At 39.6% G+C, this 72,089-nt stretch overlaps 1 protein-coding gene across 1 annotated transcript; it reads left to right on the forward strand.

Annotated features, from left to right (window-relative positions):
• Positions 1-21,760: 21,760 nt before the first annotated feature.
• Positions 21,761-46,632, forward strand: LOC138879028 (uncharacterized). Its single transcript, XM_070158601.1, has 3 exons — positions 21,761-22,211; positions 41,360-41,455; positions 46,589-46,632. The coding sequence occupies exons 1-3, from the start codon at positions 21,761-21,763 to the stop codon at positions 46,630-46,632; spliced, it is 591 nt and encodes a 196-aa protein (XP_070014702.1).
• Positions 46,633-72,089: the final 25,457 nt, after the last annotated feature.

Here is a 72,089-nt window from a genome sequence, read left to right on the forward strand (position 1 = left end):
ATGAGTACGATTAGCAAGCTCCGAGTACTCTCCTTGTCCAAATATTCCTTGATATCATGAAACCAAGGCTTTCCGTCTGCTTGCTCTTCAACATGTAGATAGTAACTGGCTGAGTGGACTTTCACCTGAATAGGATCAATGAAATTCTTATCGGGATTCTGTATCATGGATCATAGGGTAGCCAATGCATCGGCGAAGTCATTCTGGATTTTAGAAACATGCTGGAATTCCATTTTCGTGAACCTCTTTCTCAATTTCTATACGTGATGCAGATACGGGAGTATCTTGGAGTTCTTGGTCGTCCATTCTCCTCGTACCTGATGTATAAGCAAGTATGAATCTCCAATCACTAGAAGCTCTTGAATGTTCATGTCAATGGCTATTTTGAGTCCTAAGATGCAGGCTTCATACTCGGCAATATTGTTGGTGCAGGGGAACCTGAGTTTGGCAGACACCGGATAATGCTGACTGGTTTTTGATATTAGGACTGCTCCTATGCCAACTCATTTGAAGTTTTCTGCTCCATCGAAGAACATCTCCAACCGTCATAGGATTCCGCAATGTCTTCTCCTATGAATGATACCTCTTCATCAGGAAAATACGTTTTTAAGGGTTCGTATCCTTCATCTTCGGGATTTTCAGCAAGGTGGTCTGCCAGTGCCTGTCCCTTGACCGCTTTCTAAGTTACGTAAACAATGTCGAACTCACTCAATAAGATTTTTCACTTGGCTAGCTTGCCGGTGGGTATGGGCTTCTGAAAGATGTACTTCAAGGGATCCATCCTCAATATGTAGTATAGGCGCAAAAGTAATGTCTCAGCTTCTAAGCTACCCAAGTCAAATCACAACAGGTGCGTTCCAATAGAGAATATCGGGCCTCGTACGGGGTGAACTTCTTACTGAGATAATAAATGGCGTGCTCCTTCCTCCATGTTTCATCATGCTGCCCCAAAACGCAGCCAAAAGCTCCATCTAACACTACAAGGTAGAGTAATAAGGGTCTAGCTGGCTCAGGCGGGACTAAGACTGGTGATGTTGACAGGTACTCCTTGATTTTGTCGAAGGCCTTTTGGTAGTCATCAGTCCATTTGGTGACAACGTCCTTCTTTAACATATTAAAAATTGGCTCATAGATAACTGTAGACTATGCTATGAATCGGCTGAAGTAGTTAAGCCTTCCCAAGAAACTCATCACATCCTTCTTGTTCTTTGGTAGTGGTAGTTATTGAATGGCTTTGACTTTCGATGGATCCAGTTTTATTCCTCGGCGGCTCACGATAAACCCAAGCAACTTCCCAGCAGGAACCCCAAATGCACACTTTGCGGGGTTTAGTTTCAGGTTATACCTCCGCAGTCTATTGAAGAACTTCCTCAGATCTTCTATGTTGTCAGTGGCCTTCTTGGATTTGATAATAACATCATCCACATACACCTCTATCTCCTTGTGTATCTTATCATTAAAAATGGTAGTCATGGCCCTCATGTAGGTGGCCCCTGCATTCTTCAGGCTGAATGGCATCATCTTGTAACAGTACACTCCCCACGGCGTAATGAAAGTCGTTTTCTCAGCATCTTCCTCATCCATCCAGATCTGATGATAACTAACGAAGCAATCTACGAATGATTATAGTTCATGCTTGGCACGAGTATTTTTGGCAAAGGGAAGTCATCTTTCGGACTGGCCCGATTGAGATCCCGGTAGTCGACACAGACTCTGACCTTCCTATCCTTCTTTGGCACTGGCACAATGTTGGCTAACCATGTCGGGTATTCTACTACCCTGAGAACCTTAGCTTTGATCTATTTGTTGACTTCTTCCTTGATTTTCAAACTCATATCAGGCTTGAGCTTTCTGAGCTTTTGCTTTACCAGTGGACACATTGTATTAGTTGGCAATTTGTGAGCCATAATAGACATACTCAGACCAGTCATGTCATCATATGACCATGAGAATATGTCCTCATACTTCTTTAGAAATTTTGTATACTCTTTCTTCTCTGATAGCGATAGGTGAATGCTGATTCACGTTTCATTGACGTTTTCTTCATCCCCTAGGTTGACAATTTCAGTCTCGTCCAGGTTGGACTTATGTCTGTTCTCAAAGTTCTCAACTTGTTTGACAATCTCGTCAAGTATGTCATCTCCCTCTGAATCAATGTCCGTTTGTCACGTTGTCTCATTGCATGTCACAGTCGTTGGTTCATCAAGACAAGTAATAGTAATTCCGTATGGGTAAAGTAAGGAGAGATAGCAATAAATATTAATTCACAAAAAAAAAATCAAACATGCTTTTGATAGATTGAATAATTGTTTTGAACATCGAAGATCTTATTGTAGGAATTAAAAATGCGGAAAGAAAACCATTTAGTAAATAAAAACAAGGAATAATGATTGTTTTAGCCTTCCTACCTCGATGCTCGTCGGGCTTTGGTTGTCTTGACGGTCCAATTCTTGAGATGTGCCCCTCTTCTCATAGCCTTTATGGAAGGGCCTTCCTCCCCCTCCTCCTCGAGAATAACACATTAGTCCATGTCATTGTCCTCTAGAAACAAGTTATTCACTGCTGCAAGTGCTTCTTCTTCATCTGACCTATAAATAATGTCGGCCTATTGGAAGGTCTGCTCCAGATGGGATATTGGCTGCTCTAGTGGATAGTAAAGACCGCGCTATGGTGGCGACCAGTTATTGAATTCTTCCCATGTGTATTCATATCCCAGACTGAAGGTAGTGCCATATTTCTTGAGTTTTATGGGTTTAGAGATTCTTTGGAGGTTCTTGCCGAGCCCCTTGCCAGATTCGTACCCACTCCAACTCAGTCTTTCGATTTTCCTGTCCCACCATTTGTCTTTGTCGATAGCATTGGCTCGCTCAATGTGGTGGTAAGTTTCTCCACCCATCTTCCTTCTTCCCTTGATCACCAGAATGGTCGGGCGACTGTATATGGGGTTGCTACCGTCGCCATGAATGATCACTTCCTGGTGATTCCATTCAAACTTTACTGCCTGATGCAGCGTTGATGCTATGATTCTAATAGCATGAACCCACGGCCATCCCAACAATAAGTTGTAAGATGCTGGTACATCTATCACCTAGAAATCAACCTCGAACCAGGTAGGTCCCATCTGCAAGGATAGACTAATGTCACCAATGGTGGACCTCTGAGAACCATCAAAGGCTTTCACATTGATTGCTCCATCCTTTATCTCATGCATCCCTTTACCCAACTTCTTGAGTGTTACCAGCAGACAAATGTTGAGACTGGAACCTCCATCGATCAGGATTCTGGTGATAAATAATCTTCGCATTGCACGGTGATGTGCAGTGCCTTGTTGTGCCCCAGCCCTTCAGGCGGCAGCTCGTCCTCATGAAAGGTGATCTTATGGCTTTCCAGAACTTGTCCTACCATATTAGCCACTTCCCCGCTAGTGATTTTACTTGGTACGTACGCTTCACTCAGCACCTTTAATAAAGCATTCTTATGTGTTTCAAAATTTTGTAGCAAGGAGAGAATGGATATTTGTGCTGGCGTCTTGTTTAACTGGTCGATTATCGAATATTCCTTGGCCTGTATTTTCCTCCAAAGGTCGTCCGAACCTGTCTCGATGAAGGGCAGCCGATTGGAGGCCTGCTTACTTGACTCAGCAAGATGTTTAGGGGTATAGACTCTACTAGTTCTTGTCATACCCTGTGCTGCGACAGTTTCTTCAATCTTGACCTTGCCCTTCCTTATTGCCTCGGCTGTATAGTCCCAAGGTACATTATTTGGATAGAATGATGGCATGGTTGACATCGCCGCTGGGATCGGCGCGGCTATCCTCACTTCGAATGAAATATGTACATTGGATGGCAAGACTGCAACATCAAATGGTGCGGGTGCTTTTGCCGGAGACACGAATTCAACCTCAATTGGTGCCGGTGTCTTTGTGGATAGCGCTGCTTCAAACTTGAGAGGTACAGACATATTCACCTTAGCTTCCCCAATTGTTGGTTTCTTCGGGTCATCATCTTCTGTGATCAAACCGATTGATCCCTCGAGATCCCAATCATCTTCTAACTCAATCATGTGGATACCTCCACCCTTATGGTCTGGCAGAGGGTTGTTGCGGACATTCAGAGCGGGTTCCTTTTCCACAATGATCTTGTTATCAATCAGAGATTGTATCTTGTCTTTCAATGAGCGGCATTCATCAATGGTGTGCCCTTTCATGGCGGAGTGGTATGCACATGACTTGTTTAGGTTAACCCACTGAGAGGGATTCTCAGGGGTTGCAGCAGGGATGGGGGTGACATAACTAGCAGTTTTGAGCTTCTCATACAGCTGGTCGATGGGTTCAGCGATGGGTGTATATTGTTTTGGAGGTCTGCGATCAAAATTAGGTCGAGGTCTAGGGAAGTTTTGGCGTGTAGGGGGTGATTGATAGTGAGATGGTTGAGTATTATAAGTTTGGTAGACATGAGCAGGATGGGAGTATCTGGGTGAAGTAGGTTGATATGTAGAAGGTGGGGATGACTGATAAGTTGGTGGCGGAGCTTGGTACGAGGATGAGGATGCTTGGTAATTTGGGGTTGGATGGTATGTGAGTGGAGGTGTTGGGTAAGTTTGGTATTTGAGGGGAGACTTGGTCCTTTGTGCAACCATCACGGCCCCTACGTCCCTTTTCTTAGACACACTACCGGATTGTAAAGCCTTATTTGTAGCTTGTAAGGCCTTGAAATTTGTAACCATACCACTTTTAATACCTTCTTCAATTCTCTCACCTAATTTGATAATGTCAGAGAACTTGTGGTTCTCAATCATCAGCAGCCGCTCATAGTACTACGGGTCTTGAGCCCGGACAAAGAACTTGATCATTTGCTCCTCTTTTAAGGCAAGTCTGACCATAGCAGCTTTGGACCTCCAGCGAGTAGCATACTCGCAAAACGTCTCTGTGGGCTTCTTCTTCAAATTTTGGATATAAAACACGTTTGGTGCATTCTCTGTATTAAACCTGAATCTGTCCATAAAGTCCGACGCCATGCCCACCCAGCTTGAACACTTATTGGGATCTTGGCTGATGTACCAAGATAATGCATCTCCCTTCAATCTCCTCATGAACAGATTCATGCGGATCTTTTCATCCTTCCCTACTCCAACCAGCTTGTCGCAATATGTCCTTAGATGGACCCTTGGATCACCCGTACCATCAAACATTTTGAACTTAGGAGGTTTGTACCCCTCAGGCAGTTCGACATCATGCTGTATGCAAAGATCCTCATAGTTCAGCCCCTCGATTCCTTTGCTTCCCCCAACGCCCTGAATCCGCCTCGTCAGTTTCTTAAGTTCCTCGGCCAAGTTCCTGATAAGCAGATCCGTTTCATTAGACTCAGGTGTGTATGAGATAGGTTGGGTGGAGTGTGGCATGGTCTCCACGTAGATAGGATTGTTATGGTGGCCCGGTGTATGGGTGTGGAAATGATCGTTTGTGGAGTTCTAAGGTTCTGGGATGAGTAGTGGAGTGTTGTTTGGGGTATGGCAGGTGTTGCATTGGTTCTTTGGTGGAGCATCGTGATGATGAGGAGCGGGATGATTCTGCCATTTTGGGATATTTTTAGGAGGTGTAGGGTTTTGAGAGTTGGGGAAGTTGATATCTGCGGTGCTGAGGGAAAATGACAGGTTTGCCAGATTCCGGACCTGATCAAGCTCTTCCTGGAATTTCAACAGTTTCTGTTCAAGTTGTGACACATTCTCGTTAGGAACCCGAATACCATATCCATCAGTGGCCTCTACCCGTTCAACTATGTTCTCCTTCCTGATGTTGTTCAAATCTTCCATCTTGCCTTTAATGGGACTAAGAGGAAAAGTGGGTGGAGGGCCCTTGGATATTGTGAAATAAGATGATGATGCCAGTGTGCACGAACTAACCTTTGGGAAGGGAAATAATAAAAGAAAAAATAAAACAAAAAGTAATCAAGTTAGTGAGGATTATAAAAAGTATTGCAATATTTAAACACATAGTGCGGGAATGTAAAGCGTGTCCTAATTTGGAAACCTCTTTTGTGCCCCAGGTAGGCCTAGCGACAAATAGACTTGGAGAACTTAGAATGCTAAATGCTTCATTTTATTGATAAAAATATACAAATCCCAAATGACACTAAATCAGCAAGAAATAAAAGTCACTAATGGCCATTGTCCTTATTACATTCATAAAGCGAAAAAGTAAACTCCTATCTACTTGGTCATAGAAGGACATTCCCCAGACTCGGCATCCTTGGCTCCATAGAACAGCTTCCCCAATTCGCGAAGTCCCAGCAACAGGTATGCTCTGGATAGATGTCCGCCTTCGGTCTCTTCAGCCTTTTGACAGTCTTCAATCCTCTTGAGAAATTTTCCCTCTAGTTCTACTATGCCTCACTCCAAGTATCCTAGCTTTTTGTTGGCACTGATAGCCATGTATTTCCATTCCTCAATTAGCTTCTGGTTGGACTCTTGTATATCGCGGTGTTCGTTCTTGCTTTCAGGGATCCTTTTGCGCAACTGGTTGTACTTGACTTGCGCCTCGACCTTTTCATGTATAATTCTATGACCTCGAATGAACCCTGGCTGGCCTAGACCATCCCAATTATATTCCAACCAACCTGACTAGAAAGGGGTACAACTGGCATGATATCTATCTAGCTCAATGGTGTCTTTCCCCATTACGATCTTACAGTGCCACATGTGCTGGACTTGGCACTTGTGGGGACTATCATCATTTTGGAAGTCAGCTCAAAGATGGCTCATATTGCCGACCCTGGGTATGACTTGCTTCCTACCTGCTTGCCTTTTAACTCGAAGAGGGACGTAAGGGTATGTTCCTCTTAGACCAATCAGTATCAGGAAAGGCGCATATCTGGATCGGGCGATGAACTCCTCTGTCGGAAACCACTAGAACATCCATTGAATCTGTTCTTCAGTCAAATTATCAAATAGCTCAACCCATCCTTTGGCATTCTCAGGCTGAGCGAACATGTCGGGGATTTAATTCATTCTCTTCGGATGGTGGAAAACGATGTGATCATCCCAAGCCCTTCGCTGAATTTCTTGTCAGTATTCGCCCTTTTGGAGATGTTCCATGAGCTAATGCTGAAGTAGTATATTGCAGCCTTCGAAGTGTTTCACTCCTCGTTGACATTTCCTTAAGGCTTGGTATATGTCTACGATTATCATGGGTACAATGCTGAATGTCTGCCCACCAATCCCCTCCATTAGGGTCTTGGTTACCATAGCGAGCCTAGTATGGATTCTCCCTTTCTTCATTGGAAACACGATCAGATCCAGGAAGAAAAACATGAAGAAGAACACCGTACGATGAATATGTCCCAAGGACATGATGGCAAACTCGTCAGTGTAGGTACGATTTGATTTGATGTGACCGTACCTTTCATACAGGTAGTCAAAAGGGATGTACGATTCCTTCAGGCATACCAATTCTGCATTCTTCTTCAAACCCATCATTTTTAGGAAACCATTGCCTATGCGGTTCTCAGGCATTAGCAAGCCCGGAGTTTCCCACACTAGACCGGCCAGTCATCCTATATCCTCTAACAAAGGTGTCATTTTGATGTCCCCAAAGCGGAACACAGCCCTTTCACAATCCCAAAATAAGGCAGCAGCTTCTGTTATCATGTTATTAGGCTGGATCTCTAGGAGGGATGGTAGATTTCCCAGATATTTTCTGACGAGGGTTTTGTCACTAGAATGTAAATCTTTCTACCAGCTTAGCAATCTTGGGTGGATGTTGGTGACCACGCTGAATCTGGGGACTTCGTGCCTCATATTTCTGCAAAACAAACAAGGTTAAGCCCTTACACCCACCAAACTCGACTATTTAACATCAACAATTAGCATGAAACATTTAGTTCTCCAAATAAATGCACGGAACGTGATGATATCTGTTTGGGTTTAGGGAAACCCAGTGGACTTTTGGACAAGGCGATCTTAAAGGATCATTATGTGGACAACCTAATTGACCCATCTAGGTTTGACCATGATGCATGCACAATTTAAATAGAGTAAGGTTTCTATGGGTTTTAGACTGGTACCCTTGAGCGGACAACTCAAGGGGGAAGGCACGAAACTGTCGACTGCACCGCTGATTGACTAGTTTTACCGCAAATATACCTTTTCGAATTTAGAGGGTAATGATATAGGAAGGGCGCAACCACTGATCAAGCGTTGCTATAGTATTTGTTTGGCACGAGTGGAGTATGATGTTGAGCATGATTATGCAATAATTAAAAGCATGTTGACATGTATATGCACGTTAAGAAAGCAATAAACACATTAGTTTCATAATTTAAAGTAGTTATAAAGGAAGGAAACAAGAAAGATACGTCAGTTTTGCCTTGAAGAAGAAATTAAATGTTTAAAGAAATTAAACAAGTAATTGCACATAGGGAGGGGTACAAATTCGCGAAAACGGTATGAAATGGTAAAAGCCTAAATATCCCCAGCAGAGTCGCCATGCTGTCGCGCCCCCTTTTTCCTCCGTAGAATCGGGTTTATGACATTTTGGTTGGGACAACTCTTTCCTTTTGGAAAAGGGGGTTTGCAATTTTAAGAGTAGCCACCTAACAATTTAAAGTGCCCTAGGGTTCATCTATAACTACGTTCGGCAGTCAGAGATAGGGTAAGGGCTTGAAATTATCCTAAGGAGAAGGTGTTAGGCACCCCTCAGGATCTACTAGTGTGGCTCCCGGCCAAACAGTTTTTTTTTGAATTTGTACAATAAACAAATAACAAGTATGGCTCAAATAGTAGGGGATTTAAGTTTAAGAACACAGATGTTTGAAAAGCAATTAATGAAAAGCAAGATTTTTGGAAAAAGAATTATAATCTAAGCATAAAGAAAAGAGGGTCCTAGGTTTGTTTATAATATGGATCACATCAATGCAATACCCGGTATGACACTCCTCGAAGAGGGCTACACGTGGCATTAATGCACCGGTCAACATATCCATATCTACCCTTTCCCGCCCCGTGAAGGTAAATAAAGCGAGGGTTGGTCTCGACCCCTATTCCATGCTGTTACCCGTCCCTTCCTATCAATCACGGAGGAATTTAGGACTCATATCCTATAAAAGGGGGTTCTAGGCAGACCCTCAGGTTTAAAGGCAAAATATTAGGCGACAAACAAGGTTACATAGGACTGCATTTAGGGGGAAAACACAGAAAAACAAATAGAAGGCCCATATATAGCTCCACAATTAATGCACATAGACAGCATGACTCAGACATAGATAAGGTCTGAATTAAGGTCCTAAACATGGCATCTAAGTAATAACAACAGAACCAGATTTTTTACATGACTCAGAAAAGAAGTCTGAATCAGGCTTGCCTACTGATTTTAACACGCTGGCAGTTAAGCAAAGACAACTATGTTTTTTTAATTTTAAAGTTATTACCTAAGGCTTGCCTAGGCATAAAATAATATGCAGCAATTACCATAATTGTTGAAATAGTTTGGAAGTTATCTTTTACCTAAACATGATGTTCTAAATGTTGATACGAAATTGAGAATGCAGAGATTATTACCAGTTTTATTCAGAAAACATTACAATGTGAGGCTATTTTTTTTATTACCTTTTCATGAATCAGTAATTAACTAGGCGTCTTAAACAAAATGCAAACATGATCCTAGAACATGATATCTAATATGCATATGCAAATGGCAGAATTGTTAAAAACAGGATCCCTAATGAATGATATAGCACAAGAGTTGCAGAATTATTGAAATATGACTTCTGAAAGTACAAGAGTAACAACTTTTATGCCAATATTGTTATTGTCCTAGGAGCAGGATTTCTAAGTGATAGACATAAAACATGGATTAGTGACGGATGAGATGCTGAAGAGAGAAACATGGGACCTAAGAGCATGCTTTCTAATGCATGTATGAATCCTAAACATGGTTTCTATTGCACAATTAGGAATATAACCCTAATAACATATTTTCTACCCTTAACAAATATAGTATGCATATTTACCCCATCTCTTTTCACTAGCCAACCCCAATACTTGTTTACAACAGGTTATTACAGACCAACATTGAAATGAATTACATAAGTAGAAATGAAAATAAGAATTTAAGCTATAAGAAACCTGATTAGGACTTGCTCCCTGAGTTATGTAATAAACCACCTCAAGTGCCAAGATTGTTCCATAGCCTTTCTCATATCTGGGTGTGTCAGATTTTCCTAAGGACCTCAAAGGATCCCGGGCAGTGCTCACACCCAGATTTTATAGCCAAGACAGAGTAAGTGCAGTGTGGAAAGGCCAACTTTTATGTGTCCAAGTTCAGAGGGAGCTCAAGGGTCCCAAGGCAAAGCTCACACAAAAGGGGCAGAACCTAGTAGTTTAAGAGTATATGTGAGAGTGCTTGACATAGATATAAAAGAGCTGGGTTGGAAATAGTTTTGACAATGCATGTTTGAAATAAGTTTGCAGTTGCTTAGGGAAAAAATAGTTTTGAAAGGAGAAGGGAATAGGAGCAACAACAACTTGGAACAAGCCAGCACACAGGACAAGTTCAAAGAATAAGATCATTTCAACATTCACAAGCAGGGAAGTAAGGGGTTGGGGACATAGAGGGCCCAAATTAGAAACACATAAATATGGATGAGAAGAGAAGCATATAGACCAGTATTAGATCCTAGAAGGCATCTTAAACAAAATGTAGACAGGATCCTAGAACATGATATCTAATATGTACATGCAAATGGCAGGATTGTTAAAAATAGGATCCTTAAGGCATGATTTCTAAATGCGCACAAGAGTTGTAGAATTATTGAAATATGACTTCTGAAAGTTCAAGAGTAACAGCTTTTATGCCAATGTTGTTATTGTCCTAGGAGCAGGATTTTTAAGTGATAGACATAAAACCAGGATTAGTGACGGATGAGATGCTGAAGCAAGAAACATGGGACCTAAGAACATGATTTCTAATGCATGTATGAATCCTAAGCATGGTTTCTATTGAAAAATTAGGAATATAACCCTAATAACATGTTTTCTATCCTTAACAACTAAAGCATGCATATTTATCCCATCTCTTTTCACTAGCCAACCCTAATACTTGTTTACAATAGGTTATTACAGACCAACATTGAAGTGAATTACATAAGTAGAAATGAAAATAAGAAGTTAAGCTATAGGAAGCCTGATTAGGACTTCCTCCCTGAGTTATGTAATAAACCACCTCAAGTGCCAAGATTGTTGCATAGCCTTTCTCATATATGGGTGTGTCAGAGTTCCCTAAGGACATCAAGGGATCCTAGGCAGTGCTCACACCCAGATTTCATAGCCAAGACAGAGTAAGTATAGTGTGGAAAGACCAGCTTTTATGTGTCCAAGTTCAGAGGGAGCTCAAGGGTCCCAAGGCAAGGCTCACACAAAAGGGGCAGAACCTAGTGGTCTAAGAGTATATGTGAGAGTGCTTGACATAGATTTAAAAGAGTTGGGGTGTAAATAGGTTTGACAAAGCATGTTTGAAATAAGTTTGGAAAACAACAGAAGAGTTTCTTAGGGAAAAAACAGTTTTGAAAGGAGAAGGGAAAAGGAGAAACAACAACTTGGAACAAGCCAACACACATAGAACAAGTTCAAAGAATAAGATCATTTCAACATTCACAAGCAGGGAAGTAAGGGGTTGGGGACACAGAGGGCCCAAATCAGAAACAAAAAAACATGGATGAGAAGAGAATCATATAGACAGTAGGTACAAAGAACAAATAGCAACTGATTGGCCTCCAGAACACAGAACTACTACTTCAAAGTGTTAACAAGTGAATCATGCTTGAAGTTAGAATAGTAATAGGCATAGAGATAGTGTATGGGAGTAGTCATGTTGCTTAGTACATTAAGAGTCTATGATGGCATACTAGTTAAAGGAAACAAACAAGAACTCAAGTAGACATGCTGATTACACTTAAACAAGAGAGGGCAAAACTTAAGGATGCTGAAATAAGCAGTAAACAAGAAGGGTAATTTAAATACATAAGCCATAAAATTAGTGCAGAAGGAGACATGGATTAACAGACATGGAGCACATAGAGTTGAGTTTCAAAATTGAACTAGGAACATACCAGTTAAGGAAGCAAAGTGTAGAAAAGTAAAGCAAGTAGAGTTCCACAGTCTAGCCTTGGCTTTCAGCCGGCTAGACAAGCAGTTAGCATGAGTAGCAGAGAGAGAAGAGAGAATCTTATGTGTGTGTGTGTATTCTAAACTAATTGTTCGTGTGTTAAAAGACAATCAGAATGAGGTTTATATAGCATCGAGTAGAGTAAAGAATATAAGGTAAAGGAAATCAAGAGTTCACATATAAGGCAAATAGACCAATCAATCAGTCAATTAGGGCTTAACAAGATTAATTAATAGGCAGGATTCCGGGAGAGACCCTTCAAATTAGGGAGAGATCAATTAACAACCAAGTTACAGGTTCAATAAGGTACACAAATCAATCAGAGACCCTCTAGGAGTTGGTTTAGAACAATTAAATCCCATAAATCAGGCTGATAAACCAATTAAGGCAAGTAGTACCAGTCATGAGTCACAAATAAGGAAAGAAATCACAGAGAATTACCAATATCGACAAAAAATATAATTTGAACCCTAATTAGGCAAATAAAATCAGTCAATCCCTTTTAATTGACAGAATTAATGAATAACGGGCAAAATATTGAAATAATCAGTGAAATAAGTAAAAACTCTAGGGCTTAAAACATAGACACGAAGAATCAGTCGAACAAGTAAAAACACTTTAGGACTTTTGCAGAAAACTTAAAGGGATGAAACCCTAGTTTGAAAATACTTAAAGAAGCAAACTTAAAGGCATGTCAACATATAAAGATTCGAACAAACAGAAGTCGTAGAAGTCAAAACCTGAAGTGTTGTAGCGTTTAAAAATCGGTCAGTAGTAAAGAAGTAAAAGAACCCAGAAAAGTAGCTATGGAAGTTTTTTTAAAAAAAATGTTTCAGATACCCTAATATAACAAAAATGTCCAGACATCGATTAACTAGTAAAGAAGTAAAGGAACTTTTAGGAAAATCAACGATGAACTCAGGATCGTTCAAGATCTACGGAGATCTTAACCGATTCAAGTCAAAACATTGGGTTTCTTGAAGAAAAGAGAAAGGGTAAGAGAATCTAGCCTTTGAATCAAGGATTTGAACCGTAAAACATCGATAGAAAGCACTCACAGACCATAGAAAGACTATTGGAAAGTTTTGAACAAGATCTGGACTACATATCTTCGAGATCCTTTCATGAAAACACAAAAACGAGCAACCAGGAGACGTATGAGACAAGTATACGTCTCAAACAGCCATGGGAATCCATGGATCGAGTGAGGAGCGAAGGGATTAGGGCTGGTTTTGGGTGGCGGCAGCTAGTGTTTTGGTCTAGGTCTTAGAGAGAATTGGAGAGGAAAGGGGGGTTCAGGGCGGTCGTTTGGTAAAAATGGCTTAGGGTTTCGGGGGTTAGGTTAGATAAAAAAGGAAGGTTTGTTTTGGATCGTTGATCTCTTGAGATCAACGACCAAGATTGGTTCTGGGCTAGGCGGGTTATAAAATTGGGTTAGGTTAATTTGGTCGGGGTTTTAATTGGGTTGGGAATTAGGGTCCTGATTTGGCTATAATTGAAAGTCAATTTGGCTATAATTTAAATAGCCAATTTTTCCTATTTAATTTATAAAAAAATAGTAAATAGTTTCTGAAAAATAATTTAAAGTGCTAAAAATGATTTATAATACATACTTTGTAATTTAAAAAAATATAGGATCCAATTTTATGCATATAAAACATAATTAAATCTTAAAAAGGCTAATATTGCAATTATGTGCAATTTAGCTTTAAAAATACTAAGTTTAATTGTAAAAATATATAAAAATTACCTTAGCCATATTTTAGAAATCTGATAGATGAATTATCAAAACAATAATTTTTGAAATAATTATTGGGAATTTTATGGATAAAAAGGGAGAAAGTAAATCTATTTAAAACCTTAAAATTATGAAAAAATAATAAAACCCTTGGACATGCTTATATATGCATATATATGCTATTTTGAAGGTATTTTGCATATTTAAAATATATAGGAATAAATTGGGTGTCAACACTACCCTATTTTGGGATAGTGAAAGAGTTGTGTTCCGTTTCGGTGACATAGAAATGATACCGCTTCTAGAGGAAATAGGAGGACTTGTAGGGTTGACTTGGATAGTCTTGGGATTTTGGTGCCGGAAAATCGTACAGGCAGGGGATTTTTGAAGATGATGGGGCTGAAAAAGAATGTCGACCTAGTGTGCCTGAAGGACTCCTACATACCTTTCGAATATATCTACGAGAGGTATGGCCACATCAAGTCTTTCCGCACTTATCATGATGAGATCGCCATTACTTCACTGGTTCACATCCGTCACAGAGTGTTCGTTGTGTGCTTCCTAGGGCTGATAGTGTTCCCAATGAAAAAGGGAAGAATCCACACTAGGTTGGCCATGGTCGTCAAAACTCTGATGGAGGGGATTAATGGGAAGACATATACCATAGTCCCCATGATCATAGCTGATATCTATAGGTCCCTAGACCGCTGTCAAAAAAGGGTCCAACATTTTGAGGGTTGCAACTTACTGCTGCAGTTATGGTTGTTAAAGCATCTCCAAAAGGATCGCTATCACCAAGAATTTCCTCGAAGGGCCTGGAACGACCACATTGCTTTCCATCATCCTAAGCAGATGACCTACATTCCGGATAGATTTGCTAGGCCGGAAAGTGCCAGGGAATGGGTAGAGTTCTTCGACAATCTGACTGAGGAACAGGTGCGGTGGATGGTGGAATGGTTTCCAACAGAAAAGTTCATTATCAGGTCTAGGGATGCTCCGCATTTGGTGTTGATCGGGTTGAGAGGGATATATCCATATGTCCCTATGCGAGTTATGAGGCAAGCAGGTTGTACCAAAGGTCGTCAAGATGAGTCATTTTAGGGCAGATTTCCAAGACGATGACATACCTTACAAGTGTCAAGCTCAGCACATATGGCACTGCAAAATCATTGTGGAGAAAAGCACTATTGAGCCAGACAGATATCACGCGGTGTGCGAGCCTGTCTACCCTGCATGGTTGGAGGAAAATCTGAAAGGAACGATGACACCGAGGACTGGTCGAGGGAATAGAATCATAGACGAGGAAGCTGAAGCCTAAGTCAAGTACAACAGCCTGTGTAAGAGAGTCCACGACTCAGAGAATGAGCATCGGGAGACACATGAGAGGAACGTGACGTTGATTGAGGAATGGAAAGAGATAGTAGTCACTTCCAACAGAAAACTGGAATACTTGGAGCGAGGAAAGGAAATCAAAGATGGACGACTTAAGTGGAATCCGAAAGGAAAACATTGAGAACGCAGAGACCTCCGATGGCCGTAGTACTCCGGCCCCGAATGACCTGGCTTTGAGACTTGAACAAAAGATACTAGAACTGCAATGAGAACTTGAGTAGGTTCGCAATTTGGCAAACTTGTCACTTACCCTCAATGTCCCTGATATCCACCAACATAATGCAAAGAACCCAACACCTCCTCAAAACACACAAAACCAACAGTCTCAAAATCCTACCATACCAAATCAATACGCAACTCCACCACAAAATATCAATCCATTGCCGATACCAACTCCACTACAACAGCACCAACCAATCCCGTACCCACCAACCACCACTTACCACACACCCCAAAGTACACCACCACTCATTCCCAATCCACCAACGACCATCACTATACCCAAGTTCCACCAACGACCATCACTATACCCAAGTTCCTGGCACCCATCAGAGCAACCCCAAATACGTGGAAACTATACCATATTCTACCTAGACAATCTCCTATGCATCGGCTCCGAAAAGGACCTGCTCATTAAGAACATGGCCGAAGAACTCAAGAAGTTAACAAGAAGAGTTCAAGGTGTTGAAGGCGATAGAGGAATAGAATATTTGAACTATGAAGATCTGTGCATACAGCCCGATGTGGAATTTCTAGAAGGATACAAACCTCCCAAGTTCGAAATGTTCGATGGTATAGGTGATCCCAGGGTTCACCTAAGGACCTACTGTGACAAGCTCGTCGGGGTTGGGAAAGATGAAAAGATTCAAATGAAGCTCTTTATGAGGAGTCTTACAGGGGATGCTTTGTCTTGGTATATCAGCCAGAATCCCAAGAAATGGTCCAATTGGGTAAGCATGGCGTCAGATTTCATGGACCGATTCATGTTCAACACAGAAAATGCACCTGATGTCTTTTACATTCAGAACCTCAAGAAGAAATCCACTGAGACTTTCTGCGAGTATGCTACTCATTGGAGGTCGGAAGCCGCCAAGGTCAGGCCCTCTTTTGACGAAGAATAGATAAATAAATTATTTGTCAGAGCACATGACCCACAATATTATGAGAGACTGATGGTCATCGAAAATCACAAATTATCTGATATCATCAAGCTCACGGAAATGATCGAGGAAGGAATCAAGAACGGGATGGCAACAAACTTCGAGGCACTGCAAGCCACGAATAAGGCACTCCAATTAGGTGGCATATCGAAGAAAAGAGATGTTGGGGCAGTAATGGTGGCCCAGGGCCCAAAAACTCCACTCACATATCAAACACCTCTACCTACATATCAGATAGCTCCACCCACCTATCAAACACCTCCACCTGCATATCAAACACCTTTACCTACATACCAAGCATCTCCACCTACATACCAAGCATCACCACCTACATATCAACCCTCATCTCCCAGATATTCTCAACCAGTGTCCATCGCACCTACAATTCCCAACCATCCCACTTCCAATCACCACCAAATTGCCAAAATTATCCAATACCAAGACCCAATTTTGACTGCAAGCCACCCAAACAATACACCGCCATTGCTGAGTCTGTCGACCAATTGTATCAAAGATTAAAGGCCGCAGGTTACGTCACTTATATTCCCGCTATGGCGCTAGAAAATCCATCTCAATGGGTCAATCTGAACAAAACCTATGCATACCACTCCGGTATGAAAGGGCACACCACTGCTAAGTACCAAACACAGAAGGACAAGAGCCATACACTAATTGACAACAAGGTCATACGAGCGAAGGACACTGCATTTAACGTCTGCAGCAATCCCCTCCCTGATCATAGAGGTGACGATGTACATGTTATAGAAACAAATGAAGAATGGGACCCTGAGGGGTCAATTGGGCTTATCCGAGAAGGCGATGACTTCAAGGTTGCAATCACACTCACTCCTATTATGCTTCATACTTAGGCACCTATTGACGTTGAGGTAACTGCATCAGTTCCATTTGAGGTGGAAGTAACTCTGCTCGCAACCACCTCCGCTCCATTTGAAGTAGAAGTGGTCACATCTTTTACTATGATGGTGTCAACCACACCCCCATTTAACTCAAAATAAATACCCTAGGATTATGTCAACGAGGCTCGACGAAAAGGGAAGGCTAAAATAGAAGAATCTGATGCCGCACAAGGGATAACTAGAACTAGAAGAGTCTATACACTTGAACACCTGGGAAGTTTAAGTAAGGATGCCACTACTAGGTAGCCTATCATTGAGACCGGAATGGATGACGTGTGGAGGAAAGTATAGGCGAAAAAGTATTCTATTGTTGATTATCTGAACAAAGTCCCTGCTCAGATATCTATCATGTCACTACTACAGAATTCAGAGGCACACAAGAATGCCTTGATGAAAGTACCAAGCGAGGATTATGTACACAATAATATCACTGGTGGAGAAATGGCCAACATGGTCGGTTAGGTACTAGAGAGCCATAAGATTATCTTCTTCAAAGATGAGTTGCCGCCCGAAGGTCTGAATCACAATCGAGCATTGCACATTATGGTATAATTTGAAGACTAGTTCATTGTCAGGGTCCTGGTTGATGGAGGTTCTAGTCTGAATATCTGTCCACTGGATACCCTGAAAAGGTTGGACAAAGGTTTCCATGAAATACAAACCAGAAACATTAACGTGAAAGCTTTCGATGGGTCCCAGAGGGCCACGATCGGGGAGATCAACCTTTGCTTGCAAATGGGGCCAACTTGGTTCGACGTTGAATTCCAAGTGTTGGGCATACAAGCCTCATATAATCTTTTGTTGGGATGCCCATTGATCCATGTTGTTGGAACCGTGCCCTCCACACTACATCAAGCCATAACATTCGAATGAAATCGTCAAGAGGTAATCATTCATGGAGATGGGAGTAACCCCATCTATATTAGTCAAACCATCCCGGTCATTGGACATAGAAGGAGGCTAGGGGGAAACCTATCATTACATTGAACGGGTCAATGCTGTCGAGAAGTATAAGTGGTGGAGTAATAAAATAGAAAGCATACTAGCATGGTTCGGATATGAACCTGGCAAAGGGTTGGGAAAGAACCTCCAGGGTATCACCAAGCCGATACGGCTGAAAAACCATGGTACCACCTTTGGGCTCGGATACCACTATACATGGAAAGAGTATAGGGAGTGGTCACCTCCATAGCGGGGACCGTATTACCCTCTTGAGCAACCAGTACCCCATTTGGAACAAGCTTTCCATCAAGCAGACACAATATGGGGAACTACTGAAGAAGAAGCACTAGCTGGGCTAAAGGACCTGTTCTTGGAAGATGAGGATATGGACTACAATGCCATATTGAGGAGGAGGAGGAGGAAGAAGGCCTCTCCATTCAGACTGTGGCAAAAGGAGCTGTTCTCATAAACTGGACCGTCACACCATCCCGAGCCCACTGAGTCTCTGGTTAGCTTGGTAGAATTTATAGCTGTTCTAGGCATTTAAAATTTCCAGCAATTTTGTTTTAAGATTTCTTTGTTTCAAAATAAATTCTCGATTTGCCGAGCCGAGCTTTGTTTGAACAATTTTCTCAGTTTTAATCAAATGCATTTATCCTTTTTCATTATTCATTACTATTTTTATACTTTTTCCCTTTCTACAGTGTTATTATTAATTTTCCTAATGAACCAGTGATTGTGGCGTGTAATAAGGCAACACAACATGAGAATAGTGACTCAGAGGAATATGATGAGATACCCGAGGAAATTGTCAGGAAAGTTGAGAATTTTGAGAACAAGCCTAAATCCAACTTGGACGAAACAAAAGCAGTAAATTTGGGAGACGCCGAGACCGTCAAAGAGACCCGCATCAGCATTCACTTGTCACCAACAGAAAAGGAAGAGTACATCCATTTTCTAAAGGAACATGAGGATATCTTCACATGGTCGTATGATGATATGACCAGTTTGAGCACATCTATAGTAGCTCACAAGTTGCCTACCAATCCTATGTGTCCGCCAGTCAAGCAGAAACTCAGAAAATTCAAACCAGACATGAGTATGAAAATGAATGAGGAAGTTACCAAGCAGATCAAAACCGAGGTTCTCAGGGTGGTTGAGTACCCAATGTGGTTAGCTAACATTGTGCCGGTTCCGAAGAAAGACGGGAATGTCCGAGTATGTGTTAATTATCGGGATTTAAACAGAGCAAGTCCAATAGACAACTTCCCACTGCCAAATATACATATCCTGATCGATAACTGCGCCAAGCATGAACTCCAATACTTTGTAGATTGCTTTGCAGGTTATCACCAGATCTAGATGGATGAAGAAGATGCGGAGAAGATAGCTTTTATTACACCTTGGGGTGTATACTGTTACAAGATGATGCTATTCGGTCTGAAGAATGCTGGGGCCACTTACATGAGAGCCATGACAACCATTTTTCCATGATATGATACACAAAGAAATAGAGGTGTATGTGGACGATGTCATTATCAAATCCAAAAGGGCCACGGATCATATGGTAGACTTGAGGAAGTTCTTCGACAGGCTCAGAAGGTACAATTTGAAGTTGAACCCCGCGAAGTGTGCATTCGGGGTCCTTGCAGGAAAGTTACTGGGATTCATTGTCAGTCGCCGAGGGATCGAGCTAGATTCGACTAAAGTTAAAGCTATTCAGGAGTTACCACCACCCAAAAGCAAAAAGGACATGATGAGTTTCCTGGGATGGCTCAACTACATCTAGCCGATTCATAGCACAGTCCACAATAATATGTGAACCCATCTTCAAGATGCTGAGGAAATATGTCTAGATAAGTTGGACCGAGGATTGTCAGAAACCTTTTGACAAGATCAAGGAATACCTGTCCACACCGCCGATTTTGGTCCCACCAGAACAAGGACGACCTTTGATGCCTTATCTATCCATGTTAGATGGAGCCTTTGGATGTGTTTTGGGACAACATGATGAGAAGGGAAGAAAGGAGCAAGCCATAATTACCTGAGTAAGAAATTTACACCTTATGAAGCACGATATTCTCTACTTGAACGCACTTGTTGTGCTTTGACCTGGACAACCCAAAAGTTGAAGCATTATTTCTGTGCCTACACTACATACCTCATATCCAGGATGGATCATCTGAAGTACATATTTCAGAAGCCCATTCCTACGGGGAAGTTGGCTAAATGGCAGATACTACTGAGTGAGTTTGACATCGTCTATGTAACTCAAAAGACAGTCAAGGGACAAGCATTGGCAGATCACCTCGCTAAAATCCGATGGGAGGAGAATACGAACCCTTAAAAACATATTTTCCTGATGAAGAAGTATCATTCATAGGATAAAACATTACGGAAGCATATGATGGTTGGAGGATGTTCTTTGACGGAGCCACAAATTTCAAAAGAGTAGGCATTGGAGTAGTTCTGGTATCAGAAACGGGTAAGCATTAACCGGTATTTGCTTGTGCACCAGGTGCAAGGAAAATAGGCTACCAAGAATTCCAAAATATTTCCATAACTGCACCATGTGTAGGAATTTAAAAGGAGGTTCACGAAGCTAGAATTCCGACATGTGCCTAGAATTTAGAATGAGTTCGCCGATGTATTAGCCACTTTGTCATCAATGATACAACATCCAGATAAGAACTATATTGATCCCATTCTGGTGAGGATCCATAATTAACCGGCATATTGTGCTCATGTAGAGGAAGAAGAAGATGGAAATCCTTGGTTACATGACATAAAACAGTACCTATCAAAAGGAGAATACACAGAGCATGCAAATCACATTAAAAAACGCACACTCCGGAGATTGTCAAATCACTTCTTCCACAGCGGAAGAAACTTATACAGAAGAACTCCAGATTTGGGTTTACTGAGGTGTGTCGATGCAAATGAAGCTTCTAAGCTACTTGAGTATGTGCATGCTGGGACATGCGGCCCGCACATGAATGGTTTTGTTCTAGCCAAGAAGATACTCAGGGCAGGTTACTTTTGGATGACCATGGAGATGGATAGTATTTAGTATGTCCGCAAATGCTTTCAATGTCAAGTACATGCCTACATGATAAAAGTGCCATCAGACGAGCTCAATGCAACAAGCTCTCCTTGGCCATTCACCGCCTGGGGAATGGATGTTATTTGTCCGATTGAGCCCACAGCTTCAAACAGACGCCGGTTTATTCTGGTAGCCATTGATTATTTCACAAAATGGGTAGAATCCGCATCTTACAAAGTTGTAACCAAGAAAGTTGTTGCAGATTTTGTCAAGGATCGTATTGCTTGCCGATTCGGAGTTCCTGAGTCCATTATCACTGATAATGCCGCCAACCTCAACAGTGATCTGATGAAAGCTATATGGGAAACCTTCAAAATCAAGCACACGAATTCCACCTCCTATAGACCTCAGATGAATAGAGCTGTGGAAGCCGCCAACAAGAACATTAAGAAGATACTAAGGAAAATTGTAGAGAATCACAAGCAGTGGCATGAGAAGTTACCCTTTGCTCTATTAGGGTACCTCACCACGGTTCGCACGTCAACCAGGGCAACCCCCTATATGCTGGTTTATGGTACCGAGGCTGTCATCCCAGCCGAGGTAGAGATTCCTTCTTTAAGTGTTATAGAGGAAGCTGAACTCAGCGATGTAGAATGGATAAGAAGTCACTATGAACAGTTAGCCTTTATCGATGGAAAGAGAATGATCGCATTAAGTCACGGCCAACTCTATCAGAATAAAATGAGCAGAGCCTTCAACAAAAGGGTCAAACAAAGACAGTTAGCACCAGGGCAGCTGGTATTGAAGAAAATTTTCCCACACCAAGATGAAGCCAAAGGGAAATTCCCTCCCAACTGGCAAGGTCTGTATATGGTTCATATAGTACTAACAGGAGGAGCACTCATACTTATAGAGATGGATGGAGAGATCTGGCCAAAATCAATCAATTTAGACGCAGTCAAGAGATACTATGCCTAGATTATTTTACATTTTCTTTTCTGATGTAATTGAACTACGCTTGACCCGATTCCTGTTTAAGAGGGGATATGTAGGCAGCCTTATGGGTTTGGTCATATCATAATAAAATTTTCATTCCCCCCCCCTCAAAATCAAAAACTGGGGTAGAATTTTGAGGAGGGTCCTCAAAATTCCCGAGAAAGTCCAGCCAGCACCATCACATGCCAGAAGTTAGTCATCACTCAAGAACTATGGTAGAATTTTTATAAGGGTTCTCAAAATTCCGAGGAAAATTCAGCAAGGTTCGCCATCCAAAAACGGTTAAAAATCATCTACCAAACTGGAGCAAAATTTTGAGGAGGACCCTCAAAATTCCAACATAAGAAACCTTCAATGCCTTTGGAATGTGTCACAGTCGCCAGTTCATCAAAAGTTACTTGAGATATCAATATACTTCCAAAACAATTCTATTTTATCAATGAATGCATATTTTCGAAAATTCTATTTTTATAACAGTCAGGTACTACCTAGGGGAACTCGAAGGGGGCTTCTAGAGTGGAGCAATGCAAGGCCGACAGACAAAGCAAGAACCAACCTTACCTCATGAAACTTACGATTTTTCTTTGAGCGCAGACACATTTGACGATAACCTTCGTACACAAAGCATATTCACCATCCATCCAGTGCGTAGACGCTGAACATATCCTAGCTAAGATATACTCTACTCTTATCTGTTATTTTCTCTTTGCATGAGTCTAATCCCAGACTCTACTTGCATAAGGCTAAACAATGCCTTCATCCTTGCATGAGTTTAAGCTCTACCTCTATATTTGCATGAGGTTAAGATCTACCTCCATATTTGCATAAGGCTAAGCGTTGCCTTCCATTTGCATGGGACTAAGCCCTGCCCCTAATTTTGCATGAGGTTAAGCTCTACCTCCATATTTGCATAAGGCTAAACGCTACCTTCTCTTTTCATGAGAATAAGATCTGTCTCCAATCTTGCATGAGTCTAATCCCTGACTCCATATTTGCATAAGGCTAAGCATTGCCTTCCATTTGCATGGGACTAAGCCCTATCCCGACGAATCTTGCATAAGGTTAAGCTCTACCTCCATATTTGCATAAGGCTAAGCGCTGCCTTCTCTTTGCATGAGACTAAGCTCTATCTCCAATCTTGCATGAGTAAAATCCCTGACTCCATATTTGCATGAGGGATCCTTGCCTCCACACCTACATGAGTCTAAGCCTTGACTCCATATTTGCATGAGTCTAATCCCGGACTCCATATTTGCATAAGGCTAAGTATTGCCTTCTCTTCGCATGAGTCTAATCCCTGACTCCATATTTGCATGAGGCTGATCATTGCCTCCACACCTGCATGAGTCTAAGACCTGACTCCATATTTGCATGAGTCTAATCCTGACTCCATATTTGCATAAGGCTAAACACTGCCTTCTCTCTGCATGAGTCTAAGCCTTGACTCCATATTTGCATGAGGTTGATCCTTGCCTCCATACCTGCATGAGTCTAAGCCCTGACTCCATATTTGCATGAGGCTAATCCTTGCCTCCCCGTTTGCATAAGGTTAATACCTGCCTCCCCACTTGTACGGGACTAAACACTGTCCCTCTTTGCACCAATATTTCTCTATTTTCTACTACTATCTACCTACTTTTCAATCGGGCTAAACTCTGCCCTCTACTTCGCAAGACTAAACCTTGTCTTGTTACATCATATTATTGCATATCATGGGATGAAACATCGCCAATCTGTCCAAAGGCATCATAGTCTAAAGGCACCATCCTCATAACCGGAAGACACCAAGCTATGGCTTGAGGATCTCTCAAATTTGCATATCATTATTCAAAGGCGTCATGGTTCGGAGGCACCATTTTCATGGACCAAGAACATAATTTCATGGCCTGCGAATCCCTCATTAAATAATTCATGGCCCTGGACTTCATCTTTAACCGTCCGAAGACAACGTTCATTGTCAAAAGGGAATTTGCATCATGTTTAAATTTTTGCAAAAACGTGTGTACCATCTTTTATCTACAGGTAACTAGTAAGAAACCGCTATCCTAGCATGAGCAATCTCGCTCCGTTTCACTCCAACCATCCCGAGCCTTAACCGCTCATCGTAGCCGCTTCCACATCTCGTGTCCGTTCTTACAACAATTTCATCTGCATACTCTGTAGGTGAATCCAGAACTACACATGGCCTGATTCCAGTAAAACTAGGGATATGTAGGCAACTCAAAAACCGGAGCTCGTCCTTTGTCTTTCAAAGCATCCCATCCGGTCAAAATTGGCCATCATTTCTTTATCCGAAAACTCTTTCAACCTTCCCGGGTAAAGAGGGGCAACTGTTGATACCCAATTATTTCCCATATATTTTAAATATGCATAAATACCTTCAAAATAGCATATATATATATATATATATATATATATATATATATATATATATATATATATATATATATATATATATATATTCATATATAAGCATGCAAAAGGTTTTTCATTATTTTTCCATAATTTTAAGGGTTTAAATTAATTTATTTTCTCCCCTTTTATTTATAAAATCTCCAATAATTATTTCCAAAATTATTATTATAATGATTTATTCATTTAATTTCTATACTTATGCCAAAATATAGATAATTTAATTTTTATGCATTTTATAATTATATTTAATATTTTTAAAGCTAATTTGCATATAATTGCAATGTTAGCCCATTTTAAGGTATAATTATATTTTATATGCATAAAATTAGTCCCTATATTTTTAAAATGTTAATTATGTATTTTTTATTGTTTTGTCACCTTAAATTATTTTCTAGATATTACCTATGATTTTTCTATAAATTAAAATAGGGAAAAACTGGCTATTTAAATAATACCAGATTTGGCTTTCAATTGTAGCCCAAATCGGATCCAATCCCCAATAAAATTTCCTATTAATTGACCTGATCCAGACCCTATAAACTCTTACCCAAACCCGGAGCCCACCTACCCGGTTGAATCCTGACCGTTGATGTCCTAGATCAACGGTCCAAACAAGCCCCATCCTTTTTTAATCATAAAGACCCCCTAACCCTAATCACTTTTCCAAACTTGCTGCCTTCAGATGCTCTCATCTCCCTTCTCTCTCAACCTAACCCTAATCACTTTTCAACCGCCGCCTCCTTCTCCGGTCATCTCCGGCGACTACCTCTCAACCCCAAGCCTCGAATGGTCACTCCACCCCATTGCCCATCATCTCTAAGGCCTTCAAGGATCCTAGGCCATGCCGATTTGGATCTAGGGTTTCTGTTTCTATTACTCATGGCTTCTCCGGTATGATTTTGGGCAAAATCACACTTTATATGTCACGATCGGTGAAGTTTACAACAGATTTTTTCAATTTCTATTTGGGTTTCCTTTGAAACCCTGACTCTCGTCTGAATCTCTTAGATTTGTGCTATTTTTATGCTTGAAGTCTGTTTCTTCCTATGTTTTGCACTATTCTCGAACTTCTTCTGAAAGACCCTCTACTTCAAACCATTTTACTTTCTTAAAAAAATTAGGGCTTACTCGGAGTTCTTTCTACACCTGTTTTAACCAATTTTCTTTATGACTAAACCTCTTTCCTTGCTAAATTTGACCGATCTTATGTTCTTACTACTTTTTAATTCGCCTATGTCAAAAGCCCTAATTTTTAGGAATTTCTTTGCTTTCGTTCTTTGTGTTAGCCTGTTTACTTGACTCTTGTTAATCTTCCATGGTTACCATGCTTCGAATGTGTTTTACTAAATCCTTAGCCTATTTATGTCACTTCTGTATAACTGTGATCATTTTTCTTGTTCATCTTTTGCTTCTCTCTATCAATATGGCTAACCTTGTCGTTTACTACGTCTTTTTGATCTTCTCTATTTATATGTTGAAAATACAGAATCATGAATCCCTCTTGATTGATTATGATTTCCTTAATTTATGGTGATTAAAAGATTTTCTTTTAAATCCCTAAAAGCTTTACCCCGTCTATTTAAGCTAACTGATTTCATTACCATATGATACTTTATTTCTACTAAGTTGTGTCCTTAATTAAGGTTTTATGAATTTAGTCCTAATCGGCTACTCTATGCTTACTGAACCTTGACTCCTTCCATATTTAGTCATGCACTGATATTTCTTCTTGCCTTATATGATACTGAATCTTCCCGTTTGATTTGATTCCCTTAACTTATGGGAGTATTTCCTTGATTCTCTAATTGATTGATTCTGAGTTCTTTAATCTTTCTTTAACACGACGAACACTGGGGTTTTCAAAACTACCTCTCTTACTAAAATCTCTGCTCTCCTCTCTCTCTCTCTTGTGCTATTTGCTGCTATTAGCCGGTTGCAAGCCAAGGCTAATCATCTGTGCTCTTTTGTTATTTCATTCTACTTACTTCTCTCTTCACTGGTATGTCCTAGTTAATTTAAATCCGCAACAACAACATGTTTCTCTTATTGTTTTAGTTTCTCTTATTTCTAGTCTGCTTCTACTTGTGGTGCTGTTGTGAAACTTGTAGTTAAGTTACCTTATCAGCATATTATTAGGTCTCCCCTTCCTTTAGATTAATGTATTCCCTTATGTGTGTTTCAAAGCATGCCTTGTCAATTGTCTTTTACCTACTATGTACTTACTATCTTATGAATCCCAAATCCCTATCCCCCTCTATGTGTTTATGTTCTTCCTGACTGGTTTGTGATTATGACAGTGTCAACTATCTCTGAGCATGTCTAAACCAGTCCTAAGACCCTTGGTAGGGTTATGTGTTTGCAGTCAAATATCTGTGTATCCCCAAACCCTTTGACCCTTGTATGACTATTGAATTCATTTGGATTCTGTGTGTGATCCTATCCTGAAGTGCTTGACTTTGTTTACCACTCCCACCTCTTTTCAAACAACCTCTGTTGCTTTTAATTGATTCCAAAACAATCTCTAATAAACCTTTTCCACTTGTGTCCTGCTATCTCACTTTATTCTTAGTCAATAAGTTCTGCCCCTCTAGTATGTGTACTGCCTTGGGATCTTCTTGAGAGCCCTCTGAACTCTGGTATACTGAGGTTGGCCTTTCCACACTGCCCTGGTTCAATTCTTGGTTGCTAAGTCTAGGTGTAAGCATTGTCCGGGGTTCTTGAGACCCTTAGGGAACTTTGATGCACCTAGACTCTGATTTGTCTATAGAAATGAGGCTTGTGAGAACATTGGAGGCTTTGGGAACTTGGGCCTAATTGCAGGCTCCCTATAGAATAGTTCTTGATTTTCTATTTTACTTTTGTAATTCATTCATTGGCCTGTAATAATTTTAAACAAATATTTGGGGTATTTAGTAAAAAGAGTGGGTAGATGTATACTTTATGGGGTAATATGGGTAAAAAACATGCTCTTAGGATCTTACTTTTAAAATCTGCCTGCTTTACTTAATAGAAATACTGCCTATAGGATCTCATTTCTAACTTCGTTTGCATCAGGTAAAAATCTTGTTCTTAAGGTTCTGCATTTGTCATGTTAGAAATCATATTTATAGGTTCCAAACAATCATGTCTTAAATCAGTTCAAATATAGATGCCATGCCTATAGGATTCAACTCCGATTTAGTTTTAACAAGTATTCCTGTATGTTGCTGCAAATCGATTAAAATCATTAATCGACCTAGATATCATGCCTATAGAGATCTCTACTTACAATTATGTCTGATAATTTAATTAGCCTAATAAATCAATTTCATTATGCCTATTTCATTTTTTTAAACTGGTCTTATTAAGTGTCAAACATTTCCTGAAATAAGTTCTTTCAAAATTACCTCAATCTCATTAGATATCATGCCTATAGGTATTAAAGGAGTCTATTTCGAAAACCTGTTTGTTTCTGCATTAACATAAACACAGTCTACTGTATATAGGCAAGCCTTAGGGCATTTTCAAAAACTGCATTTCCCTGAAGCTGTTTCTATCGTTTAACGTTTCTGATTTTGATAAGCTTTTAAAAGGGGATCCCTAGGAAACTACTAGGTTATAACTTCTGGGTATAAAAACTTGGTCTATTTCTGCATAGTCACTTAGAGATCCTGCTTTAGGAGTTTACTTAATAAGACCTTAACTGTGCTTGAGTCGTCCTGCTTGTATGTTTAGTTGAGGAGGAAACTGTGAGCCTCTTATTTGCTTCCATTATGTGTGAAAGTCCTAAATATTTTGACTGTCGCCTTAGAGTTTTCGCCTTTCTAAACCTTAGGGGTACGTCTAGAACTGCATATAGGTAGATGTATTAACTCCCTCCGGGGCCATTAAGAAGGGACGAGTAGCAGCACGCAATAGGTATCAGTGACCAAACACTCGCTTTGAATGACCAATAAGGGGATGGGAAGGGTTGACATGGGATATGATGACTACGCGTTAATGTCACGTGTAGCCCCTCATTGAGGAGTGTTTACCGGACATTGCATAGGGTGATCCTATAGGATAAGCAACCTAGGACCCCTCTTACCAAATCCTCTCTCTTTATTTGAACTTGTTCAAACCCTTATCTTGTCACTTGAGTTATCTAACGTGATTTACTTGCAACTTATTTGATTCAACTTTTTATATGGACTAATTTGTAAATATAAGTTCGGTTGGGACCCACAGTTGTGGACCAAGAGGGGTGCCTAACACCTTCCCCTCGAGGTTACTTCGAGACCTTACCCTAATCTCTGGTAATGTAAACCAACCCAAGAGTTAATCGCTCTAGGTGCAATAACGCACCATAATCCATTAGGTGGAAACTCTTCAAATACTCAATTCCCAAAAGGAAATGAGTCATTACACCCCATGAATGTCAAAACCCGAATTCCGCAAAAGGAAAAAAGGGGAGCGATAGGGTGAAAAGCCTTTTTCACACTATACCAATCTCAGCCTCTCTGGTGACGCTAAAGACAATACCAACTTACTTTAAACATCAAAACTCCTTTCCCGCTCATTTGAGCTCGTGACATCCTTGTCAACACCGAACTGCAACCTTGCCCTACTTCAAATTCCATACCACTTGCACCCTACATACCAATATACGATAGAACATGATTTTCATCATAACTTCGGAACCACTAATAGATTAACACCACATAATATAAAAACTTTTCACTTAACTCATTTCAGGAGAACTATCGCAATACGCAGGTAAATTCTCATAACCGTAGAATATGAAATCTTCAAGTAGTGGTCTAAGCCACCATAACCCTTCCGGGATCCGTCTACACATAACAGGCCATAACACTAGAATACTTCTGAATAAAATCAATTACAGTGGCCGACATGCCTCACAGGTGCCGTCACAATTCATATGCATAACTTGATCACGCTGAAGGAACAGATCTCTACCACTAATATGCCAATTCAACTATGTCTAACCAATCTATCTTCGTCCAATTTACCCTTGATTGCCTTTGAAATAATAATAACACCATTCAACACATAGCACACTCCATCCGCACTCGTCCCGAGTGACCCTGAATCACGAGACCATGATGTCTCAAATCCCATGAACCATTTCATACCTCCCTTGTGCGCACATTCGCATCCTCAACTGGTATGCCCATTCTGATAATTCCTTTAAAAATCCGAAGTCCTTCCTCATTTTCCTCCCAAATGCTACACTGCAAGAAAAAAAACATCATAGAACATTCTGGGCCTCTTCTTATAAGCTGCTACAAAAGTTTGATTCTTAGCCGTACCTATAGGCTCGAAATCATTAGCCATCACACTTTACCCTTTGAATCCAATAGGACCGTTATTGAGAGCCACCCGCTCTGACTTGGCCCCGAATATAATTAACTCCATGAATCTTCTAGCATATGAATACCCTCTCGACGAAGCACCTGGTAGAATCACTTCCCTTGAAACCCGCATCTATACAAGGCATAAATCCCGAATCCTTCCCCTAGTGTGAACATGAGCCAATAAGGCCAACCATAGCACACCTTTAACAATTCTTTTGCTCAAATTACCATATATGTTCTTTTCCCGTAGCTGAAATAACCCACCAATATGCTAATAACCAGAAACCTTGCAAGTAGTTAACCATGCAACCCAATCATAGGCGGTGGGACTCTCCCACTAGCTTGAAGCTACTATTACACAACTCTGGAATTCACTAAGATTCCTTATCTCTTTTTGACATAACCTTGCGCAATCAACCGCCAAAATTCTCGGAATCTTTCTGTAAAACCCCTTTTCATACTCTGAGTCATTAACCACATTCGCACGATCAATCTCTTTGCTGTATAACCAATATAAATTCTTCGTTGAAGCTTCGCCAACCATGCGACCGCCGATCTGCTCACTAGAGATAACCCACCCGTGGAATTTATGTGCTGACATCTTCCAACGTTGCTGCACGGGGTACAATCACTACGGCATCACTAGCCCATCCTGAGTCCGAGCTCGCTCTCTAGCTACACAAGTCCATTCACCCCTCGTGGGCATCAATTAAATATGCGACAACATCCTTCCAATTCAAAGTTATATTGTATCCTTCCTCATTTCAAGCAGCTCCTTTCCGTTATATCAAATCTCCTGTCACATAATAGTCCGTACTTCAAATTAAATCCGTAGACCCCAATCACCAATCACTAAAATTCCCAAATCATTCCAAACTCTCCTTAAGGTGCGTAGTCCTCCTACCACAAAGCACATATGCAACTCTACCACTCTCCCATTTTGGCGGAACTCACTCCTTTAATCGATTACTCGACATTTGCTTCTTATACCTAGCCTTCTAGAAATTTTAACCACCGCCTGACACTCCCCACATGTCCTTTCTCATCCTTTGCTGCTCAGTCGTTGCATTAAATAGAATCTATCTTCGTAGCACTTGAACCCACAAATCACTACTAACTTTAAACCTTTCCGAAGATCATCTTTCTCGAGCCGTCACTATTAGAAACGCTGATTCAATCCTGAACAACCGCACCCCACGATATCTAACAATCGTTTCTACAATATTATTTCACAATATCTTATCCCAAAGGCGAATTGCAGAAGACCATAACACCGGCGAACTTAACACATACAATTGATAGCGTCGACATTACATCACAGATGAAAATTCCACCACGCTCGAAAATACCAAGTCTCGTTACTCCATCACCCCAAATCCGGACATTCATAGGCCAATTGCTTTTCCTCCGCCGGAAATGAAATATCATATCTCTAAATTGTGCACTGAGTGGACTTCCTTTCAAATCATTCATTGCCCCAACACATAGGCAAGTATCCTATCATCAAGTCAATATTGTGCGATAACCAATCGTGAGCATCATAGCAACCTGTGCATAGCCTCAAAGCTCTTAGAAGCACAACTACCGAGCTGAAACAATAGAAAAATCCTTCCGCAAGGCGACGACAATAGACCAACCAACTATACCGGGAGAAACATCCTGCACTACATCTATAGTACCATTACAATTCTTTAATTCTCGATTTATAACAAGCGGTTCTCATCGCGTAAGATTGAATAGGAAGGAAATAAAGGCATAAGTCTTAAGGAATTAAACCGTACGATGAGGAATCAAGAAGGGAAGTGCTCCTAACAGCCCTATAGCCTCTTGAAGATAAGTGCAGACTTCTCCATACCGATCCAAAAGACTCTACTAGACTCGCTCATGACTCGTGAGACCTAAGGGAACCTAGTGCTCTGATACCATGTTGTCATGACCCAAATTCTACTAAGGGTCGTGATGGCGCCGGACACCGCTGTCAAGCAAGCCAACCAAAATACTTAATTATATTCTCGTTTTAATAATTTTTAAAACTATGATTTTTCTTCAATTTTACTAGTAAAAGATAATCATTTCAAATAAAATATGAATGTTAAGAAGTTAATACAAGATACCCCATAATCATCCCAGAACCCAGTGTCACAAGTGCATGAGCATTTACTAGGGAATGAAATAAAATACAGTAATTGTCCGAAATACAAAGTGGACAAAAATGAAAAACACAGTAAAATACTCTGAAGGGGACTCTGCTGGCTGCGAGTCGTCTCGATAAATGTATCTCACTTAAGTCTCTGTATCAACCATGCCGCTGTGCCACTAAGCCACTAGCCACATATGAACCTGTGCAAAAAAATGCACAGCAAGTGTAGTATGAGTACGAAAACAATGTGTACCCAATGAGTATCCTGTCTAATCTCGAAGAAGTAGAGACGAGAGGTCGACTTCGACACTTACTAATGGTCCAATGATAATATAGTAAAAGTGTGAGGAATTCATGGATATCATAAAGCAAAATTTAACTCATTATGCCGGAAAGCAAGTAAACAACTTCTCAAATAATAAAGAATTCCAAAGATTTACTTTTCATTATCTTTATAAATTTATCTCTGGCCAGGAAGGGCAATTATCAACATTTAAAATTCTCAGGCAAGCAATACAATCATGCGCATATCATGCCGAAGTCGTATGACCCGATCCAACATAAATGTAAAATGTGCACTGCCGAGAGTCAAACGGCACGAACCATAGATGCATCTATTACTCCGCTCGCGAATCACACATGAAACGCGGTCAAATTTAAATAAACAATTACCCTACTCGCGAATCATTCATGCGACGCAGGTACACATAGAAATACATGCTCAAATAGCCAATTAAAAATTTATTGGGGAACGTTTATCCAAATAAAAGCTAATTCTCTTTTAGCGATTTAAGAAAATGAAGTTTAATCCTTTTAGAAATTCATTTACCGATTCGATAGGATTTAAGCAATTCAACTGCCAACAAGATTACAAATATTCCAAGTATAGCATGCTTTTGGGTCCTAGACTACCCGGACTCATATATAATAGTAGCTACACACGGACTCTCATCACCTCGTGCATACGTAGCTCCCACAAATAGAAGCACATAACCAATTATTTTACCTATGGTGGCAATTCCATCTTACAAGGTTAGAAAGGAGACTCAACTCGCTCCAATGATCCATAACCGGCATTCCATGCCATTCCGAAGACTCGAATCGATGCTAAATGCTCCAAAACTAGCCAATAATTATGCAAATCCATTAATATATGTTCAATTACTCATTACAATCCAGTTTATAACGATTCCTAACCCCGATCGAAAAGTAAACAAAATTGCCCTCGGGCCCACATGCCTGGATTCAAAACAATTTCGAAGATAAAGTTTACCCATAAACTCACAAACCCAAATATATAATTTTCTCTCAATTTCATGCCCAAGATCGTGGTCAAAATTCAAGAATATCAAAATTCGTGGTCTTCCTCAAAATCCCCAAAGTTCTACAAATTTCCTTGTCTAAATCCATATATAAACCTTGTATTTACTCAAAACTAGTAGAAATCACATACCTCATGTTTGGTGATGAAAATGGCACTCCAAAGTTGTTCCAAAATCGGCTCCCATTAAAAATTTGAGATAAAAATGAGCCAAAACCCGTTTTAAAACACTTCACTGCCCAGGCGACCCTTCTATGTGATCGCAAACAATGCTCCGTGATCATATAAGCCAATCCCAGGGCCTTCAAATTCTTGCACAATGCGATCGCAAACACACCCCTGCAATCGCATAACGCGATTTGCACATATACCCATGCGATCACATAAGCCAATACCAACTGCCTCCAAAAATTGCACTATGCGATCACAGACCCACTCACGCGATCGCATAGAGTAAAAACCTGCTGCACTCACACCCGAGAACCAGCAATCCTCACAAGGCAAGAATCGACCCGTTGAGCATCCGAAACACGCCCGAGGCTCCTGGGACCTAAACCAAACCTACCAACCAGTCCTAATACATCATTCAAACTTAGTCGAGCCTTGAAATCACCTCAAAGAACATCGAAATCATAAATCGCAACCCGATTCAAGCTTAATGAACTTAGAACCTAAAACTTCAATACTCGATGCCGAAACCTATCAAATCACGTCCGATTGACCTCAAATTTTTCACACAAGTCACATTCAACATGACGGACCTACCACAACTTCTAGAATCGGAATTCGACCCTGATATCAAAAAGTCAACTCTCGGTCAAACTTCCCAAAAACTTTCAAATTTCTATCTTTAGCCAAATGACTCCAAAAGGACCCACGGACCTCCGAATTCACTTCCGATCGCGCTCCCAATACCAGAATCACCATACGGAGCTATTCCCAGACTCAGAATCCCAAACGGACATTGATAACAGTAAAATGCACTTCAACCCAAACTTATGAGATTCTTCCTAAATGGTAACTTCCACAATAGGCGCCGAAATGTTTTTGGGTCTTCTAAAACCTAGTCCGGACATACGCCCTAGTTCGATATCATTATACGAACCTGTTGGAACCTTTGAATCTCGATTCTGAGTTCGTTTACTCAAAAACCCAACCTTAGTCAATTCTTTCAACTTAAAGCTTCCGAAACGAGAATTCTTTTTCCAAGTCAACTCCGAACTTCCCGGAATTCAATTCCGACCATGCGCACAAGTCATAATACCTGAAATGAAGTTGCTCATGGCCAAACTACTGAACGATGCGCTAGAGCTCAAAACAACCTGTCGGGTCGTTACATTCTCTCCCACTTAAACTTACGTTCATCCTCGAACGTGCTAAGAACTACGCTGGAGTTGCCCAAAATCACTATTTAACACCTCGAGCACCTACCCGTGCTACCACAACTCAGCTGGGCATCCTAGCTCAATCATTCTGAAGATATCCTTTTTCGCTTAAGCAAATAAGCCTTAGAGCCCAATTCCAACATCCGGAATTCTTTGCCAGGCCTGTTCCAGTATACGCTCACCGTATCAATAACTACACGTAGCACCAAAACATGACTGCATACCTTAGCTGAATTCACACCTTGCACCACTTTACTCACAGGATCACAATAATATTCTCTGATCAAATTATTCGAAATTCCACGAATCGAATGCTCCCATTGCACCTCATGACATACATAGGTCTTGTTCTAACGCTCATAATATCGCCGCGATGGAAGAGATGTGTAGAAATTCATAACCAGCTGCTAAATCAACAAATCGTTGGGTCTATACTCCTGACAAGAACCGTCACCTCATTCTGAACCAAATAATAGTCTTAGCTCCTTAATATACTTCATATAATCAAATTTCACTGATCCTAAATCCAATGATCTCGTCTCACCCAGTACAAACTGCTCAAGCAATAAGCCACCCAGACGTGACCAAAAGTCTTAAATGATTCCACAATGCACCAATAGGCTACCAACTGGGCTACCAACTCGAACGTGATACAAAAGGAAAACGAACTCTGAAAAGGAAATCCAATTACCCCGCTCGCAAATCATACATGCGATGCAGTCAACATAATTAAACAAATACCCCGCTCGCGAATAATACATGCGACGCGGGCACACATCTAATATGAGTTTTCCTCAGAAAGATAGGAAACAAAATACATAAAAACAGATATAGGAATCTGTACTCAATATCACATTGTTGTGGCGCGCAACCCGATCCAAACAACATACCCATGCCGGCGTGCCACCCGATCTACCCATAAAATTCACATAAGAAGATACACACCGAGCCAGATTGCTCATTACAACAAAATACCGAATGTCGGTCACAAGCACACTAAGTGCATAATACCATCCCTGGGGAGACATATAAGTGCTATAAGCTACAAACTCAAGCACAACTGAGGTGCGATATACGATCTGAATCCCAAGAGCCATTCTGCTAATATAACGTCATCTCTGCGCGGAACCTCAACACATAAGAAATTCACCAAGTTGTCTCACAACTCACACGACGCAATATATCATTACATGAAATAGCTGACGACGAAATAACACCCCTGTCACACCTCCTTTTTACTACACCCGGGAAAGAGTATACATAAGGGAGTTTTTTCAATTAAAGGACAACCTAAACGGGATTATTTTTATTAAATTCAGAGTCGCCACTTGGGATAATTTATGGTGTCCAAAGTCACCGGTTAGAATCCCGAATCGAGGATAATATTAACTCTGTATTACAGTCCGCAAGCCAGAAATCCAGGTAAGGAATTATGTTAACCCGAGAGAAGGTGTTAGGCATTCTCGGGTTCCGTGGTTCTAGCACGGTCGCTCTATTGTTATGTTCGGCTTAATTATCTGATTTAGAACAATTTGAACCTACATGCAATTTTATATTTAATCGCTTTTTAATTAAGAAAATTATCTTGAACGGGTTACGCGTACGTATACCCATTTGTTTGGCGCATCAAAAATCATGTCACGTGTACGTGTCCACGATTAATAACGCTTTATTAATGTGAAGTAAACTATGCTAAAATTGTGCGTACTTAGATTTGGCTTTTGGAATCGTAATTATGTCATGAGAACATGTACACAACCACGATAGTATTCTATCAAAATTAAGATGGTTTCGCCCGATGTTGCGCGAACGCATACGTTGGTCTTCATTATGGAACCCATAATCATGCCACATGAAATGCACTCGCGATCCGCGACATACGTTGTTAAGATTTGGATTCGGGTCACATAAATGTGCACCTGAGTTTAGGATTAAAATACGCGCCTAAAGCAACTACGCGTTTTATCTCCGCGAGTGCCATGAAGTATTGATGAATGGAATGCCTTGAATTCTAAAATTGAGTTAAAATTTAATTAAAGCGAGGGTCACACAATTGTCATTTTTTCTTAGCATGACTAAATTAAATTCTTACATTAATTAGTTGATTTGCTCCCACCTATGAAACTGCGCTTACTAAATTAATTTGCAACCTTAATTACTTGTTAATTAAACAGCTATTTGCAAGACTAACTAGCTTTACACTAAAATAGAGACATTTACGAGAATAACCACCATTTGCATTCTTGAGCCTTAGGCTTGAAATGTGGAATTCAAACAATTAAATGACTTTTATCATGGCATTACAACACCCAGATTTTATTATATGGACTAGCCTAAACCACTTAAAGCAAACTCGCATAATTAATAAACCAAATAATATTCAACATTCGAATGCAAGTAATTTTCCTTAAACAAATATACTACTTGTGTAAATGGAGATAGAAAATGAAGTTGATATTAAGCCCAATGCATAACATGACCAAAACTCAACCCGTTCATTCTCCCGATTACCCAGATTCCTGTCTCATTCAGCAGTAATCCCAACACCCAACTAATGACTATTCTTTTATACTTCTTCAATTAACGGACCGATGATTTAAATAACACAAGGCTGCCCAGTTTAGGCTCAAACCTGAGACCATCAGCCTACCTTATTTTAATTACTAACTAGTCTAGATACTATCTAAATCCTGGGCCCAAAGGGAGCCCAGTATCACGTTACCAATGCCAGCCCAATCCAATGACACAATGTGATGGCCACGCAGGGATTTAAGGTCGAATCCCTGCAGCAACATGATCGGTTCATAGGTTGTCCAAATTACACCAATAGCCCTTTTGAACATATACAAGTAAAAAAATTTGCAACCTTGTATAAACATAGATGCCACTAAACTAGAAAACACCCCTAATACTGATAGTTGCCAAACCAGTACATTAAAATCTGGTTCCCTTATGAATTCCAGAAAATCATATTAAAGCTTTCACTATAATCCTTAGACATTTCAAACTCATTCAGGAACGGATGTAAACACAGAACATGTTTATCAAATACTTTAAACCACGCTGATTCTCAAATAAGCATCATACGTACATGTCCAATTATCTATACATACTACTATTAAATATGTACAACAGAATCATACATACATATCCAATTGCCTGTACATATAACTATTGATCATACACGGCATTAAATGTGCAAATGATATCTTAGATAACCTTTAAAACTACATATTTATTACAGTAATTAAAGTAGTACGAGAAGCAGGGAAACTAAGTTCAAATGCAGCCTGTATCCAATAAATATTCCATCTGATTTATATGTTCAAACAATCAATCATCATGCAGGGTCTAAGAAAGTACCTGAGAATAAGGAAAAAACAAAGAGGGAGTGAGGAGGCAGTAATCAACAGCAGCTAACCCAGTTTAATCTTCAACAATGTAACAATAACTTCAAAAGTCAAAACAGCTTCAAACCAGAACTTCTCAGAATTACATCATTTTCAACCCAGAATCAGAATCTTCTTTTTTTTTTAAAAAAATTCTGACTAACAAACCAATTTAAAGAACAGAACTAAGACCCATTTATATCAAAAGATTGCAGAAATTTCTTCTGTAATTTTAGTCGTTTCTCCAGCTCTCTTTCTGTGTATATCTTTTTTTTGTTTCTGATTTTCAGCTCTCTTAAATGGTCATTCAATTAATGCATTTTTCACTACCAATTCAACTTTTCATTCTTTAATCATCCACTTAATTGTCCACTCAGTTATCCGACTCAATTATTTAATCCATTAGTGCAATCCTAACCCTACTTTCTATTAGAAACTTCTTAAGTAGGTAAACACTTGAATTATTTATATTAATCAGTTCTCATTGACATAATTAAACAAGAGGTTAATACCAAACTTATTGAACTAATCTTAACTATTCTGACCAAGTAACTAAGTAAAATACGATTTCAAAGTCTACTGATATCCCAACTATACGAAACAAATCAACGAAACCAATCCTAAAGAAACCAACAATGAACAGAATGATTTACCAAAATACTAATCGAATTTGAAATTGACCAGAAAAGAAAAAGAGATGAGGAAGATGAACAACATAATAACACTAATTAAAATACAGAAAATAGGACAGAAGAACTCACCGGACAGGCTCGAACTTGTGTTTGGCTTTGATACTGTGACTCACCCCAAACTGATGCTAATCATTTGTTCTTTATCAAGAACAAATGAACAACATCGGTTTGTAGTGAGTCGACCTTCTAATCACAACAACTAGAGGCTTGGATCGATACATGTCACCAGGCTCAAAGGAAACTGATTTTGAACTTTTAGGTTCGAATCTTAGATTTAAAATTCGACGAGTTCCGGCCAGATTCGAAGGAAACCCTTGATGGATTTGGTATGAGGGAATCATGGGAGTTGTGTGGTGTTAAACTGGATTGGGTAGGCTAGGGTTCAGAGATTTTGGGATTTGACAGCTTCAATCGAAGATTCGAGAAGTATTAGGGTGATTCGAGGGAAATGAGTCATGGATTTGGAAAGAGGGTCTCGGGGTGGTTCTGGGGTGTAAATTTGGGAGTGATTAGAGCCGACGCCGCCACCGGAAGGCGGTGGGGAATGGTGGCGGCTGGTCTCTAGGGTTTGGGTGAGGAAGATGGGATGGGGGTTATGAGGGGGGAGGGGTCTGTTTGGTCAAATATACACTGGGGGTGAGGTTAAATCCAGGATGTTCGATAAAACGAGATCAACGGCTTGGATAATTTGATTGGTTTGAACGGTGTCGTTTGTTAGGGTTAAAGGCTGGATCGGGTTCAAGGGGAAACAGTTCAGGGTCGGGTTAAACGGGTAATGGGTTAAGTCCTGGTCGTTAGATGTGGGGAATGAACGATTGAGATTGGTTGACACTGAAACGACGTCGTTTGAGTCATCTCTGAGATCTGATTTGAATGGACCGGGTATGGCATGGTTTTGGGCTGGTTTTGGTTGGGTATTAGGTGTGTTTAATTTGGGCTTGGGGATTAAATTGGATTGGTCCAAGAATTCTTTTCCCTTTTCTTCCCTTTTTTCAAAATTTGAAATTAAAATCCTAATTAAATTATAAAAGACCTAAATTAGCTTAAAAATATTAATTAACTTTAAATAATACCTATCACAAATAATTAAACACTAAATTAAAAGAAAATCACACAATTTGACCAAAAATACAAATAATATGTTATTTTGTGAATTTTTATTTTTGTAAAACACATAATTATTAATTAATTCCAAAAAATATAAAAATCCAATCTTAAATGCAAATGCTATATTTTTTTGTATTTTTAATGCATTAATAAAATTAAACATGCACACAAACATATGCAAACAATCAGAAAAATCACGCAATAATTCCTAAAAATAACAAATAATCAAAGAAAAGACCTACTTTCGGGAATTCTTTTGGAGTAATTCGTGTGAGGCAAAAATCACGGGCTCACAGCTTCCCCTCTTTGTCCGGAAACACGAAGAGTTTTCGTGCAAAGATAAAGTGAGCAGATACGAGCAATTTTTGCCTGTTTGAACACTCCGTGGGAAGCATTTTTGAAAGATTTGACCGAACCTCTGCTTCAAAGGTTTCCTACATATCCTTGGCTATAAAGAAATCAGTTCAATGTAGTTTGGGAAGTTTGGTAGCTGGGACTACCATGAAGCTGCGGTTTTGCTGTTACTGTTGTTGCTGCTGCTGATACTGCCTACTGACCTCCTTATTACACCATGACAAAAATGGAGAAGCTAGACTAAGCTATAATCTATGCTTTACAAAGATTTATTTTCAAACTTGATCTTGTGACTGATGTTGCCTTGTTGACTTGTATTTTCCTCAGAAGTTTCTTTGTGGCTGACTTGAATGGTATTCTTTGAAATGCTTTCCCTCCTTCTCCAGATGGGAACCTGACTACTTGAAATTTGAATTGTATTCCCTTGTTCTCCAGGTGGGCTCCTGATTGTTGAGACTTGAATTGTATTCCCTTGTTCTCCAGGTGGTCTCCTGATTGCTGAGACTCGAAATGTATTCCATTGTTCTCCAGGTGGGCTCCTGATTGCTAAAACTTGAATTGTATTCCCTTGTTCTCCAGGTGGGCTCCTGATTGCTGAAACTTGAATTGTATTCCCTTATTCTCTAGGTGGGCTCCTGATTGCTGGAACTTGAATTGTATTCCCTTGTTCTCCAGGTGGGCTCCTGATTTCAACAAAATAGACAAAAGCAAACAAAATTTCTGCCCCAGTTTGGTAGCTGGGTATATATATGAGTGTAAACTAAATCATGTTACCAAACATCAGTAAGAACTTGAAAGCGGAAACTTGAATTGTACTCCCTTGTTCTCCAGGTGGGTGCCTGATTGCTAAAACTTGAATTGTTGTTCTTGTTCTTCAGGTGGATGCCTGATTACTGAATCTTTAACGGTTGTTCCTGGTTCTCCAGGTGGACGCCTGATTGCTGATACTTCGACTGTTCTTCCTTGTTCTCCAGGTGGATGCCTGACTTCAACAAAAATAGACAAAATAAAAGAAAACTTTCTGCCCCAATTTGGTAGCTGGGTGCATCTGTGAGTGTTAAACCGGAGCATATTACCAAATATTAATATGAATTTGGAAGTTAGGTCCCATTATCCAGGAGGGTCCCTCACAATTCTTAACTAAACGACAATTTTTAAATCTAAGCTATATCTTTTAAAGGCATGACTTCTGCTAAATCTTGTTATGTAAACCAGTTTTAAACTATGTCCCATTATCCAAGAGGGTCCTGATAACTTACGCGAACTTTGAAGCCAATTTATATTCCCTTTGGTGCACATTTGTCCTATATTTACTACTTATGATTGTTTTAGGGTTTAACCTAGGTCCCATTTTCCAGGAGGGTCCTAAAGTTTCTAATTGAGTCTTGTCTTAAAAACAATGAAAAATTCAAACCAACTTATATTTTCACGAAGTAGAGCTTATGCTAGATCTTGTACTCATGAATGTTTTGAATTAAAGCTAAGTCCCATTTTCCATGAGGGTCCTGAAAATTTATACGATCAAACCTGCTTGGTACTTGCTTTCCTCACAGGGTGCTTCCTGAAACAAATGCCATCTTTGCCCCTGTTTTCAAATCAAAGAAAATCTTGTCAGTTTAAAATGTGGTAGTTAGTTGTGGCATTCTTGCTGGGGAGAGTTTTCTCTTTGCCCTGCTTTGCTTCAACAGACTGCCTTGAACCGGTCGAAAGGACTATTTTGACCTCATGATTGATCCTTAACTGCAGGATCCGCAACTTTTGTTTTCACTTCTGAACCTTCTGTCTGAACTTGTATATATCCCATGACATTACTGAACCATTCCACCGATTCCACTTTTGCTTACACCCTATGTCTCATTTTCATCATATTATCTCCAGCATGTCCTATCCGTATTTTGCTCTGTGCAATTTTGAATCTTGGTAGTATACTTTGACATTCCTTCTTATTTGTTGGAACAAGGCTAACCTTGGAAGAGCTTTAGGGGAGTAAAAATTAATAGCAATGAAATGCGACGATTTTTAGAATTAAGAATAAAGAAGAAAATCCAGATTTGGATGACTGTTGGAGATAGGAAAAAGGAACTTATCTGAGCGGAGTCACTGGCACCAATATCATGGTATGCATTTTGGATTAATCAGCCCAGTCTATTTAACCAATCTCCTTTCCAATTGTTTTACTTCGTGCTCCAAGATTTCCACAACCCAATTTTACTTTTCGCCAATCTTACGGACCTTGTTCGACTTGCAGTGCCCTGAATGGTTTTCACCGACAAACCTCTCTCATTTGTTTTCTCTCAGCTTTCGTCGCCTCATGGTGCCCATGAGGGTTTTCACCAATAAGACTCTTTCATTTTTTATTTTTCTTGCTTAAACCGGAGTGTTACCCCTGATATGAATTCTCTTTACATTGCTCGACTTGGCATCTCTCGAAGACTGATCGGAAGGTCTTTCTTTGGATCGTAATATGGGATTTTGGATGGAGTTAAAAAGAAAGGGTATCAAAGGCTCAAAACATTTTGACATGGGTTTTAAAATTACAACTCTTGGAATCACATTTCTTATTACAAGTACAACTTCTGCCCCAATTTCTTGCTTGGGGATCTTTTGATATTTTATTTTACTATGACTGAGCCGTGAGGCTGTCTACGTATCCTTAACAGGATTCAGGTCAAACGTAGTTCACACCTGAATTTCCTTGTTGTTATACTTTCTCTTTTCACTTCTTTTCTTTTCTCTTTTCTTTCTTTTCCTTTTTTTTATTGATTCCAAAAGAGGGGTATGAAAGAAACAAATGCCGCTCAAAAGGGGGAACAAAGGGTAGAGTGTTTAGATAGCAGAACAAATTGCCTTCATCATTTCAATCTTCAAAACAATGCCAAATACAAACAATCAACAATTATACCAAAGAAAATCATGCATAATATCTCTTTACTGCATCAGAATTGATGGCCATGTCTATGCATTTTCCTTCGATATCTGTTAAACATAGAGCGCCATTGGATAATACTCTGGTCACAATGAATGGCCCTTGCCAATTCGGGGCAAACTTGCCTTTCGCTTCAACCCGATATGGAAGAATACGTTTCAGCACTTGCTGACCCACTTCAAACTTTCGGGGACACACCCTTTTGTTGTATGCTCTTGCCATTCTTTTTTGATATAACTGGCTATGACATACTGCTGCCAATCTTTTTTCATCAATCAAATTCAACTGCTCCAAACGTGTTTTGACCCACTCATTATCATCAATTTCAGCCTCAGTGACAATCCGAAGGGACGGGATTTCAATTTCTGCAGGTATTACTACTTCAGTGCCTCGAACCTTCTACTATTTTCTGAAGTATCTTCTTTATGTTTTTGTTGGCTGCCTCGACTGCTCCATTCTCCTTGGGACAATATAGGGTAGAATTGCGATGTGTAATCTTAAACTGTTGACAAACCGCTTCCATCAAGTTACTGTTAAGATTAGCACCATTATCTGTGATGATCACCTTTGGGATTCCGAATCGACAGATGATATTTGAGTGAACAAAATCGACCACTGCTTTCTTGGTCACCGATTTGAATGTTTTAGCCTCAACCCACTTGGTGAAATAATCAATGGCTACCAGAATGAACCTGTGCCCGTTGAATGCTGCTGACTCAATTGGTCCAATGACATCTATGCCCCAAGCAATGAAGGGCCATGGTGTCGACATTGTGTGCAATTCCGATGATGGAGAATGAATTAAATCTCCGTGTATCTGGAACTAATGACATTTGCGCACAAAATTGATACCATCTCGCTCCATGGTAAGCCAATAATAGCTTGCTCGGAGAATTTTCTTCGCCAACACATATCCACTCATATGTTGTCCGCAGACTCCTGAATGTACTTCGGACATAAAAACCGTAGCTTGTCTAGCATCTATGCATCTTAATAATCCAAGGTCTGGTGTTCTCTTATACAAAACTCCTCCACTTAAGAAGAATCCATTTGCCAACTGTCGAATTGTTCTCTTTTGATCCCCCGTGGGTTGCACTTGATATATCCCCATTCTGATGTATTCCTTGATATCGTGGAACCATGGTTCTCCATCAAGTTATTCTTCAATCATGTTATAGTAAGCATACTGATCTCGGACTTGAATATGCAGAGGATTGACATAAGCTTTGCCTGGATGGTGCAACATTGATGCCAGGGTAGCCAAAGCATCGGCGACCTCATTATGGACCCTTGGAATATGCCTAAACTCCATTGATCGAAACCGTTGACAAAGATCATGTAAACATTGTCGATACGGTATGAGCTTCAAGTCTCGCGTTTCCATTTCTCCTTGAATTTGATGTACTAGAAGATCCGAGTCTCCCAAGACCAATATTTTCTGGATATCCATGTCTGCAGCTAGCCTTAGACCCAAAATACAGGCTTCATATTCAGCCATATTGTTGGTGCAACAAAACCGAAGCTGAGCCGTAACAGGATAGTGATGCCTTGTTTCAGAAATAATCACAGCTCTTATCCCGTCTCCTTTCATGTTGGCAGCCCCATCAAAGAAAAGTGTCCAACCTGGTTTTTCAATTTTCTCCAGTTCATCGATATGCATCACTTCTTCATCGGGAAAATAAGTTCTCAATGGCTCATAATCTTCATCGACCGGGTTTTCGGCCAAATGATCGGCCAATGCTTGGGCTTTTATCGTAGTCCGAGTCACATAGATGATGTCAAACTCTGTGAGCAATATCTGCCACTTTCCAAGTCTCCCTGTCGGCATAGGCTTTTGAAAGATATACTTCAACAGTTCCAAGCTCGAAATGAGGTAAGTAGTGTAGGATGACAAATAATGTTTCAATTTCTAAGCCACCCAGGTTAGGGCACAACATGTCCTTTCCAGATGAGTGTACTTAACCTCATAAGCTGTGAACTTCTTGCTAAGATAGTAGATGGCATGTTCCTTTCTGCCGGTGATGTCATGCTGCCCCAGTACACAACCAAATGAATTTTCCAAGACTGTCAAGTAAAGAATCAAGGGTCTTCCTGGTTCTGGCAGAACCCGCACAGGTGGGTTTGACAAGTATCCTTTTATCTTATCAAGTTCTTCTTGACACTCATCAGTCCACTTGACCGCAACATCCTTCTTCAGCAATTTGAAAATAGGCTCACAAGTTGTCGTGAGATGAGCAATAAACCTACTGATGTAGTTCAACCTCCCTAACAGACTCATCAATTCAGTCTTATTCCTCGGAGGTGATAATTCTTGGATGGCTTTGATCTTTGATGTGTCCAACTCGATGCCTCGCCGGCTGACTATGAATCCCAACAGCTTTCCGGATGGAACACCAAATGCGCACTTGGCAGGGTTAAGCTTGAGGTTGTACCTGCGAAGTCTCAGGAAGAATTTCCTCAAATCCCCAATGTGGTTGGCCTGATGCTTTGATTTTATGATCACATTATCCACGTATACCTCAATCTCCTTATGTATCATGTCATGAAACACTGTAGTCATTGATCTCATGTAAGTTTCCCTGGCGTTCTTCAAACCAAATGGCATTACTCGGTAGAAATAAGTTCCCCACGGCGTGATGAATGCCATCTTTTCTGCATCTTCTTCATCCATCAGAATCTGATGATACCCGGCATAGCAATCCACAAAAGATCCTATCTCATGCTTGGAACAATTATCGATCAAAATGTGGATATTGGGTAGTGGTAAGTTATCCTTCGGACTTGCTTTGTTGAGATTACGGTAATCGACGCATACTCTGATCTTGCCATCCTTCTTTGGCATAGGTACGACATTAGCCAACCAAATAGGATATCGAGTGACCCGAATGACCTTTGCATCCAGCTGCTTGGTGATTTCTTCTTTAATCTTCACACTCATATCAGTTTTGAATTTCCTCAACTTTTGCTTGACTGGAGGAAACATTGGATCGGTGGGCAATGTGTGGACCACTAAATCAGTGCTCAAGCCCGGCATGTCGTCATATGACCATGCAAAGACATCTTTGAATTCGATGAGTGCTTTGATTAACTCTTCCCGGATCTTTGGCTCGAGGTGGACACTTATTTTAGTCTCTCAGATATTATCTGTGTCTCCTAAATTGACGGCTTCTGTATCATTCAGGTTGGGTTTCGGTTTCTCTTCAAAGTGAATTAAATCTTTACTAATCTCTTCGAAGGCCTCATTTTCATCGTATTCTGATTCGTAATCACAATCTACTTTTTGAATTATTATTTCGAAATCAGATTGATTTTTAAGACTGGGCTAAGGATTTCTTATGCATGCCATATCACTAGAGCCAACGTAAAAAGAACTGTACAGAAAAGAAAAACAAAAGAAAAACTATCAGGAATGATAACGAAAGGGAAACTGCATTTCATTGAATGAAACAAGGTTTGGACACTTCAAACAGACTGAAAGATAAAATTCTGGATTACAACCCTGGAATGATCCAGACAAACTGAAGGAAAATCAAAATAAACTACCAAGACTCCTTTCGAATGGGGAGAGGAGTGGCTTTCCAATTATTAAGCTTTGTTTCTGGCCCAACGAATTGAATTTCTGCATTGCTAGGACCTTCACCACTTTCCACCATGTTCACACCATCAAACAACTTTTCAAATCTTTCAATTAACTCCTTGTCAGGATTAATCATAGAACTGGGAATTGTTGTTACTGGGCGACTTCTGGTACCGGACTTGACAAAAGATTTGGAGAGATGGGGGACTGGCTTTGGAAGGACCCATGCCTTCTGTTTTAGCTTTCTGGCCTTTCTTATGTCTGCGGCAGTGGGCTTGAATCCCAAACCAAATGTTCCCAAGTTTTCGGGAAGAGATACCGACTTTATGATGCCTTGCAAATATGATCCCAAACCTTTACCGAGTTCAAAACCATTCTTCAACATCTCATAGGCTACCATGACCGATGCGGCGGTTATCTTTGGATTTGGAATGTATTTCCCCTCCGGAACTCTCTCTGCCAACATCGTGTCTGAAACCTGGTAGACCCATGGTCCCTGGTCATCTTCCACTTCAATAATTGGTACAATGGCATTGTTGTGAGCACATACACTGTCTTTCCCATGCACAACTATTTTTTGTCTATCCCATTCAAATTTGACTACCTGGTGAAGTGTTGATGGGACTGCTTTAGTGGCATAGATCCATGGTCGACCCAACAGTAAGTTATAGGAAACAACTATATCCAGCACCTGAAACTCCATGGTGAACTCAACTGGCCCTATCGTTAGCTCCAGCACTATGTCCCCAACTGAATCTTTACCTCTGCCGTCAAATCCCCACACGCAAATACTGTTCTTATGGATCCTCTCATTTTCTATTTTCAACTTGCTTAGAGTGGAGAGAGGATAGATGTTTGCACTTGACCCGTTGTCAACCAATACCCAGGTCACCACAGAGTTTTCACATTTTAATGTGAGATAAAGAGCTCTGTTGTGCTCAGTACCTTCTACAGGCAATTCATCATCGGAAAATGTGACTCTGTTTACTTCGAAGATTTTGTTGGCTATTTTTTCCAAGTGGTTCACGGAGATCTTATCAGGAATGTGCGCCTCATTCAAAATCTTCATTAAAGCTTGACGGTGCTCGTCTGAATGGATCAATAATGACAATAGGGAAATTTGAGCGGGCGTCTTTCTTAATTGTTCCACGATAGAGTAGTCATGCAGCTTTATTTTCCTCAAGAATTCTTCTGCTTCTTCTTCAGTTACGGCTTTCTTTATTAGTGCTGGATTATTTTTAGCTCTTCTTAACTCTTCGGGAGCAAAACACCTTCCCGAGCGAGTTAAGACATGTACTTCACAGATTTCTTCTTTGACTTCCTTCCCTTTGTACATCACCGTTACCCGCTCGTAATTCCATGGAATAGCCTTGCTGTTGATTATTGGTAATTGGGTTACTGGCTTGATAATAACCCGATCTGCGCGGGATCCTTCCACGATTATGATGGGTTTGCTGGCCGCTCCTGGTACAATCACCTTTACCCCTTCCTGTTTCGTTGCATCTCTACTTAAAGACCCCTTCTCTACTGCTATAGATGGCTCAACACTCTTTTTGCTCTGCTTGAGCACCAACTTCTCATCTACTGATTGTTCATCTATCTTGACTCTACTAGATCGAATCATCATGATGGTTTGTGATGGCTTCTTGGGTTCCCCCTCCGCATGCATATTTCGATCATATTTGCCTCCTGATAGGCTAGCATCAGATTCCTGTTGATATTGGGTGCTTCGGGAGCTTGAACTTCAATTCTATTGGTATCAATAAACTACTGTATCGCAGTTTTCAACTGCCAGCACTTTTCTGTATCATGACCCGGAGTACCAGAATAATACTCACAGCTGACAGTATAGTCAAGATTCTTTGGAGGAGGATTTGGCAGTTTGGACTGTATCAGCCTTAGCATATCTAGCTGTTTTAGCCTGTGGAACAGACTGGTGTATGATTTTCCCAATGGAGTAAAGGTTTTCTTTTTCTGCAACCTTTCACCCTTGAGTGCTTGACTAGGCCTGAAACTTGGTCCTGGAGTGTTTTGGTAGGCTCGTGGATGTGGATAAGTATTTGGTAGGACAGAAGCACGCCATTGAGCGTGGGCAGGAGGTTGGTTGTATGCTTGTGCATGGTGGACGGAAAAATGAGGTTCTGGTGGGGGATAGTAGTATTGGGGTGGATTATGGTGATAATTTTGTTGGTGGGGTCGAGGTTGATTGTAGTGGTAAGGTGAACCTCTGGATCCGGGCCAAGTTCTTGAATCAACCATTGCTGCTTCCTCTCTTTTCTTATTCCCAATCCCTCCTATGCCGCCCTGAATAGCCTGAGTAGTTTTTTTGATAGCCGAATAGCTCATGATTTTATTCTACTTGAGGCCTACTTCTACCATGCCCCCCATCTTTACTACTTCGTTGAATGGCTTTCTCACAGCTGAGACCAAATGGCCATAGTAAGTAGGTTCCAAAGCCTGTAGGAAGTAATCTACCATCTCACTTTCCTTCATTGGGGGATATACTCTTGCTGCTTGCTCCATCCATCTGAAACCATATTCTCTGAAGCTTTCACTGTGCTTCTTCTCAAGTTTAGTCAAGGACAGTCGATCTGGAATAATCTCAAGATTGTACTGGAAGTGACAAGCAAATGCTTGCGCCAGATCATCCCATGGTCTTGGCGGGTATACCATTCCAATGCTGATCCACTCAAACTCTGACTGAAGTAAGCCATTAACAACTCGTCTTTTCCTCCAGCTCCCATCATCTTGCTGCAAAAACCCCTCAAGTGGGCTACTGGATCGATGTGCCCGTTGTATAGATCGAACTTGGGCATCTTGAAATCTGCAGGTAATTGCACATTTGGGAACAGACATAGGTCCTTGTAGGCCACGCTGACTTGCCCTCCTAACCCCCGTATGTCTCTGAATGATTGTTCTAAGCTTTTGACTTTCCTGAACATCTCCTCTTGTTCGGTATTTTTGACTGGTTTATCCGCTTCTATCGGGAGGTCAAAGTGAGGAGTATAGGAATGGGTTTCTGGAGCATTGAAAGTGGGTTCCGAGGGGTAGTATTGGTTGTCCTGGGCCTGGAACATGGGCTCGCTAGGAGATTTGTGGAGTGTAGCTGGTGGAGGTGCTACGAAGAAAGGAGTTACTGGTGGAGGAGGGTATGGAATTGGTTTAGGGGGTGGAGATTGTGGTGTATGAGAAGTGGTGCCCCGGTAGTGCTGGTAAATGGTAAAGCTCGGGGATAAATCGGTGGCAGGATGATCCTGAATTTGAGCCGGTGGTGGAGTGAAAGCAGGGTTAGCATGGTAAGCTGGGGGTGATTGTCCTCTAGACCAGGCCTGATACATTTCGGCCATCTGTTGCTTAAGTTTGAGCATCTCCTCTTTCATTTTACTGACGTCCAACTCCTCTACCTCAACACTTGCGTCGACATCCGGGATAGACATGATTTCTGGTATTGGTCCTTTCGATTTGGTTTGGTAATGATAATGTGCCAGTATACTCTAGATAAACTAACTGCTTGAATTCTCTGGAAATACAACAAACTTGTTAGTTTTTTAGAGTTTAACACATATGTAATCGCACGTTGGGATGTAATGCACCTAGGTAATTAACCAGTTCTATCATGTATTTGCTTGGTTGCTTGTGTCATCCCAGCTTTTCCTGACCTTTCCCTTTTATTGTCACTCATGCCTATCTTTTATTTCCCTCCCCTTTTCATTTTATTCTTTTCTTTTGGTCATGGTCGAATCTTATAGAGATTGCCTACGTATCATGTCCCCGCATGAATCAGACCGTGCGTAGTTCTGGCAGAAACAATTATTAATACTCTTATTTATTTTTAACAAACGAAACAATACAAAGACAGAAATGACATTACATTTGGACAACACTTTAAGAAAAAGGTTTAAAAGACTCAACATGGACTTAAACTAAAACATGACTATTATATGAAAAGTTCCAACAATTATGACTACGCTTCACTCCACAATCTTTTGCTTTTAATCACTGGAACATTTGCTCACGGTGGGGCTTGACCCGGCTGACCTCCTAGTGTACGGTACACTCTTTCTAACTCCATTGCAAGATGACGGGCAAAATTAGGTGCATGCTCTAGAAACCTTTCATAATCCATCCCTTGGCAGTTTACATAACCTTGAGAGGTGTAAACAACCAAATCATGGATTTGTGCTCTGAAATCTTAGAGATTTTGGTCTTGGTTTTGCAATCGTTGTTGGCGAGTGGTGGCTATATCTCTTATGTGGTCTTCGCGATCTAAAGCTGACTCCAATTGAGCTCGAAGTCTGGCCTGATCGAATCTTGCCTGTGCTCTCTCCCTATCAATATCTGCGTGCTGATGTTCTCTATTGTACCTTCTCATTTCTTCCAACTGTGCATGGAGTTGAGCTTTTGAATGTATCCAATGGTCCTTCTCTCTCTTGAATTGAGCCATTTCTTCTTCGAATCTCATTACTTGGCGTTCCTTACTAGATTTGGCCTCCTCATTTAACTGTATGATTTTTTCCTTAGCTTTGTCTAACGCCTTTTCAGTCTTTGTCAAGATGGAGTCATAATCTTGCATTTTTTCCATCAGATTGACAATGATTTTCTGATCTTTCCAACTTCTCACTGGCTCTATAGAGGCTTTCTTTATCTGTTGAAACTGAGCGCGGAGAGTTTTATTCTCGCTAATCAGACTCTTCTTTTCACCTTTTGCTTCTTGTGCCTGTACGTCTTTCTCCAAATTGAGGTTCCTCAGGCTTTCTTCTAAGGCATGAATAGTTTCTTTGTACCCCTTTTCCTTTTCACCCCAAGCCATCCGTTCTTGGATTTTGTCATCAAAGGCTTGAACATGCGGTCTTTTTATGGGCCTTCTAGGATCAGGTTCTGGTGCATCATCCACACAGGATCTTTTCTCAAACCACCTAGCATAACCCGGATTTATCTCGCCTTTCGCAGGATCTGGAACTTGGGTATCATCTTTCAAGTATCGACAACCATTCCAAATCTGCTGGATTAAAGCCTCATGGAGAGCGGCTTCGGGGTGTAGTTCAATCACTTGCGCACTCAAATCTTCATCATCAGGCACCACTTGGTATCTCCCCAGCTGTCTTAGAACTCTCTGTGGCGCATACGGTTGGATGCTTCTTAAACCCAACAGCAGCAAATAAATCTTCAAGGTTGACATGTGTATCACCTCTCTTACCGGAAGCCATCCCAAAGTCCACTCAATTTGACTCGCCATTAAAGATCTTAAGTGGGATATCCTGGCTTCTACCCCTTCTGGAGATTTATAATCTTTTATTCTTTCTTCATAACTCTCGATGAAATTGTACTTGCTTGGACCATACTTCATGAACTTGGGGTGATGTCAGAGATGTTCAGTCAACCACATTTGCAACAAAATATTGCAACCTTTGAAGAATTTTGCCCCGGATTTACACAAAGTCAACGCCCGATAAATGTCTGAGAGAATGATCGGGGCAAGAGTGTGATGTTATTTGGTAGTTAGGACTTGTACGACTCTGGCTATGTGAATATCAATCGTCCGCTCTTTGTTTGGGAAGACCATGATTCCTAGAAAAGCCATGATGAAAGAGAAGCGACGGTGAATCTGCCAGGTGTCCTTGTTTTGTTTGTTAGTAAGGCCCTTTTTATGAATTTCAAATCCATCCAGCTTTCCGAACCTTGAATATAGGAAGTTGAAAGAACAACACCCTTTGACAACGTTGCTTTTTCTGATTTGATTACTGATATTCAGAAGACGAAAGAATCGGTGTATTGAGGGAGCCTTTGGGAATATAAGATTCTGGTTTCTTAAATCTCCGTCAAAACCGGAATATCCAGCTATTTCTTCTAATATGGGAGTAAGATCAAAATTAGAGAAGCGAAAGACATTGTGAACAGGGTCCCAAAAAGTCACTAGTGTCGTAATCAAATCATCGCGTGGTTTAACTTTTATAATATCTGTGAGAGCTCCCAAATACTTAATGACCCATTTCTGACCATCTCCTCCTAACTCATGCCACCACATCTGAAGCCGAAATAGAAACTCATCTACATCTGTGAACGGTGGGTTTTGGATGGTGCTCATTTTGTACCTGTGAGTGATTTTAATTTTTTTTTTTTAAAAAAAAAACAAAATCAAGACTCATTTTGAAAAAATCATTAATATTAAAAATATTCGTATAAAGAAAAAAAAACAAAAACACTTCGATGAAGAAGATTTAAATGATGTGTTTACTAGCCGGATTTTGTTTTTTGAAAGAAAAAAAGCGACCAAAGACGGCTGTTCTTGCAAAATCAGCCTTCTGGCGCCCTTTTGGGGACATTCGGCATGTTTTGGACAAGAATGGCATCACCTTACTTAACACAATGACATTTATGTACCCATATTTTATTTATTTATTATCTAATTGTTTTTTTTATTTATTTATTTTAAAAAAAAAATAGTTGGGCCCGATGTGGATTGCCTACGTATCTCACCTCCCGCGAGAATCAAACTTACGTAGTTCGTAATAATAAAACTATTTTTAAAAGAAACACAAAACTTCCTTCTCTTTTTTTTCTTTTTTTTTTCAAACTTTCGAAAGAATTTCAAAACATTTTGGAAATTGTTTTTTTTTCCGAAAAACAGCCAATTTCCTTTCTTGGTTCTCACATTGATTTTTCTTTTCTAACTTTTCCCTATAAGCTGGTCAACATGCAAATCCGAAACAAATGAATGCACAAGTAGCAAGTAAGATGCATCAGGATGGTCTTTTCATTTCGGGTACACCTGTCCTAGACAAACCCAAGCCCTGCGTTGAGTCTCCGAAGTTAAATGCACATGATGCAAACAAACGTTCCTACTAGAGATTCGGCATGAAGATGAGTTATTCTAAGTGTAAAACCTGGGGTATATTGTTCTAGACCTGGCTTACCCAAGCGGACATCTTGAGCCGAAGTGGGGGCAATGTACCGGGAGCACGAAAGTCTACCCGGCCTAGTTACTTGACCCAACTTCGTCCTAATTGGTATGACTTCTAACAGAAAGGTGGGCCACGCGCACGTGTGCACCATAAATTCAGAAGACTCATAAAGAAAAAGGGTTTCGTAACAGTTTATATATACAGTTCAGATAATATCAAAGCGGTAAAAAGTAAAATTTAGCACATTAAGCCCAAACATGTGAATAAACCAGATAATAAATAAAGCCAAATATAACAATTATTCTAAGCTCAAATTCTTGAACCCTGGACCAGAGATTCTGGGTTTGGTCCCCAGCAGAGTCGCCAGAGTTGTCACACCTCCTTTTTACTACACCCGGGAAAGAGTATACATAAGGGAGTTTTTCCAATTAAAGGACAACTGAAACGGGGTTATTTTTATTAAATTCAGAGTCTCCACTTGGGATAATTTATGGTGTCCCAAGTCACCGGTTAGAATCCCGAATCGAGGAAAATATTAACTTTGTATTATAGTCCGCGAGCCAGAAATCCAGGTAAGGAATTTTGTTAACCCGAGAGAAGGTGTTAGGCATTCCCGAGTTCCGTGGTTCTAGCACGATCGCTCTATTGTTATGTCCGGCTTAATTATCTGATTTAGAACAATTTGAACCTACGTGCAATTTTATCTTTAATCACTTTTTAATTAAGAAAATTATCTTGAAACGGGTTACGTGTACGTATACCCATTTGTTTGGCGCGTCAAAAATCATGTCACGCGTACGTGTCCACGATTAATAACGCTTTATTAATGTGAAGAAAACTAGGCCAAAATTGTGCGTACTCCGAATTTGCTTTTGGAATCGTAATTATGTCATGCGAACATGTACACAACCACGATAGTATTCTATCAAAATTAAGGTGGTTTCGCCCGATGTTGCGCGAACGCATACGTTGGTCTTCATTCTGGAACCCAAAATCATGCCACATGAAATGCACCCGCGATCCGCGACATACATTGTTAAGATTTGGATTCGGGTCACATAAATGTGCACCTGAGTTTAGGATTAAAATACGCGCCTAAAGCAACTACGCGTCTTATCTCCGCGAGTGCCATGGAGTTTTGATGAATGGCATGCCTTGAATTCTAAAATTGAGTTAAAATTTAATTAAAGCGAGATTCACGCAATTGTCATTTTTGCTTAGCATGACTAAATTAAATTCTTACTTTAATTAGTTGATTCGCTCCTACCTATGAAACTGCGCTTACTAAATTAATTTGCAACCTTAATTACTTGTTAATTAAACAACTATTTGCAAGACTAACTAGCTTTACACTAAAATAGAGACATTTACGAGAATAACCGCCATTTGCATTCTTGAGCCTTAGGCTTGAAATGTGGAGTTCCAACAATTAAATGACTTTTATCATGGCATTACAACACCCAGATTTTATTATATGGACTAGCCTAAACCACTTAAAGCAAACTCCATAATTAATAAACCAAATAATATTCAACATTCGAATGCAAGTAATTTTCCTTAAACAAATATACTACTAGTGTAAATGGAGAAAGAAAATGAAGTTGATATTAAGCCCAATGCATAACATGACCAAAACTCAACCCGTTCATTCTCCCGATTACCTGGATTCTTGTCTCATTTAGCAGTAATCCCAACACCCAACTAATGACTATTCTTATATACTTCTTCAATTAACGGACTGATGATTTAATTAACACAAGGCTAACCAGTTTAGGCTCAAACCTGAGCCCATCAGCCTACCTTATTTTAATTACTAACTAGTCGATACTATCTAAATCCTGGGACCAAAGGGAGCTCAGTATCACGTTACCAATGCCAACTCAATCCAATGACACAATGTGATGGCCATGCAGGGATTTAAGGTCGAATCCCTGCAGCAACATGATCGGTTCATAGGTTGTCCAAATAACACCAACAACCCTTTTGAACATATACAAGTAAAAAAATTTTGCAACCTTGTATAAACATAGATGCCACTAAACTAGAAAACACCCCTAATACTGATAGTTGCCAAACCAGTACATTAAAATCTGGTTCCCTTATGAATTCCAGAAAATCATATTAAAGCTTTCACTATAATCCTTAAACATTTCAAACTCATTCAGGAACGGATGTAAACACAAAACATGTTTATCAAATACTTTAAACCATGCTGATTCTCAAATAAGCATCATACGTACATGTCCAATTATCTATACATACAACTATTAAATATGTACAGTAGAATCATACATACATATCCAATTACCCATACATATAACTATTCATCATACACGGCATTAAATGTGCAAATGATAGCTTAGATAACCTTTAAAACTACATATTTATTACAGAATATTAAAGTACTACGAGAAGCAGGGAAACTAAGTTCAAATGCAACCTGTATCCAATTAATATTCTATCTGATTTATATGTTCAAACAATCAATCATCATGCAGGGTCTAAGAAAGTACCTGAGAATAAGGAAAAAATAAAGAGGGAGTGAGGAGGCAGTAATCAACAGTAGCTAACCCAGTTTAATCTTCAGCAATGTAACAATAACTTCAAAATTCAAAACAGATTCAAACCAGAACTTCTCAGAATTACATCATTTTCAACCCAGAATCAGAATCTTCTTTTTTTTAAAAAATTTTTGACTAACAAACCAATTTAAAGAATAGAACTAAGACCCATTTATATCAAAAGATTGCAGAAATTTCTTCTGTAATTTTAGTCGTTTCTCCAGCTCTCTTTCTGTGTATATCTTTTTTTTTGTTTCTGATTTTCAGCTCCCTTAAATGGGCATTCAATTAGTGCATTTTCTACTACCAATTCAACTTTTTATTTTTTTATCATCCACTTAATTGTCCACTCAGTTATCCTACTCAATTATTTAATCCATTAGTGCAATCCTACCCCTACTATCCATTAGAAACTTCTTAAGTAGGTAAATACTTGAATTATTTATATTAATCAGTTCTCATTGACATAATTAAACAAAAGGTTAATACCAAACTTATTGAACTAATCCTAACGATTCTGACCAAGTGACTAAGCAAAATACGATTTCAAAGTCTACTGATATCCCAACTATACGAAACAAATCAACGAAACCAATCCTAAAGAAACAAACAGTGAACAAAATGATTTACCAGAATACTGATCGAATTTGAAATTGACCAGAAAAGAAAAAGAGATGAGGAAGATGAACATCATAATAACACTAATTAAAATACAGAAAATAGGATAGAAGAACTCACCGGACAGGCTCGAACTTGTGTTTGGCTTTGATATTGTGACTCACCCCAAACTGATGCTAATCATTTGTTCTTTATCAAGAACAAATGATCAGCATCTGTTTGTAGTGAGTCGACCTTCTAATCACAACAACTAGAGGCTTGGATGGATGCATTTCACCAGGCTCAAAGGAAACTGATTTTGAACTTTTAGGTTCGAATCTTAGATTTAAAATTTGACGGGTTCCGGTCAGATTCGAAGGAAACCCTTGATGGATTTGGTACGAGGGAGTCATGGGGGTTGTGTGGTGTTAAATTGGGGTCGATTGGGTAGGCTAGGGTTCGGAGATTTTGGGACTAGACAGCTTCGATCGAAGATTCGAGAAGTACTAGGGTGATCCGAGGGAAATGAGTCATGGATTTGGAAAGAGGGGCTCGGGGTGGTTCTGGGGTGGTTCTGGGGTGTAAATTTGGGAGTGATTGGAGCCGGTGCTGCCACCGGAAGGCGGTGGGGAATGGTGGTAGCTGGTCTCTAGGGTTTGGGTGAGGAAGATGAGATGGGGGTAATGATGGGGGCGGGGTCTGTTTGGTCAAATATATACTGGGGGTGAGGTTAAATCCAGGATGTTCGATCAAACGAGATCAAAGGCTTGGATAATTTGATTGGTTTGAACGGTATCGTTTGTTAGGGTTAGAGGCTGGATCGGGTTCAAGGGGAAACGGTTCAGGGTCGGGTTAAACGGGTAATGGGTTAAGTCCTGGCCGTTGAATGTGGGGAATGGACGGTTGAGATTGGTTGACACTGAAACGACGTCGTTTGAGTCGTCTTTGAGGTCTGATTTGAATGGACCCGGTATGGCATGGGTTTGGGCTGGTTTTGGTTGGGTATTAGGTGTGTTTAATTTGGGCTTGGGGATTAAATTGGATTGGTCCAAGAATTATTTTCCCTTTTCTTCCCTTTTTTCAAAATTTGAAATTAAAATCCTAATTAAATTATAAAAGACCTAAATTAGCTTAAAATATTAATTAACTTTAAATAATACCTATCACAAATAATTAAACACTAAATTAAAAGAAAATCACACAATTTGACCAAAAATACAAATAATATGTTATTTTGTGAATTTTCATTTTTGTAAAACACCTAATTATTAATTAATTCCAAAAAATATAAAAATCCAATATTAAATGCAAGTGCTATATTTTTTGTATTTTTAATGCATTAATAAAATTAAACATGCATACAAACATATGCAAACAATCAGAAAAACCACGCAATAATTCCTAAAAATAACAAATAATCAAAGAAAAGACCTAATTTCGGGAATTCTTTTGGAGTAATTCGTGTGAGGCAAAACTCACGTGCTCACAACCTCGACTACTCTACAATAAGGAGCGCATTCCTGAAATGATCACATCTAGCCTGATATAGAGCCCATATTCACATTTAATTCCATCCACAGACCTTAAGCTGATTCTGATCGCACTGAACTAAGCTAATAACCTTTCAAAGGTCCATAATAACTCCCCTTTTCTCATAACACACAAGAACAACCATCATAACCGGAGTAATCCTCCACAGTCCGCAACCCAATAAACCGAGTACCCTTCAGGCATCAATTCTCAATTTAACGACATCACCACAATCTCCATACTTGGTTTAACTCTTCAATCAATAGAGTAACCACATGCCACACTTATACAACCTTCACGTAGGGCACGATCCCACAACCTTCCGTAATAGATAACGGGTCTGTGCATCCAAACCACCGGCCGCACTAACGCTGAAAAACGATCAAGAATTCTTAACCAGAGTATGTTGATACCCAATTTTTTCCTATATATTTTAAATATGCATAAATACCTTCAAAATAGCATATATATGCATATATAAACATGCATAAGGTTTTTCATTATTTTTCCATAATTTTAAAGGTTTAGATTGATTTATTTTCTCCCCTTTTATTCATAAAATCCCCAATAATTATTTTCAAAATTATTATTATAATGATTTATTCATTTAATTTCTATAATTATGCCAAAATATAGCTAATGTAATTTTTATAATTATATTTAGTATTTTTAAAGCTAAATTGCATATAATTGCAATGTAAGCCCATTTTAAGGTATAATTATATTTTATATGCATAAAATTGGTCCCTATATTTTTAAAATATTAATTATGTATTTTTAATCATTTTGGAATCTTAAATTAATTTTGAGAAATTACCTATTATTTTCTATAAATTAAAATAAGGAAAAATTATCTATTTAAATAATAGCCAGATTTGGCTTTCAATTGTAGCCCAAATCGGACCAAATCCCCAACCAATTTCCTATTAAATAACCCGACCCAGACCCGATAAACCCTTACCCAAACCCTTACCCACCTACCCGATTGAATCCTGACCGTTGATCTCCCAGATCAACGATCCAAACAAGCCCCTTCCTTTTTTAATCCTAAAGACCCCTAACCCTAATCACTTTTTAAACTCGCCGCCTTCAGATGCTCTCATCTCCCTTCTCTCTCAACCTAACCCTAATCACTTTTCAACCGCCGCCTCCCTCTTCGGTTATCTCCGACAACTACCTCTCAACCCCAAGCCTCGAATGGTCACTCCACCCCATTGCCCATCATCTCTAAGGCCTTCAAGGATCCTAGGCCATGCCGATTTGGATCTAGGGTTTCTGTTACTCATGACTTCTCTTGTGTGATTTTGGGCATAATCACACCTTATATATCAAGATCGGTGAAATTTACAACAGGTTCTTTCGATTTCTATTTGGGTTTCCTTTGAAACCCTAACTCTCGTCTGAATCTCTCAGATCTGTACTATTTTTATGCTTTAAGTCTATTTCTTCCTATATTTTGCACTATTCTCGAACTTCTTCTGAAAGATCCTCTACTTCAAACCATTTTACTTTCTTTAAAAAAATTAGGGTTTTCTCGGAGTTCTTTCTACACCTGTTTTAACCGATTTTCTTTACGATTAAACCTCTTTCCTTGCTTATTTTGACTGATATTAATTTCTTACTACTTTTTAATTCACCTATGTCAAAATCCCTAATATTTAAGATTTTATTTGCTTTGGTTCTGTGTGTTAGCCTGTTTACTTGACTCTTGTTAATCTTTGGTGGTTACTATGCTTCGAATGTATTTTACTGAATCCTTAGCCTACTTATGTCACTTCTGTATGAGTGTGCTCATTTCGATTGTTCATCTCTTACTTCTCTCTGTCAATATGGCTAACCTTGCCATTTGCTACGTCTGTTTGATCTTCTCTATTTATATGTTTAAAATACAGAATCATGACTCCCTCTTAATTGATTTTGATTTCCTTAATTGATGGTGATTGAAAGATTTTCTTTTAAAGCCCTAAAAGCTTTACCCCGTCTGTTTAAGCTGACTGATTTCATTACCATATTTGTTATGACACTTTATTTCTACTGAGTTGTGTCCTTAATTAAGGTTTCATGAATTTAGTCCTAATCGGCTACTCTATGCTTATTGAACCTTGACTCCTTCCTTATTTAGTCATGCATTGATTTTTTTCTTGCCTTATATGATACTGAATCTTCCCGTTTGATTTGATTCCCTTAACTTAAGGGAGTACTTCCTTGATTCTCTAATTGATTGATTCTGAGTTCTACAATCTTTCATTAACACGACAAACATTGGGGTTTCAAAACTACCTCTCTTACTAAAATCTTTGCTCTCCCCTCTTTCTTGTGCTATTTGCTGCTATTAGCCGGCTACAAGCCAAGGCTAATCATCTATGCTCTTTTGTTATTTCATTCTTCTTACTTCTCTCTTCACTGGTATGTCCTAGTTAATTTAATGCCTCAACAACAACATGCTTCTCTTATTGTTTCAGTTTCTCTTATTTCTATTCTACTTCTACTTGTGGTTTTGTTGTGAAACTTGTAGTTAAGTTACCTTATTAGCATGTTATTAGGTCTCCCATCCCTTTAGATTAATGTATTCCCTTATGTGTGTTTTAAAGCATGCCTTGTCAATTGTCTTTTACCTACTATGTACTTACCATCTTATGAATCCCAAATCCCTATCCCCCTCTATGTGTTTATGTTCTTCCTGGCTGGTTTGTGATTATGACAGTGTCAACTATCTCTGAGTATGTCCAAACTAGTCCTAAGACCCTTACTGGGGTTATGTGTTTGCAGTCAAATGTCTGTGTATCCCCAAACCCTTTGACCCCTGTGTGACTATTGAATTTATTTGGATTTTGTATGTGATCCTATCCTGAAGTGCTTGACTTTGTTTACCACTCCCACATCTTTTCAAACAACCTCTATTGCTTTACTAATTGCTTCCAAAACAATCTCTAATAAACCTTTTTCAACTTATGTCCTGCACTCTCACTTTACTCTTAGTCAATAAGTTCTGCCCCCTCTAGTATGTGTATTGCCTTGGGATCCTCTTGAGAGCCCTCTAAACTCTGGCATACTGAGGCTGGCCTTTCCACACTGCACTGGTTCAATTCTTGGTTGCTAAGTCTAGGTGTAAGCATTGCCCGGGGTCCTTGATACCCTTAGGGAACTTTGATGCACCTAGACTCTGATTTGTCCAGGGAAATGAGGATTGTGAGACCATTTGAGGCTTTGGAAACTTGGGCCTAATTGCAGGATCCCTATAGAATAGCTTCTTGATTTTCTATTTTACTTATGTAATTCATTCATTGGTCTATTATAATTTGTAAACAGATATTTGGGGTATTTAGTAAAAAGGGTGGGTAGATGTATACTTTATGGGGTAATATGGGTAGAAAACATGCACTTAGGATCTTACTTTTAAAATATGTCTGCTTCACTCAATAGAAAACATGCTCTTAGTAGCTTACTTTTAAAATCTGCCTGCTTCACTCAATAGAAAAAATGCTCTTAGGATCTTACTTTTAAAATCTGCCTGCTTTACTTAACAGAAATCCTGCCTATAGGATCTCATTTCTAACTTCGTTTGCATCAAGCATTTGTCATGTTAGAAATCATGTTTATAGGTTCCAAACAATCATGTCTTAAATCAATTCAACTATAGATTCCATGCCTATAGGATTCAACTCCGATTCAGTTTTAACGAGTATTCCTATATGTTGCTGCAAATCGATTAAAATCAGCAATCCACCTAGATATCATGCCTATATGGATCTCTACTCGCAATTCTGTCTGATAATTTAATTAGCCTAATAAATCAATTTCATTATGCCTAGTTCATTTTTTTAAACTTGTCTTATTAAGTGTCAAACATTTCCTAAAAAAAGTTCTTTCAAAATTACCTCAATCTCATTAGACATCATGCCTATAAGTATTAAAGGAGTCTATTTCGAAAACCTGTTTGTTTCTGCATTAACATAAACATATTCTACTGATATAGGCAAGCCTTAGTTCATTTTCAAAAACTGCATTTCCCTTAAGCTATTTCTATCGTTTAACGTTTCTGATTCTGATAAGCTTTTAAAAGGGGATCCCTAGGCAACTACTAGGTTATAACTTCTGGGTATAAAAGTTTGGTCTATTTCTGCATAGTCACTTAGAGATCCTACTTTAGGACTTTAATTAATAAAGACTTTAACTGTGCTTGAGTCGTGCTACTTGTATGTTTACTTGAGGAGGAAACTGTGAGCCTCTTATTTGCTTCCATTATGTGTGAAAGTCCTAAATGTATTTGACTGTTGCCTTAGAGTTTTCGCCTTTCTAAACCTTAGGGGTACGTCCAGAACTGCTTATAGGTAGAGGTCTTAACTCCCTTCGGGACCATTAAGAAGGGACGGGTAGCAGCACGCAATAGGAATCAGTGACCAAACACTCGCTTTGCATGACCAATAAGGGGATGGGAAGGGTAGACATGGGATATTATGACTACACATTAATGTCATGTGTAGCCCCTCATTGAGGAGTGTTTACCGGACATTGTGTGGGGTGATCCTATAGGATAAACAACCTAGGACCCCTCTTTACCAAATCCTCTCTCTTTATTTGAACTTGTTCAAACCCTTATCTTGTCACTTGAGTTATCTAACGTGCTTTACGTGCAACTTATTTGATACAATTATTTCTATGGACTAATTTGTAAATATAAGTTCGGTCGGGACCCACAGTTGTGGACCAAGAGGGGTGCCTAACACCTTTCCCTCGAGGTTACTTCGAACCCTTACCCTAATCTCTGGTAATGTAAACCAACACAAGAGTTAATTACTCTAGGTGCCCTAATGGACCATAATCCGTTAGGTGGCGACTCTTCAAATACCCAATTCCCAAAAGGAAATGAGTCATTACACCCCGTGAATATCAAAACTCGGATTCCGCAAAAGGAAAAAGGGGGCGCGATAGTATGATGACTCTGCTGGGGATATTTTTAGGCTCTTACCATAACAAAATTGTCTTTACAAATTAACCCAAGCATGCTTATCCCGTACCCTTCTCTCTTATTTGAATATCAACTGTCTATTTTGATCATTTATGATTTCTTTATTACCCTGAAAGCTGACTTGTCTCTTTGTTTTCCTTTTTCTGTAACTGTCTTTTCAATTATTTAATTACTGTATTTATTTTTCCTACGTGAAACTACTAGACTACATGCTATTAATTGCTGCATAAATCATGCTCCACATCATATTCCACTCGTGCGTATCAAATCCTATAGCAACGCTTCAATGAGTGGTTGCGCTCTTCCTATTTATTACCCTTTAAATTCGGAAAGGCTTATTTGCAGTAAAACCAGTCGATCAGCGTTGCAGTCGACGATTCAGTGCCTTCCCCCTCAAGTTGTCCGCTTAAGGGTACAAGTCTAAAACCCCATAGAAACCTTACTCTGTTTAACTTGTGCATACATCATGGTAAAACCTAGTCGGATCAGTTATGTTGTCCACATAATGATCCTTTAAGATAAGCCTTATCCAAAGTCCATCGGGTTTTCCATAATCCCAACGGATGCAACCACGTTCTGTTCATTAATTTGGAGGACTAAATGCTGATATACTGATCATAAATTTATAATAGTCGAGTTCGATGGGGGTAAGGCCTAACCCTTTTGTTTTGCAGAAAATGAGGTACGAGGTCCCCAGATTCGGTATGGTTAGCAATATCCCTCCATTGTTGCTTGACTGGTGGGAAGATTTTTCCTCAAGTGAAAAGAAGCATGTGAAAAAGTACTTGGGTAACTTGCCATCCCTGCTAGATATTGAACCAAACAACAAATTGATTGAGGCTGCTACCAGTCGCGCCCTCTTTTTCCTTCACGGAATCAGGTTTATGATATTTTAGTTGAGACAACTCTTTCCTTTTGGAAAAAGGGTTTACAATTTGAAGAGTCGCCACCTAACGATCTAAGGTGCGTTAGGGCACCTATAGGGTTCATCTATAACTACGTTCGGCAACCAGAGCTAGGGTAAGGGCTTGAAATTATCCTAAGGGGAAGGTGTTAGGAACCCCTCAGGATCCACTATTGTGGCTCCCGGCCAAACAGTTTTTTGTGAATTTGTACAATTAGCAAATAGCAAGTGAACCTCAAACTTCAATACTCGATTCCGAAACCTATCAAATCACGTCTGATTGACCTTAAATTTTGCACACAAGTCACCTTCAACATTACGGACCAACCACAACTTCCGGAATCGAAATCCGACCCCGATATCAAAAAGTCAAACTATCAATCAAACTTCCCAAAAACCTTCAAATTCAAATTACTCCAAAAGGACTTACAGATCTCCGAATTCACTTCCATTCACGCTCTCAATACCAGAATCATCATATGGAGCTATTTCTAGACTTGGAATCCCAAACGGACATTGATAACACTGAAATGCACTTCAACCCAAACTTATAAGATTCTTCCATAATGCTAACTTCCACAATAGGCGTTGAAACGTTCCCGGATTTTCCAAAATCCAGTCTGGACATACGCCCAAGTCCGATATCATCATACGAACCTGCTGGAACCTTCGAATCTCGATTCCAAGGTCATTTATTCAAAAACTCAACCTTAGTCAATTCTTTTAACTTAAAGCTTCCGAAATGAGAATTCTCTTTCCAAATCAACTTCGAACTTCCTGGAATTCAATTTCGATCGTGCACACAAGTCATAATACCTGAAATGAAGCTGCTCATGACCTCAAATTGTTGCTAGAGCTCAAACGACCGGTCGGGTCATTACAACATGGATCACAACCACTCGGGTCATATCCATCAGTATCACAGCCACTTGGGGTCCATCCAGCTATCTCGCAGTCACAGGGATCGCATCCAATATTCATCATCGACTCCATTCATGCCTTTGCCTGCGAGGTAGTAGCTCTGACCCCTTACGACGTCCGCACATGCCTCTGATATACATGCTTCGGACGATGATGCTGATGATGACAAGGAGGTGCATTATGATCAATATAGCATGATCATCATAGTCCCTGAGGGTGATAGGTAAGAGTTATTTGTTATTTTTGCGTTTATTGTTTTGTAAAGTTCTTACTAAGATATTAATGTATTTTTATTATTAAATTGCAGGTTCATCCCGAGTGATAAGACTATGAGGATAATCACCAAAGCTATCAGAAAGCTTTATGATGGCCATCCCCCATTCCATTATTAGTACAAAATGAACAAAAAAATGAAAAGCCGTTTTTTTCTTTGGACTTTAAACCCTAAAGAAAACTGTCTAGGAAGTCCATCGTCAGGAAAAGTCCAAAACTTTTTGAAAAATCTACTATAAGAAAAAATTACTATCCGATTCAAAGAGTCATCCCTTGGAAAAGAAAACAGTGGCCATAAGAAAAACCAAGTGGGATTATTTCTTCCTAATTTTTTTTTATTTTTTTTCCAACACACATTTTTTAACATAACTAAAATAGCACAGGAACACCCAAATTGTCTCTTCACTCTACGCTTAAAATTATGCATTATCCCCAATGTACACCCATAAATACATGAGGGTAAAAGAAATTTCCTGTTAGGCCAAAGGCCTATGCATTAGCATCTTATGGGTTACTCAGACTTCTCTCAAACTTGGTTTTTTGTGCGGGCAACCCACACTTAGTTCTAACATATCACTTGCTTTTGATTTCTTCCCGTAGCCTTACTTCCCATGCTCCTAGATAAATAAAAAACAACACTACAATAATAATACAATACAATAAAATAAAAAATTATAGAAAACAGTAAATTTTGGTTGCCTCCCAACAAGTGCTTGATTTAACATCGCGACACGAAGTGAATCAATTTATGCCTCCACCTCGAGCTTATGAATTGAACCCCAAGTTTTACTTCAAGCTTATGATTATGTTTCTAGGATGATAGAATGAATCCAACTGACCCACGAAAACAATGTAGTATTATGCACTTCTTGGCCTCTAAATGAGATGTGTAATCCTGACTTTCTAGCAAGAAGACTTCCATAATGTAAAAACATTGTTCCTCATTCCTTGAATTTTCAATTGGTTCGGATGACTCTATTTCCATATCATCATCCAAACACAATGTGGGAAAATGCTTGGAGTGTGGATTAATGCGCTTAACTATATGAACATCGGGATTGTCAATATCCTCAACACCAATAACACTAGAGTCAACCAAATATGTATCCTCAATGTCCTTGGTTGACTCTAGTATCTCTTCTACAACATCAGCATCCTCAAATTCTAGTTTGATTGATTGTTGGTTTTCTACTATGGACCCCTCTATTGGCACCTCAATTTCTATCTCTAATGCACACTGCTCCTTGCTTCTATTCATAATATTATCTTGTTGAGCATTTAAATCCTCAACCAATTTCCTCACTTGTGCCTCCAGGTTAAGAATAGTTTCCTCTTGCCTTTGGATGGTATCTCATTTCCTTTGGTTAGTATCCCCTAGCCTTTGTATTTGCAGTTGTTTCTCATTATTTCGTTCCATGAGGCACTTAGCATATATTTGATCTCCTTAAGGTGAACTTGCCTGGGTTCTTTGTTCCTGTTAGCCTCACAAGAAAAATTAGAAACATCATACTAAGAGGTTGGGAGGATAAGAAATACAAGCACAACCAAAAAAGTGACCATCTTGACCACCACAAACATCACATACTTTCCCCACGTAAAATTGAGTTGGTCCACATGACTCGCTCTCGAAAATATTTTGATAATTTTGCCATAGGTGATTTCCTCCAAAATAAGAACAAGGAAGATCAACATTATAATTACCAACTTCAAAACTCTCAAAATTCCAAGATGCCATATTTCTCAAATCAACAAATAAAACTAAAATTAAAAAAAATCAAATACTAAAAAAAAGTTTTAAATTGAAACCTAGCAATATGTACAGCTACAGATGTACCGTTAGTTCCCCGAGCGCAAAAATTTTATCACGCCCAACTATGCCTTATAAAAAAGGACTAAGCGGTCGTTGCAAATATAATCTGGTTTATAAGTCCGGAGTTGAATCCCACAGAGAACTAAGACTTTGCTACAGTTGTTCAATATCGCTAAGAAATAAAAGTCCAAACAATTTTCTAAATATAAATATTATAATGTTTATTCCTATCTAATTTACTAACAAATCTAAAAAGTAGTAAAATATCAATTAACAAAGATAATGATTGGAGACAAGATTAAGGAGGTCTAGAGTTATGAATTCCCTAATTGTCGAAACCCTTCCTACTATGTATTCTATAAATTTCGCCTAAGTTTTCTCTACCGGTCATAAGCACTTTATTGTCGTAATTATCTTTCAAGCAACTACCATAATTTACTAGATGTATTCTCTCGAACTACACTAGTTGGCACTAATTTGCCTATCACTACCATCGCACCAAGATTTTGTTATCTCTAATCCCGCCTTTAAACCCTCTGTATTGATCTCTTATATACATTAGGAGCGATGTTGTTCAACAACTACCTAAATATGTATTCTCTCTCAAGCAGTACACACTAAATAGGCACAGTCAATTGATGGTCATTCAATCAACAACAACAAACACGTAGTTGAACAAGTAGAGAAATCCTATGGATCAATTATATAAAAACATAACAAGAATTTATCCTACAAAAGGTTCCATCAAAACCCTAGATAACAAACTAGCTATTCATAACAGTATGCAAAACTACAATACTAGAATTCATAACCATAATAATGAATCCTTCTCCTTCTTGGTCCTAGTGTGTTCTTACTTCCCTAAAGTCTTCTCTCCCTCCAGAGTAGTGGCACTCCCTTCAAAATCACATTTTATGATGTATTTATAGTGACTAGGGGTTGTATGGGGCAGAATTTCCTTCTGCTATTTCGGATTGGAGAAGCTGGTTTTTTCTGCTCCGGTCCCGGTCTGGTGAAGTGAACCTCGCTTCGTTGTCCAGGATTTTTTCCGGTTTCTTCCGCTCCGGTTCTGGTCTGGCGAAGTAAACCTCGCTTCGCTATCCAGGACTTTTCTGTTCAGCTCTTTTTTCACCAATTTTTCTCCTATTTGATCCTTTTCCGCACAAGTTTGTTCCTACACATAAGAAACACATAATGATCATATTTTTCACTTCAAAAGCAGTGTGAACTCCCGCAACTCACACAGAATTAATACACAAACACACTCAAAACATGCACTTTTCTCCTTTATTAATAGGCTATCTATATCACACCTATTAGGGTGCGTCCCTTCATCACTATGTGAACGTAGGATACTTTGTGCATCGAGGAGCATGAATTCGATATTTCTAATTAAAGGTGAAGAAGTCATTATCATTTTACTATATCTTTTGGTGGGTGTTGTTTCTTAGTACAATGGAAAGTGCCTGACTGTATTCTTCTATATTTAAACTATCTATCAATTTGGAGTTTATTATAGTGTCATTAATGCCAAATTATTTCACAAACATGTCAGCTTTTCCAATTTCCATATGTACGAAACGAAATGAAATGATAATACGTGATTTTACGACCGGTCGACCCCAGAGAATAGTATGGTTCCTGCTATCATTTAGTCGAAATGAAAAAGTACCTGAATTTTTTTTGAATAGTCACAATAATAGTCACGACAAACAAAATGGAGAAGATTTGTCTTTTTCCCGACAATAAATTGAAAACTGAAAATGGACTAGTATATGTTTATGGTTTTGATGGATAAAGTTTCGAGTTTTCAATCGATCTAGCTAGTTCAATCGTTGCATATATTAATCTAGCTAGTACGGAATTCTACCTAAAAACAAGATAAAGGTTCAGTCACTTCGACGAAAAGTTGCCCATTACTGTTTAGTTCGGAGGACCTTTAGCTAGATATTTCGGACCTTCTCAAACAGAATATGTGATGAGAGAAGTACATGAGGTTTATTCTGGAAATCATGCAGGAGGAATATCCTTGGTAAAAACTCTAATTAGAGCGGGATGTTATTGGCCAAAAATGGAAGAAGATGCGAAAAGTTTTGTGGCCAAGTGTGACAAATGCAAACGCCACAACATGCATCGCCTAGCGGAGCTATCACATCCGGTTATTTCACCATGGCCTTTTATGAAGTGGGAGTATCACGATCCCAAACCACCCCGGTCGTGATGGTGCCTATCGCAGTACTTGGCCAGCCGATTCGACATTTAAAACATAAAAGGGTCTTTTTCTTAATTCATTTACTAATCAGATATTATCACAAATCTTTCGTTTAAACATTTCAAAACAAGCGGAAATAAATATTCAAAACATCAAACACTGCCCGATCCTGGTGTCAATAATCATGAGCCACTAAAATACAATCTGATACTGACTACTCGATACAAGATGAGTCTGATAAAAGCAAATACTAAAAGATAGGAAGGATAAGGCAGGGTTGCGGACACCGTGCAGCTACCTTGCTAACTCCGAAAATGCTTTGAAAGAAAGAAACAGCTCTCACTCGGATGCTCTGGCACCAGGATCTGCACACAAGTGCAGGGAGTAATGTGAGTAAGCCAACTCAGTAAGTAACGATTATAAATAAAGGCTGAGTGTCGTGATGAGCATTTAAAATCATATACATATCATAACATAAAAACCTCAGTGGGAATAACAAGATCAAATCAGTAATTAAATTCTGAACATCTAGACAAAACTCCAGTTTCAATGAAAGTCGTTAACACATTTGTTCAACATTTTCAATAGAGGCTTAGTGTAAAGAAGAGTGAAAACAGTATTTTCATAAAACAAGCCCCTCTGGCAAAGTATCACTCATATATATAGCCCCTCAGACAAGCCTATCCATCACTCGTAACTCAACTCTCATCAATCATCACTCACGCTCAATAGATATCTTATAATAACCGCTGCGGCATGTAGCCCGATCCATAAATATTTAGTCGACTCGCTCATTGGGGGTGTGCAGACTCTGGATGGGCTCCTACAGCCCAAGCGCTATATCACTGCGGCGTGCAGTCCGATCCCCATATATATATATATATATATATATATATATATATATATATATATATATATATATAACATTGCGGCGTGCAGTCCGATCCATAACTACCCTCACAATACGGCCCTCGGCCTCACTCACTTATCAACCTCACAAGTCACTTGGGCATCTCAGTGCAAACTCAGGGAACTCGGCCCAAAACACTTTCATAAATATTAAAATAGATTCATGAACAAGATTTAACAATAAACAGATATGAACCATGACTGAGGATAATACTTTCTATCAAAACAATGTGAGAATAAAGGTAAAATACCCCTGAGGGTTCAAATAGTACGACACAAAGCCCCAAACATGGCATTCAGCCCAAGTTACCAGAATCATTTCTAAAATGCATAGATATCATCTAGAGTTTATCAAAATATGCAACTCTACAGTTGCCACGGGAAGGACCAAGCCACAATCCCTACAGGTGCACTCCCATACGCCCGTCACCTAGCATGTGCATCACCTCATTTGTTAAAATAGTATGAAATTCCGGGATTTCATATCCTCGGGTCTAGATTTACAATCGTTACTTACCTCGAACCGGTTGAAAATTTACTACAAAATGCCCTTGCCTCTCGACTCAGCCTCAAATCTCCCAGAATCTATTTAAAATCAGAAATCTATACATGCCAAAGGAACAAAGCCCACACAAAAATTATCAAATTCAATCAAAATTCCCGATATTGGCCAAACCCGACCCCCAGACCCACGTCTCAGAATTTGATAAAAATCACAACACTAGAATCCTTATCATCTCACGAGTCTATACATACCAAAATCATCAAAATCGGACCTCAAATAACCCCTCAAATCCCCAATTTAAACTCTCAAATTTCAAGCCCTAATCTCCCAATTTCTCCCCTAATTTTCCCACTAAAATCATGATTAAATAATGGAATAATTGTCATAAACACAAGATACAAGGTCCAAGTAGCTTACCTCACTGAAAACACTTAATTCCCCCTTGAAATCACAGTCCCCAAGCTCCAACTCGTCCAAAAATGGTGAAGAAAATGGCAAAAATTCGCGAAGTGAGGCTTTTATAGTTTCTGCCCAATGATTTCCGCATCTGTGATCTCCAAGTCACTTCTGCGATGTTGCACCTACAGAAAAGCCCTCGCATGTGCGGTTTTCACTTAACTCTGAAAATCCCGCTTCTACGATCAACACCCGCATCTGCGGTCTCACAGGTGCGGTCCTTTGTGTGCACCTGCGAATTTGACTCAGCTTCCAACCCTCCGTATCTGCGGACTCCCTCACGCACCTGTGGCCTCGCACCTGCGGTCCCCAATTCGCAGGTGCGGCCTCGCTTCAGCTGCTCACACCAAGTCTAATCTTTTCGTTAACCATCCGAATTGATCTTGAGGCCCTCGGGACCCCAATCAAAAATACCAACAAGTAATATACCACTTTTCAAACCTATTCCAACCTTCGTAACACTCATAAAAACATTGTCGTAATTATCTTTCAAGCAACTACCATAATTTACTAGATGTATTCTCTCGAACTATACTAGTTGGCACTAATTTGCCTA

This window comes from Nicotiana sylvestris, chromosome 10, assembly GCF_000393655.2.
Source record: "Nicotiana sylvestris chromosome 10, ASM39365v2, whole genome shotgun sequence".
Classification (NCBI taxonomy): domain Eukaryota; kingdom Viridiplantae; phylum Streptophyta; class Magnoliopsida; order Solanales; family Solanaceae; genus Nicotiana; species Nicotiana sylvestris.

What these genes read in the sequence shown, in the direction of transcription:
- LOC138879028 (XM_070158601.1), top strand. Translation starts at nt 21,761, where the DNA reads ATGAATAGAGCTGTGGAAGCCGCCAACAAGAACATTAAGAAGATACTA. An exon ending in ATTCCCTCCCAACTGGCAAG is followed by an intron (nt 22,212 to 41,359) that starts GTCTGTATATGG and finishes CTTGTTCTTCAG; the next exon opens with GTGGATGCCTGATTACTGAA. An exon ending in TGTTCTTCCTTGTTCTCCAG is followed by an intron (nt 41,456 to 46,588) that starts GTGGATGCCTGA and finishes TGTATCATTCAG; the next exon opens with GTTGGGTTTCGGTTTCTCTT.